Consider the following 72,089-nt stretch of genomic DNA (forward strand, 5'->3'; position numbering starts at 1 on the left):
TTGTACTGGCTGACTTCACTGCACGGTTTTGATTTACTTTTCTTCAGCGTGTCGTTTTATACTGTTTTATCCCCACAAGAACAGGCCGTTTGCCTACTTTTCGCATTGTTGCACGAGTTCTATATGATTGTGCAGGAGGGTACGTTGTCACTGTGCCACTATAGCAAACAATTTACTTAATCTACTAGCTGTACAGTTAATTACCTTGCAGAGCAAGTGTTCATACAGATGCAGTAAGGATACAAAGTCCGCAACATAGTCAATGTTTATTGGTTTCTGTGCAAGAAAAAAAAATTATCCAGAGAAGAGGTGCAACTTAACGTGCATGTAATGTTTTATTCAAGCCACGGATTTAATCCTAACGTAGCAAATTCATTACGATAGCCTACACTTTCGCTCTGTCAAATTTAATAAGAGGCAAGCTAAGCTTTCAAGATGCATCGGGAAATTCATGCTTGAAAACCGACAAGAAAATGCAACTGAACGGTACCGCGTTCGGCGCAACGTTGAAACTTCGGGTACTTTGCTGTCTTGTCATTTGCCCTTGCCAAGGTTGAAATAATTCAAGCTGCTCCGTAAGCGCGATTTCTGCATGCTACTCAGCAAAAGAAAATTCTGACGACCTCGTCGTCTGCTGGGGATCGAACACCTCCTAGCACTGACAACTCGCAAAGGCGTACGAAGCAAACGTGAAAATGCACTTCATTTGCTGTGTAGCGTGTCAACAAACGCGTAGAAATCGGAGAATGCAATCTGCGGTACAAGTTTTTTATTCTCCCTTCGCGTACGTACCGAATTCGACGATCCACGTCTCCGCGCATTGCACTTGTCGTGCGAGACGCCATTTTCCAAAACAAACCGGCGAAATAGCTCCGTTGACAGCTCTCCGCGCAATTTCGACGGAAAATCGCAGCGATCGGTGCGACGGTGCGACTGTGCGACCAACCGGTTGGTCGCAGCCGAAAATCGGGGGGTCGGCACTGCGACTGCGATTTTCATCGCAAACGACGGAAATCGCACTTCCGGTGCGACGAAAATCGCATCGTGTGAAACAGGCTTGAGTCGTCTTTTTCTACTTCTTTCTGGAAAGTTCGTCGGCCAGTCTGACCTACTTTTTCCGTCGAGTGCGCGCGAGGGTGCGCAGCCACTAGGCATGAATGGGCCCTGGAGACAGGCCTTTGTGTCCAGCTCTCCAACTTCCCCCTTCACTCTCCCACAAACCTATCCCGAACAGAGAACATTACATGCACCACGGCACGTGGACAAAAGCACGTGTGACGTCTTCTTTCCTTTCCTGCCTAGACTCTGCCATCAGACTCATCATCATCTGCTATCGAACTCATCCTCCCCCGCCCAAATTACCATCACGGTAAAGAAAAGTCGAATGGGAGGCACTGTTGGGTACTGCAGCACATCCTCTCTATGAGAAGGACAGCGGAGGAACTATTTGAGAGGTGGACGGTGGCGTGGGGGTGACGAGGGGCAAGGGAGATTTAGGTCCTCATCCCACATTACATGTTTTAGGTGTTTCCCCCTTGCCCCTCCTCTCCAGACAGCACTGGACAGACGGACTGACAGGAAACCACGAAAACTCTTCCAAGCAGACGCACCTCGCTTCGTGATAAAGAGGGCCCCGCCAGGGTGGCGGGGGATTCCTGTTTTTGCAGCTCGACAAGCTCTCCCCAAATGATCAGGCTAAACGCATGCTGTTACATTAGACGGGGGGAGAGGGGGGAGAGGGGGGGCGCTTGCTCGTTCTGGTTTGCTCGCTTCATACATGTAGCTCGAAGTTCCGTTGCCCATGGTTCCATATACTAAGCAGGTTAGAATAAATGGGCCCCCTTTTCCTACTGTCCGAGGTGAGGCCCTGGGCTGCAGCGCCCTTAGCCCCCCCCCCCCCTTAATCCAGCGCTGTCTCGCGCGCGAGAGCGAGGAAGACGGGCCACGCCGGCACGCGGCCGTAAGCGCCCCTTCTCCTGTCGCGCGCGAGGTGAGGCCACGGAGTGGGTGAGGTGAAGGAGGGTGGGGGGGGGGGGGGGGGGTCGTTCTTCTCCAGGGGCTGCTGCTTACGGCGCGGGGCTCCGTATCTTGAAAGCGGTCTGAGAAGTGGCCAAAGTGCGCGCCCGCGCGTGCCTCATCTTCTAAACGATCTGTGATGTTTGCAGAGTGATCGTAGTGCCGGTATCTTCGTATGCGCTGTGCTTTCGACTGTTCGTTCGCGTTGAAACGAGAGACGCACTAAGGTCAATTCGCTCGCTGCTCCTACCGCGATTCTTCATTCCAACATTTTGACAGCGAGTTTCCGCGCTCATCAAGCGAGATGTGTTCGTATCTACCAGTGCGCGCGTGACACCGTGCTTGTTTAGTTAAAACACGTTGGCAGGATAGTTGGTTTGAATCCATGATAAATTTGTAAGCACGACTGAACGAGGACGTAGAAAGAAACACACACAGAGACGACGCTGTCTCTGAGTTTTTCTTTCTGCGTCCTCGTTTAGTCGCGCTTATATATTCTATCATTAAATTGTTAATTTAGTTCGTAAGCGAATGCTTACAAGTTTATTTGGGCGATAAAACTACTATCCTAACTTCGTATAGCTATCTACTAACTTGCTATCGCAATCGGTGCTTAGGCTTTCGGGCAAAACTGCGACTTTTTTACAAAGACTGCATTGGATCCACATGCATACTGATTTGTCATAGTAGCCCCCCCCCCCCCCCCGTTCCCTCCATTTTTGCTAAGTTTCACCATGGTTGCATACGTAGTTATGCCAGGGCAGTGGGCTAAATTTGGCGCCGCTCGTAAAACAGACGAATAATGCTCCGGAGCCCTCGAATACGTAATTTATTGCAAAAGCCGCGTTGTTTCCCCTATTTTACCATAAGACAAGGTACCTCGTGTACATGGGACGTGCATATATCACTTGAAATGTCCGAAAAACGATTTTGCGCTTATTTTGCGCTGTTCTTGCTCAAATTTCGCAGACAGATCGCATTTTGTAGTCTACATCGTTCAATGTAGCACTTGGCCAGTGGCGTAGCTAGGTCATCTCGCACCCGGGGCCCATAGGTCTTCTGTCACCCCTTCCCCCCCCCCCTACCGCTGGGTGTAGTCAGGTGGGCGAGGATATCGAAAATTTTCGGGGAGGGTGGAGATGTTTCAACACCAGCACAGCCGCCTTGGATACCGCGCATGTACCCCCCCCCCACTTCGCTTTTGTTCCCAGAGATAGCTAATGTTTGCACCAAATAACACGGGGTTCTGTACTGATAACTTGTGATTCGCGCATTTGCACATCTGCTGTCAGACTGTAAGGCTTCGCAGCCAATACAGACGCGGCATTGTGGAAAATATGGCTCACAAGTAACGGAAATATTTTAATAAAGCTTTAATTCACGAGTTTAGAGGCAATGCTGCATTTGCAATACTGATGCCCGTCAGTCATATGTTGGCCAGCAGCAACTCCGCACAATTCGTTGTAGGTACTACGGCGTGCAGTGTTTTGGCTGCGGGCATTCCTAAACCGAAAGTAAAATTAAATAGCGCGTCACTGACGCGGTTCTCACCACCCTATTAGAAAACGGCACCTACTTCCCTGTTGTGCGGGCGTCAGTGCTATGGCAATTTTGAGTTCTCTTCATTCTTATCCATAGAACCTTTCTTTATTTGCTGCTATTGTCAAACGTGATTATCCGAGCTGCGCTACCACCACCATGTTGGGAACGGAATAGAGCACGCTCCGTGTCGATTCCTGGTGTCACCATGCAAAAAACGAGAAGGTCACCATGAAGCCCGTGCCAGCGAAAGCTTGCGCTACTGTTTGTCTGCACTCGCAATAAGGCAGTGGATAGAAAGATCTACGTCACTGGCGCACTATTTCATGCCCACGAAACACGCAAGCAGCTGTTTGATGTCTAAAAGAGGTCTTGAACGGCTAATTCAAAAGTCTAGTAGCTGTCTTGATCAAGACATTTAGTAGCCATGGGAGCCTAGAAGTACTTCAGTAAGCCCTGCTAACGTTACGCTAAAGGTTGGCTAATGGACAGCTTGACAAGAACAACTGAAGACTCCTTTTAGACATACTCTCAATTTTTTGCGGCAGCTGTTACAGTAACACGAGGTTTGCCCACAGTTACAATTTATTTTAAATGAGGCACGTACATCAGAAAAAGTTTATATTGTCGAATAGAGTGATGCACAGGTAGTTTTTCCAGATGTGAACCATGGAAATAGTGTAGTACAGCCTCATTGGTCAATTGGTGCTTTTTACTTAGACCAATCAATTGAATGCCGCCTGTCAGAATTATTTTGCAAATAAAACACGATCTGTATTGTATGCTGATATCATCCCAATGTTCGCCCATTGACCTATACAAGAACATCTCTTTATGAAACACGTCATTATTGACAAAACTTCATCCTATTGCGTCTCCACCAAATTGAAAGAGTTTCTAGCAGGGAAACATTTTGTCAGTGCTGCTGCAGTTCAGGCAAAAATTACATCCTGGTTTCAGCTACAGGGGGCAAACAGCCTGACACCAGTATACGAAACAGAACGCTGTGCTGCAATGAATTGTTAAGAAGGAAGCTGTAATAGAGGAAGCCTATAGCACTCCAGAGAAGGAAGGTGCCTGTTTGGTTTGGGCAGCCCGGAAGTGGTCGTGAGAAGCGAACAAACGCTGTAGTGCAGAGGGTGTTTCGGTTGTTCTGGGTGAACGTCTGAAAGGAGAGGAAGCTCGAGGCACAGCGTACCGGTGGAACAGTCGATGAGGGCAGAACGCATCGTCAGAAAGTCGAGCCCGAAGATTAGGTCATGAGGGCAAGTGCTCAGCATGGTGAACAGGACTGGAACTTGGTGGCCAGCAATTCCTATGCGAGCAGTGCACATACCCCTGACGGCAACAGTGGCGCCATTGGCGACGCGTACGGCTCGAGTGATGGCAGGCGTAAGAACTTTTAACGCGACAGCGTTAAAGAGCTTGTGTCGCAGAAAAGCCGGTGTCGTCGGCGGCGTTGGCCGTGAGCAAAAAATCCCGGAAGGGAATTCACAAATAAAAACAATTTGCAAGATGGGCTGGGTGGGAATCAAGCCAGGGTCTCCGGAGTGTGAGACGGAGACGCTACCACTCAGCCATGAGTTCGATGGTTCAAAGCGCGACAAAAGCGCCTCTAGTGAATGCGGTGTTGCCTTAGAAACGTGCCGTAGAAAGTTATACTGCGGTGTATATCGGTATATATGAGCATGTAAATTACAGAAGTCGCAGTTAAACGAGTAGCGAAGTTTCCGCTACATTTCTTCTGCGCTTGGCGCACACGCAGAGCCACCTTGCGGCAAACACAGAAAACCCCCTCCTCGCAATGTACGGCGCTGCCCCGACAGGTGGCGCGCCACTCGCCCACTTCTGCCCTTCATCTCGTCAAGAGCATGCCGAGCGAATGAGTGGGCGGCGCGAACGGGGTGCAATAACGCTATCGTGTTCCACTCTTGAAGGCGAAGCTTGAGCGTCCTCCAATTTTGTTTGTTTGTGCGTTTACTTCATGCACCAATGGGAGCAAGAAAACTACTGGAAAAGGGTATTCTACGGCATTTCCTCACGGACTCTGGTAACCGCCACGGTCGTTTGACAAACGCTCTAGCTAACTGCAGGGTCACCCCAGGAACCAAGATGCGCCAGCTTGAGTCAAGTGTGGCAATCTCCATCTACAAAGATCCCCTCCTTTCTGTGTGTTCAGCGAAGAAAGGTGCAGGAGCGAGTGTGTGAACCATCACCCTCTACGCGGGTCCTCCGACGACTTTGGACGCGCCAATTGGACGATGGTCGGACGGCAGTTTCCTTGGCCTTGGAAACTAAGGAGGACAGAGGGGGTTTAAGCAGACATTTTCGGCTCCTCGGTGTCACTTCAGTCATGCTAGACTGATGAGATGTAACGTACCTCCACTCTTCGTGTAGATATTGTAAATGAACCTAGTATTCCTCGTTCTCGATGAGAACATGTTTCTCCCTTTAACAACGTCCTTAGCATGGATGAGTGGGACGACGGCATGGGCCAGCTACCCCTTTTGACATGCCCGATCCCAACTCTTACAGGGAGCATCCCCATGCCCCCCAAACTTAGAAGGGCAAAGTAGGTCACTGCTACGTCGAATACAACTTAAGTCTGCAGTGAAAACCCGTCCAAGCCCTCATAACCACCAGCCACTGTTCCTCTGCGAGACAGCAAACAGTTCGTACTTCAAACTTTCCCTGTTACCTAAATAACGTGGTAACCACAAAAATTAAATTATAAGCCCGTAATTTTACACACTCGTCTATTATAGTGGAATGGTGAAAGCCTAAGTCTTTATTGAACTGAAATAAAACGCTTGCTTCACTGCAACTATTTAATGTCAAGTTTCACTTCAGTTGGCATTGATGTTTCATGAGTAAAACGGACTCAGCAATGAAATGAACTGTAACGTGGACACTTGAAGAGCGAAGTGCTGACTCGATACACTTTGTCCAAGTATGTTGCACATCTCATCGCTTCCGCCGATGAAAAGACTCTTCAAGTACAGTAGACGCTCCAAAAGTATCAAGTACGATGCCATTTTGAAAACGTCACATGACGACGACTTACTCCGCCAAGCAATCACAGACGCAAATGAACACAACCCCGAGCGGTCCGTGTGACTTTGTTACCAACTGCTTTTTTTTTTTTAAGTTGTATCCTAAGGCCAATTGGCAAACCAGACGCAAAAATAACGGGTTGTCATGTAATGGACGAGAAGGGGAACATAGGGACCCGATTTCTTGTCACAACCATATAGAGCCAACAGGTAATGAAGAAAAGGAAAGAAGAAAATAGTTGTAGTTTTTGACTGAAATGGTAAAAATTAGAAGCTAAAAGGAAATGGAGGGAAAAAACTTCCTTACGGTGGGAGCCGAACCCACAAACTCCGCATTACGCACGCGTTGCACTAGCAGTTGTGTGAGAGCGACGGCAGTTCCCATGTCCACATTCTTGGGTATTTTTGAATGTGCACAAGATCTAAACCAAGGAGCGTTAACCAGTGCCACACTTTCACCGCAATATTGAAAACAGAGCTTGCATTACCGATTTTGTTCCTGCATTGCTTCAAAAACTTTGTTGCTCTTTTACTTCTAATAATTGGCAATACTTTGTTCAGCAGGTGGAGAACAGTAACCTGGCTTTAACAGTCGGTTGTTCCGAAATATTTAGTTTGGAAATACCGAATAGTTTGTTTTAGAATACGAATAGAATATCACACACCGACTATTTGTGTTCGAAACTTTGAATATACACCCACCTATAGTGAATACATCTGTAAAGTTAAAGTCCTCTATACCCTGCTGGTAAATTCATTGTTAATTCCTTTCCTGTACGGACATTAGACCAACATTAAATGTCTAGGTAAACGACTTACTTCATGTTAGCTTATATTGGAGTGCTCCAAACATCCATGTTCTTAAAATCCACTCGACAATTCTAACGAGAATTCTAGTGACTATTTTTTTCGTCTCACTTCAGCTACACACACTTCAGAAAATTTCGGCCACACTCGACGGTAATGGTTCATCATGTCTAATTGAAAACCAGATCTGTCTACGACAAAGATAAGTTTCACTGACACATTTTCAGCCTTTTTTATTGCAATGGTAATCAGGTAATGCGCAAGGCGATCTTTAAAGTACGAGCCCCCCAGGTCCCATCTGAGTATGTTCCGTCCAGTCATGAACATGCACTTCTGTATAACCGCCAATAAATATTTTACAGAAAGTCACCGTGTCATTGACACATGAAATAACAGAACAAGTCATTGTTTATTTGTCTACGACCGCTAAAGCGGCGTCTACCTAACCCCGCTCCCAGCCGCCCTGCGCGCCAGCTCGCTTCGCTCTCCTTGGCAGGAGCCCTCTGTGTCAGGCTGTGTGGTAAAGCATACAAAAAACAAACTTGTACTGCAGAAGTCAAGGAAGAAATTATGCACAGGTTTACAGCAGTGGGGCTTCTGTTGTTGGCGTGGCATCCGTGGCGACAGGGTACTGATGGCAGAGTGATGCCCGGCGGCATGTACTGCAAGTATCGGTTCCCAATCCACAAACCTTACATATATATGCCCCAGCTAATTTTAGACAGAGCTTAAAAATATCCGAATGCCGCGTAGCTGGACAGAACCAAGGTATTGCTGTTTGCCGTCACTTGGAGATACTCAATTTTTTTCATTTCACCTAATTAGATAATTACTCTTAATTAATTAACCAACTTTTCAAATAATAAGTAGATGAAAAGTATCAATGAGAAAATTGTAGAGCGACATGAAAATCTTCCGATACAGATTTCTCTTGCTCAGCACGTGCTACATAAAAATGCTTTCCCGAGCATGAAAGAAGCCTCCAAGTGCGCGCAAAATTGCCGCACGACTGGCCGCTCGAGGCACGATTGTTGTAACCCCACCCCTTATGTAATACCCCCCATGCGGGGTCTTTAAGGAAATAAAGAAAGAAAGAAATACCTATAACAACTGCCAGAGGTGGCCAGCCCAGCACATCTCCGCCTATCTTCCTCCTCCACAAATCTTTGCCTCGTTTCTCCTTCCCCACTTCACTCAACGTCACCTAGACTTTCCTCTAGATTGTGTTGCTTCACCGTGCGCCCAGCGCGCTTCTTACTTACCCTTCTTACGGCTAGTTCAGAGCCTGCTTGATTTAACTCCAGAATGAACTTTTTCCAGCAGCACGAAGGCACAGAAGGATTTTTAAGGTCATTAGGTGGGATGACATCACTTGTGGCTGCTCACCGATTTGCACAGAAGCGCCAAACCTCCATCACGGACTGGATGAAACCAAGTAAGAGTACCGCTTGAAGGCAGTATGCTATTAATTTCAGCTAAATAAATGTTTGTCATTTTCCCCCCTTGCAAGTCTACCTCATTTACCGTTTTGAAGTAAGATATGTGGATGCAGCTGTTCATGTTGCCAATATTCTTCTGATGAGGCGAACGTGCGTGCGTGCGTGCGTGCATGCGTGTGTAAGGTGATCAGTTTTCAGTTTTGCGGAATTTTTAAATGTGGCCTGTTGCAGACAACATAATCTAGCCCTTGACCTGGATTATTCAAAGAAGCAGACATGCATGACAAATTGAAGCAAATATACAACTAATTAACAAAACACGCACTAATTATACTTCGAATTAATTAGTTTACGGCACTTTGCAATTTGCAAATTGAAGCCAGTGAGTTTGTAAGGCGTATCCACTTGGAATGGATTTCCAGACACCAGTTTGGGGGCATGCACCATCAAACTTACCCTAAAGAAGTACTATTGTTCCACTTACATTTTAACAAAAAACTCGTTTATGCATTCAAGCACAAAACTAACTGGAACGCCCATGTATTTAGTTCCACACCTTGGGAAATATCTCAAAACTGGCATCGTCCTGAAAATTCAAGTATAAGCATCTGTTAAGCTCACCAGGTTCAATTTGTAAAGTCTAATATATGTCATAAAGTAATTAGGAATTAGTCATTCTTTTAATCAGTTGAATATGTATTTTGATTTCTTGTGCTAATAATGTCCTCCTCTTCGACTAATCCGGCTCAATTAAGGACAAAAATTATGCTATCTGCCACAGGCGATTTTTTAAAGATTCCACTTAAAAATGATCACCCTGTGTGTGTGCGTGCGTGCGTGTGTGTGTGTGTGTGTGTGTGTGTGTGTGTGTGTGTGTGTGTGTGTGTGTGTGTGTGTGTGTGCGTGCGTGCGTGTGTGTGTGTGTGTGTGTGTGTGTGTGTGTGTGTGTGTGTGTGTGTGTGTGTGTGTGTGTGTGTGTGTGTGTGTGTGTGTGTGTGTGTGCGCGCGTGCGTGCGTGCGTGTGTGTGTGTGTGTGTGTGTGTGTGTGTGTGTGTGTGTGTGTGTGTGTGTGTGTGTGTGTGTTGCAAATTATATAGCATCCTAGAAGGTGAAAAAAATCGGAGCTAAAGGAAACAACTTTCCTGCAATAAATTAGTTCATACAAAGACCAGCACTTGTCATTCATCATGTTTGAACAATATCGTGGTGTGTATGCATATTGCTTATTGCTGTCGTTCCTCCCAACATGTGCCTAAAGTTCAATAATCATACGAGGAACCCACCACAGTGGTGCAGTGGCTACGGCATTGTGCCGCTCACCATGAGGTCACAGGTTCGATTCCCAGTTGCATTTCTATGGAAGCAGACAAAATTAATCCAGAGCCCTCCACTACGGCGTCCCATTAATCACTCATCATATGCGAGAAATCTGGTATCTCCCTCTTTTTCCACATTCCGGCACTTCTTCTACACTGACAAAAGTAGATGGAGCGGTGAGCAATCAGGACGACCCACTGAAAGTGATCGATGTGGCCACTGATATTCACAGCTGGCCACTCTTGGTTCCCTCAGGCCCTTTGGGACCGCAAGCAAATCCATAATTAAGAGGAAGCTTTAGCTCGGGCCCAACTCCAACGCGGCCTATTCAAATACATGTAAAACGCAAAAACGTTTTTCTGAGATAACCCCTGGACAGATTTTAATTAAATTTGTTGCATTTGAGAGAGAAAGTTAAATTTTAGTGACTGTTGGAAGCAGCATGTCGATTTAGAGCCTGAATTTTGTTAAAAAGCTTTTGAAATATTCGGCCGTGTGAAAATTTTCACACGGCCGAATATTCATAGCTCTCCATCAAGACGAGATATCGGGGTTCTGTAAATGGCATCAATTAGGCGATTCAAAGCGGACAAATTCGATATGTCATTTTACATCTTACGTGAATTTGTTACGTTGGTTACAAGGGTTCGGCAAAAGTTGTATTTCCATATTACTAAATTTGTTTATATTCATGTAAAGATATCAATTTTGTCCGCTTTAGATGTACTATTAGATGCAATTCACAGGATTGTATTATCGTTTTTCGTTATTGAGTTAGAGTTGTAAACTTCATAGTTTCGTTTTTTGAAAATGTTCGATTTTCGCCCATTTTTAATAAAAGATTGACAACCTAACTCAAAACTTCGAAATCAATAGTCACTAGATCTTAAGTTTTTCTTTAAAATGCAGCAAACCCTGTCAAATTTCGTGCAGTGATTGCCAAGAAAAACGAATTCTCCTTTTACATGTATTTAGATAGGTCCATCCGAGTTAAAGCTTTCTCTTAAGAGCAACACCTGATGACATCATGCATATATATAGAAAGCTTGCTCGCTGACACTGCCACTTGAAGCAGCTCCACAATGGCCATAATTAGCTTTTCAAGGTTCTTACTCACCCTGACCTCCAACTAGTGAAGAAATTGAACCGCCTACATGGTGTCCGACCTTTAGTAGTGCTTTATTTCTCTTTGTCACAGATAATTGGCTAACTGTCGTCTCCCCCACAAAATAAGGGATTTGGAGACATATAAATGCGAGCGATGTTGTAGTGATCGGCATGTAGGGCTGCTGGGATAATGCACGGCTGGAAGCTGACACCCTGGAGTGTATTCTGTAAGTGTCCACCTAGGGGATGTGGCCATTTCGTCTGGTGCTGAAGTGCCAATTGACTGTGGGTGCCTGTCTCCTCACACGTACCCTAGCCTGGGCTGGGATACACATGAATCAGAACTTCAGCAGCAGACAAAATGGACATGTCCACTAGGTGGGCTCTTGCAGAATACCCCCCGTGGAATAACTGTGGACGACAGGTGAAAGAGGGGTTGGTGAAGACAAAGCGGCTAGACAGATAGAATGAGGATGTTAATGTCCATGGTGTATCAAGGCTTTGTGCTTAAATACCACACCCCCCGGCTATACAGGGCTTTTCATGCGGCTTCACTATATACCTGAGCTTAGCTTACATCCAAAACCTATTCTTGTATGCTGTGCTAGCTCTACCAATGTTGATGTCCGGCTGCGCATTCTTGCCAACGTATTACTCACACAGCCACTTCAGGGCTCTGACACAGGCTGCGTTTCGAACTGTTATCTGGCCGAGATTTGATAATGACCATGCCATCCCACAAATAGAATTTCCCTTAACAGCTTTAATTTGAAAGACTCAAGAGAAGCATGAAAACACCATTGTTTCAAAAGCAGAATGAGCAGAGTAGAATGGAAATAAAGTGATGCAATCACAAATTTTATGAATTTACAATGTGTAGTCAAAAACAAAAAGTGGAAAAGAAAAGGTGGAGAGCTGAGGCATCACGAAACTATGTTCATAGTACAGATCAAGATTGTAGCGCTATCGGAAAGTCATAATTAAGCAATGGTGATAATTAACAGTGGAAGTTTATGTGGATGTTGATGATCAGGAGCCATTATGCTACAGCATATTGGCTCCTGTCATGGTACTGTCACTCAGGTGTAGTAGGCGGACCTGTTGTTTAGCAAAAGCACGCCTCCACTTTATTGTCTTCCGAGTGGATGCTAAAGTTATCCGATTACGAAACTGCAGCTTGGGAATCGATGACTGACACTGATGAAGTGCAGCGACTGCTGCAGCCGAGAGACGCTGCACTCCACTTGACGAAGAACACAATGAGCACACTGTCAAAGTGAGTTTGGAAAGGCAAGTGCTAGCTCCCCAAGTGACGAAGGAAGAGAAATACTTATGCTAAAGCTAATTTTGGAATTGGCCATGGCCTGCAATGCACATTTTGCTGTGGCATCACATACCTGTTCCTTTGAAAACCTCAATGCTGCAGCAGCATTGTCCTACAAATAGGTAGGCACAATATCGAAGGTGTGATGTACTAATGTCTGTCATTAGTAGCACTCCATGCTCGGCTGTCTCTGGCTATTTAGCCAATCCACTTGTTACTAGAACAGTTGGCGACTCAATGTGAAAAAGTACAAGGAGGCGCGAAATACTATAAAAAATGTTGCTTGACACATCCGAGATGTCAAAGAGCATTCCAGGAAAATGAGGCCCATCTATACATGCATACAAGCAAGAAAACATGTATGGTATGTATAGCACTTTATTTACAAAGACCTCCCCTGTAGCAACAAAAGTGTGCCTGTTGCAGCAACAGCAGAACAAAAGCCACAGCATTTTCTGCTGCTTGACATCCATCAACCTCTCTGCCCTTAATAATGCTTTGAATAGTGTTACACAGTGTCAGTGTAGTACCATTCAAAGCATTATTAAAGGCAGGCAGCACAGAAATGTTTCCACAATGCATCTAATGCACTTGAAATGAGGAATGATTTTTTTTTGTCACGCCCAGTGTGACAAACATATTTTTTGACTAGAAAGAACTGCAAAAGAGCAGTTTCAATGAATAAACAAAATAGTCCATGTGCCCCAAATGCTGCCTATGTGTGCATTATTGAGATAAACCTGCAGGCAGCACCCTGTTCGTCAAAGCCAACTTTGCCCTTTGAGTTTTATTACTGAGCCATGCTAGCTTCCCCACTGAGCTATGTGGGCCTCAGCACCCAGCTGCATGTGGCTAGAGATAAAGTAGCACTGAGGCCAATAAAACACAGTTATCATGAAACCATTTAGTCATAGAATAATAAGCAAGGTTTAGTTTTGCTTTCAGTCAGAGTGGTGCCGGCCTTTTGACATTTCTGGTCAGGTTCAACAGTAAAATACATTTTAGCAACATAAAAAAGAACACTCTCCCAAGAAAACTTGTCATGGTTCTTAACATGACAACCAACAAACAACTTTCAATCTCCACCAGCCAAAGTTCATTTGTCATCATCTTTAAAGGTGAAACATCAGCAAAATATAAATTTAGTGCCCAGATTAATTTCAACACACACAGCTGTTGGATAGCGAGTGTCACCGGTGGGTTGCAGCCACTCGTAGGCGATTAGCAGTTGATGCTGTAAGTGGCTGCCGTTCCAACACGCTGAGGATTCTTCGGAGCAGATTCATTTGTTCGGCATGCCTGAGCTCCCTACGACGCTCGCGCTCGTCCCTTCGGCGTTCACGCTGCTCGTGCAGTTCATGCAGCTGGTCAAGCAGCAGCTGCTGGTCAATTGCCGAGGAGCTCTTGCGCTTTCGCGAGGCCCGTCGGTTTATCTGCTGCTCTTCGTCACCCATGGCGGCCAGTTCAGCCAGCAGTTCCGGCTCATCATCCTCGAGTTCCTGCTGCTGCAGCTCCTCCTGTTTTGGCTCAGCTTCCTCTTCCTCCACCTCTGGTTCTTCCTCCTCCTGGGTGCATTCAACCAGACATAAGTGCATGCCACAAAGACAAAAAAAGATAGGAGGCCCTGGCACAGATTCTTCCAGCATTAAACATCACTCGCAGCACATTCAACAGGTTCTTTAAGTGTGCTCTGGAAACACTAAAAGGTCATGTTAAACAGTAAATAAACATAGGGTGAGCATAACACCCATCACACCATAAGATTTAATATCATTTGCATCCAATAACATTTCCATTTCATCATCATCAGCCTGGTTAAGCCCACTGCAGGGCAAAGGCCTCTCCCATACTTCTCCAACAACCCCGGTCATGTACTAATTGTGGCCATGCCGTCCCTGCAAACTTCTTAATCTCCTCCGCCCACCTAACTTTCTGCCGCCCCCTGCTACGCTTCCCTTCCCTTGGGATCCAGTCCGTAACCCTTAATGACCATCGGTTATCTTCCCTCCTCATTACATGTCCTGCCCATGCCCATTTCTTTTTCTTGATTTCAACTAAGATGTCATTAACTCGCGTTTGTTCCCTCACCCAATCTGCTCTTTTCTTATCCCTTAACGTTACACCTATCATTCTTCTTTCCATAGCTTGTTGTGTCGTCCTCAATTTGAGTAGAACCCTTTTCGTAAGCCTCCAGGTTTCTGCCCCGTAGGTGAGTACTGGTAAGACACAGCTATTATATACTTTTCTCTTGAGGGATAACGGCAACCTGCTGTTCATGATTTGGGAATGCCTGCCAAACGCACTCCAGCCCATTCTTATTCTTCTGATTATTTCCGTCTCATGATCCGGATCCGCCGTCACTACCTGCCCTAAGTAGATGTATTCCCTTACGACTTCCAGTGCCTCGCTGCCTATTGTAAATTGCTGTTCTCTCCCGAGACTGTTAAGCATTACTTTAGTTTTCTGCATATTAATTTTTAGACCCACTCTTCTGCTTTGCCTCTCCAGGTCAGTGAGCATGCTTTGCAGTTGGTCCCCTGAGTTACTAAGCAAGGCAATATCATCAGCGAATCGCAAGTTACTAAGGTATTCTCCATTAACTTTTATCCCCAATTCTTCCCAATCCAGGTCTCTGAATACCTCCTGTAAACACGCTGTGAATAGCATTGGAGATATCGTATCTCCCTGCCTGACGCCTTTCTTTATTGGGATTTTGTTGCTTGCTTTATGGAGGACTACGGTGGCTGTGGAGCCGCTATAGATATCTTCCAGTATTTTTACATATGGCTCATCTACACCCTGATTCCGTAATGCCTCCATGACTGCTGAGGTTTCGACTGAATCAAACGCTTTCTCGTAATCAATGAAAGCTATATATAAGGGTTGGTTATATTCTGCACATTTCTCTATCACTTGATTGATAGTGTGAATATGGTCTATTGTTGAGTAGCCTTTACGGAATCCTGCCTGGTCCTTTGGTTGACAGAAGTCTAAGGTGTTCCTGATTCTATTTGCAATTACCTTAGTAAATACTTTGTAGGCAACGGACAGTAAGCTGATTGGTCTATAATTTTTTAAGTCTTTGGCGTCCCCTTTCTTATGGATGAGGATTATGTTAGCGTTTTTCCAAGATTCCGGTACGCTCGACGTCATGAGGCATTGCGTATACAGGGTGGCCAGTTTCTCTAGAACAATCTGTCCACCATCCTTCAACAAATCTGCTGTTATCTGATCCTCCCCAGCTGCCTTCCCCCTTTGCATACCTCCTAAGGCTTTCTTTACTTCTTCCGGCGTTACCTTCGGGATTTCGAATTCCTCTAGACTATTTTCTCTTCCATTATCGTCGTGGGTGCCACTGGTACTGTATAAATCTCTGTAGAACTCCTCAGCCACTTGAACTATCTCATCCATATTAGTAATGATATTGCCGGCTTTGTCTCTTAACGCATACATCTGATTCTTGCCAATTCCTAGTTTCTTCTTCACTGTTTTTAGGCTTCCTCCGCTCCTGAGAGCATGTTCAATTCTATCCATATTATACTTCCTTATGTCAGCTGTCTTACGCTTGTTTCCATTTAATGTCATTAAATGGCTGCTACACAGGGATAGTTAACGTCACTAGAGGAAAAGGAGTTCTGGAAACAAACGAGTTAACAGAACTAATTATTAGAATGCGTTTCTGTACTCAATGACTACACTCACCGCAGCCAAATAAAATAATAAAAAGCAAACAATTCACTACAATTAACATGTTTTCATTTCTAAGTGTTTCGTTTCTTTTCTTTTCTCTTTAAACCAGAAATTGAACTTAAGTGTTCCCTGAAATTTCAGCATTCTCATTCCCAGCAACATTCCCCAGTGCATTCTTGGCCATGTATAGTGCCGTATCGCAAGTCCAATTGGGACAAGCACGAAAAACATAAGATTTGTTCATGAATACAGTCATGCCGAAAATTAATTTTTCTTAAAAACACATATATACAACAACATTCTGTACAGGCACTGTGAATTTTGTGTGCTTTCTAGTCTTCAACTCATTGCGATTGCTATCGCCTGCAAATCACGTTATCTTCTGTTACGTAGCAGTGCATGGTATCCAAGTCATCTTATACAAAAGTCATTAAATGTTCTCATAAGCCAGAGGTATAAGTGGGCTCTCGTAGTGGCAATGATACCAGACTCACTACTATTCCATTTTATTCTAGTAATACAGCTTTAATGCTGCACTTAACAAATTTTGTAGCACAGCCCGAATGCTCTGAAGTTACCAGTCAAATGTACCATTACTGTGACAGCATTTTCTCCCCCAATTCATTCACAGCCACCCAACTAACACTGCCACCGATTCTAGATCTGCATTGGTGTTCCAGTTAATATTATCCCAAGCTGCTGCTTCAACGTGAAGCTATCCTCGGCCTGAGGTCCCATTAGATACATCAATGCGTCTACTTGACTCTTTTCTGGCTTCCCGTATAGTCCAGACGCAGTTCGGAAGAAAAGAAATTGCTGTTTCCAGGGAGTCCAGTCGTTGGGTGTAGTGAAGCTGAATGGCTCGGGTGGAGCAATTTGAAACAAAGCCATCTTACTTGGTCTTTCCTTGTAAGGTACCTAGTGGCTTGTATGACGTCTGGCACTGTTTAATGGGCCCGCAGCATTCTCGTTTCAGGGCTAGTCTGACATCCGATAGCCTCAGATCGGCGGGCGCCACTTGTGACACCATGTTTGTGTCATGACAAGATAAAAAGAAATGTGCGTCCTTCCGCTTCGACAAGTAACAACCAAAAAGCCCTTTATAATCAGGAAGCAGCGGCTTTTATAGACAGCATCCCTAGTGCCACAGCGGCGCTATAACTGCTGACACTGCCTAAGCTGGCGAGCTATCTTATCACACAATCGGCAGCAAGGACCCTTTTGGCTTCGACAAAACACCTCGATTCAACACCATAAATGAACAACGTGAGCCAGCGCTTGGATGTCATAGCCATCTTTGTTTATTCGAACAGTGTTACCAGCACAAGTAAAAAACTCTGGAGTTGTCATTAGTGCTCCAGATGGGAAGTAAGAAAACAAAGACCGAATTACAGTGAAGTCTGGAGCACAACTGTCAAATCTTTGCAAATAGTATATTCCACATATGTTTGCCCATTTGTTCATGAACCCACGTATCTTCACAGAAAGCATGAGTAGGTTCAGAAACCAGTAAAGTAAATGGAATGGTCCGTGCACATGAACCAACATTGGAGGCACCACTTCCCGATAAATGCTATGCATAGCCAGATGCTGTGGTGCAGTGCACGAGACGTACCTGACTCAAACCAGTGGGGTTTCAATTCAAGTACAATCTGTTCCCTTGTGGAAAGCAGCCATAGTGTGGCTGTGGGAGTGCTTTGCTTCCAAACATACAAGCATTAATTTGATCCCAAATTGCATATCTTTTTCTGTGCCACGCTGTGTGCCATGTATGAGCCATAGTGCCACAAACTAACAACTGTGCGAAAGAATGTAAATGATCAGCTGTGTTTCCATGTCGTAACTACTTGGAGTAAAATTCACTGCACTTGTACCATAGTTTGTTGTGCTGTCAGAATATTGCAGGCACAAATTAAGCAAACATGCTAAGAGCATCACGAATCCACCGGAAAACACCAACAAATTATTGTGCGAGTGCAACAAGTTTTACTGCAAAGAGCAGTTACAACATGGGAAACTTCCCATGTCATAAATGCTCTTTGCAGTAAAAGTTGCTGCATTCACACCATAATTTGTTAGTGTTTTTTGGAGGAGGCAGTTGTGATCGACTGAGCAATTTTGCTGAATTTGTCCTTGCAATATTGGGACAGCACTTCTACATAACATGAAAAAACATAATGCATAAATTCTTACATATCCTTAAAACAGTGATAAAAGAGAATTCAAACGAAAGGAGCTTGACCTTCCCATTCAATCACGTTGTGTCTTCAATGTCTTATTCTCTGTAAGTGGGTGCCGGTGGATGTCACAAAATGAGTCATCCTCAGTGACAACCACTCAGAAGGCGTAGGCGAGGGTGTGCTGGTGTCAACGGCAATGAAACACACATAGAAGCCATCACAGGAGCCCTGTTCCATCACTTATTCTCAGCTTAGTGCGCGAGACACATCTTCACAGACAAACAGCTTCTCCACCACTTTCTATACATTTTCACCCTTCCCCTCTGTGCACCCAATTTGATAACATCACAAACATTCACTTATGACACCTGTCACTTGGCCTCCAACATCTGCGGTGTCGGTGGCTCGTTGGCAGTGGCTTAGTAACAGGAGAAGGGGAGGGGCCAGGTGCCAGTTGGGGGGTGTCATGTACGTCTGAAGACCCCCCTCTTTCTGCCAGCTTGACTGGGTGTAAATGGCAAAGAATGCTCCAGTAACCAGCAGCCCGAGCTCATGTACCCAATGTGTTGTACCGCAGAATTTTTGGCTGCAGCTTTATCAACATCCCACGAAATAATTGTACGAATATTCGGGCTAAAATAATTAATTCGCTAAGTGGTTGCTAAACTGCTCTCCTTAGCAGAACGTTTCATGTGTGGTGCACTCGTGCGGTGTGATCACGCTCTGAGCGGGCGTCACTAAACATGCAGTCTGGCGTTGTGGCTCTTGGGTCCCTCTCTTCCATTCAGTAAACGCTGCAAAGACGAACAAAGACAGCAGCAAGAGAAGATCCCCCTGTGGGTGTTGAACGAGTGTGCCCAGCGCTCACGTTTATGGCAAAGCGTTCGTAGAGAGCGATGTTGCAATGTTCACAAGTGTGGCCGTTGAAAGACGCGAATGGGATCCTCGGGATCGCCTTCAGACTCGGTGCTGCCGAAGAGTCTGGTGGCGTATAACGACTCAACAGGCTGTAGTCATGGGTGCCACGATCTTTGGCTCGCTTTTACTTCCCCTCTCCCACCCGCTCCGAGGAGGCACGGGGAAACCTGCCCTCAAAAGTTTTAGAAAAGTTTTTTCGTTTGGCGGCTGCTACGCCGCAGAAAGTGCACAATGCAATTCACGGCGGTAATTGTGCAAGCACAGTGTAATTCTGTGACACACGCCCTCCCGCTGCTTTCGTACTAGCTTGAGAGATTTATTCTGTTGGTCATGCTGCCGATCTTGCGACTCTTCCGTCTCCATTAAGAAGAGTGTAATTTCCATCGCACTGTGCTTCTAAGAGCGCGTGTTAAGGTTTTTGGCTCGTGGTCAAGTCAAGACCCCAAGGGCTTGTGTGCTGCACTGCGCCAATGAACGGCATCGGTCAGCGAAGAACATTTCCGGATTCACATCGAGAGAAGACTATAAAACCTTGGTACCTACGGATTTCCTCTGGTGCCCAGTGAATATACGCTTGACCTACATGAACTGGCTAGTTGGTTACAGATACTTTTATATTCAAAAGCTTTGCTAGCAGAGTGCAGTTTTGTATATACTTGATCATTATATTTAGTTTTGCTGTAACCTAATTTAATCGCTCATTCTGCTGTATTCATTTAGTAAAGTAGCCGGACATACAAATCCAGATATATTTGTGCTGTGCCTTCATATTTATGGCACGCTGTCTTCTGTTGTTGCCTAGCTGTGATACTGCTGTTATCTACAGAAGTGAAGTCGCCTTGTTAGTATCGCAAACTGCCAGCTCTTGTGGGCGTAGTATTGCGCCTTGAGCATATCCGGTCTGCCTCCTTATTTAAGTGGGTTTTTAGGAACTTCGCCACATGGCTGTCACAGATAACGTATAAATTAATGTTCCCCTGTTCCGTAAGATAAAAATGGAAAGGCGGTGACCCAGCAGTGCTCAAAAAAGGAAAACCAAAAGGGAGCAAGCCAGGACTCTTCAATCCATGGCTGGGTCAATTCACAAATATGTGCGGACTTCATTGCGCCTGCCCACGGATGTCGCCGAAGAGGTTAGTGCGAGAATATGCACATACAAAGAAGGGGAGCAGCACAAGGAAGACTGCTTGCAACCTGGTACATCTATGCACACTGACGCACACAAGGAGTTTGTTAAGAGACCGGTTGATTCGTTGGAACCAGCCGCATGGAGAGGTGCAAGAACACAGCAGCTAGAGGTCACATCTCAGAACTTGGAAGCCATTATAATTATGCGCACTGGGGTAGGCCCGGTACAACAGTCCGATAATTCTGAAACCCGCATTCTAAATGACAGCCTAGTGGAAATGGTCAGACAAGAGCCACAACATGTGCAGCCCAACTCACTACAAGAAGGCGAGGACCCTGTGACACTATCTGAAGGCACTAAAGCTCATGCGTTATCGAACTACAGGAAGACGATGGATGTACTTAAATATGACATGTACTCTGACATAGGTATATGGCCCATACCCATCCCAGATGACGTCAAAGCAAGTCTAGTGAGTAGAGGAAGTGAAGGACAGCCCATTGCCCAGTGTTACGAGAGAATTAGAGCACAGTAAAATGTTCAGCAAGCATTTAACGAAGTCTTGGTTCTACAAAACAACCGCAGATGGCAGCCAAGTTCTGAGAACCTGGATGGGGTACTCAAAGTCAACAAATTCGGTTTACTGTTTCTACTGAAAACTCTTCGGAGCAGGAAAAGCTCCAGGTGCCTGCTTCGTCTCCAGGTTCAACTCCTGGTGGAAGTTGAACACCTAGACACTGTAGAGACACTGGAGAGACATGCTGCACCACCTGCTGGACGTAGTCTTATTTCCAGCAAAAATGAACCTTCCTCTCCCTGGGCATAGAGAAAACATGCAGTCCGACAACAGAGGCAATTTTCTTGAACTGGCAGAATTTCTTTCGAATTACGACGCGATTTTGAAGGAACATTTCACAAGAGTTAAGATTGCCATCCCTTCAGTCGGAAGGGTGACCTCATACGTGTCACCTTAGATGCAAAACGAGTTTATCCAACTTTTGAGCCGACACGTGAAGAGTGAAATTGTTAAAAAAATCAAGGAGGCTAAATATTTTAGCATTTCGTTCAACAGCACAACAGACGTTTCGCATGTGGATCAAATGTGTTAGGCAGTAAGGTATGTGTGCATTGATGACAGCGAAGTCACAGTAAAAGAATCCTTCTTATTCTTTTTTCAATAGAAGGAAAAACTGCTGCTGAGATTATAAAACGCATTCTCAAAAAACTCGAAGACAACAAATTGGACATAACCTTTTTCCACAGCCAAGGGTACGACAACGCAGCAGTAATGGCTGGGGTTCACGGTGGCATGCAGGCCAGGATCAAACAAGTCAATTCAAAGGCCGTTTGTGCCCTGCACGAATCATTCCCTGAACCTTTGCGGCGAGCATTCATTTGAAAGCGTCAACGCAAGTGGCATTTTCGAACTTTGGAAGCATGTGTACAAGTTTTTTTCGAGCTCGCCTCAACAACGGAAACTACTGAAGAATGCTGGCGTGGCATTGACAGTAAAAAATCTCAGCCAAATGAAGTGGAGCGCTCACTACGAGGCAGTGTGTGCAGCAGGAAGGAGCTACGAGCAGATAATCTCAACGCTGGAAATACTGCAGCACGCCAAGTTCAATGGGGAAACAAGGAGTGCACTGAGTTTGGTTGCTGCTGTTCTAAGTTTTCTGTATTTCTGGTCGGAGGTGCTAGAGGAAGTCAACAAAACACAAAAGTACTTGCACACTGCAGGAATCAGCCTCCAGCACTGCAGCCTGAAGCTCAAATCATTAAGGATGTTCCTGGAAGAGCAGCACGTTGAAGTTGTGAAAAAGGTCATTGCCCAAGCCACAGCAAAATGTGAGGAAATGGGGATTCAGGTACAACAACGGGTTAGATATCGCAAGATGTCAGGAGAAATAGCAGAGGACGCTGGCCTGATCTTAACAGAACAGACCAGAAGGGCAATGTTTGAATGCCTTGAGCATTTCCACAGAGAGCTGGACACCCACTCCAAGGCTATGGAGAAGGTGACATTGGTTTTCAGCATCATTGAGCCTGTTTCCATGATGTTTGAAACTGTGGAAACAATTCAGACGTTGACATTGAGTCTTACAGAAATATATGACGAATTTTCAGGCGATGAAATCATCACAGAGATCCTCTAGTTGCGAAAGCACCCCAAGGCTGCCGGAAAGCACCGTGATGTCATGAGGATATGGACCGCATAACACTTCTTGGAATTCATTGCCAAATAGAACTTCTTTAAGCCCCAACCCAAGCGTTACCGTTATCTTTTGCTTGTTCCTCACGGTCTGTGTGTCAGTTGCACCATGCAAAAGGAACTTTTCCAAGTTAAAGCTAATCAAAACGTCTCTGCACCCCACCATGAGTGATAAAAGGCTATAAAACTTGGTGATACTGGCCATAGATAGGCCTTGAAATAGACAAGTCCACTTGTCGAAACGTTGGCTTCAGCTATCACCTTGTTCTCATTTTGCTCATCGTCTTGAATTTCTTTCTCCCACCTTCCCCCTCTTTTCCCTGGCCATAGAAAAAGAACATGTAAAAAATATAAACTTTACTACTAGTAATTAACGAGTTTGCAGAAGGAAAGTGTCGGAGAAAGAACTTCTGAAGGAAATGTGTCTTTACCAGCCATTAGATTTTAGTGTAAAATATGCTCAATGTCTCGCCATGGTTTGTGTGTCGTCAGTATGTATGCAGTGTTCCATTTATTAGTTTCGAATCGTTTGCATTAGTTTTGTATCAGTTTCACATTTGAATAAAGATACTGTTTCGTAGTCCTAGCTAACCATCTCTATCATTTTATTGTTGTGTGACTTCATGTCACAAATTCAGTATGCTGTTTCAGCTGCACAGAATTTTATAAGAAAGGTGAATTTTGTAAGGATATTTCCCAGTATTCTATCAGGTTCTGCATCTTTGTGACCAGTAGGAACTTGGTATCATGCAAAATATGGCAGATAATTATTAAGCATATCTTAATTAACTGCTTAAAATTATCAATTATAGAGGAAGCATTTCAATCCGGGATGGAGGACTAAAGGTCATATTATTAACTCGGCAAAAACTTCTCGAAACGAAATCGTCTTGGGTGCTAGAGCCTGCAGTACTATTGCACTGCGGGCGGCCCAGTACGGCAGTACCAAAAGAAATATGAAGTAGTGCACCAGTGACGTCAATTTCTCTATCCTCTCCATGGGGAGTGCAGACCAACAGTAGCACCAGCTTTCTCTGGCATGGCTTTCATCACGGTTTTCTCCTTTTTTTGCATGGCGACGCTAGGCATTGACTTGAAGCGTGCTTTACTCTATTCCCAACCTTGTGGCAGTACCACAGCTCAGGTAATCATGTTTGCCAATAGCAGCATATAAAGAAAGGCTTTATGCATCAGAATGAAGAGAACTCATAATTGTCATAGCATTGGTGCCCGTGCTGCAGGTAAGCAGGTGGCGTTTTCTAATAGAGCGGGGAAATCGGCGTTACTAACATGCTACTTAATTTTCATTTGGGTTCAGGGCTGCCCACAGCCAAAATACCGCATGCCATAGTCCCTACGATGATATTTGCGAAGTTGTTGTTAGGCAACATATGACTGTCGCGCTTCAATTTTGCAAATGCAATATTGCCTCTCAAATTGCTAATTTAAAACTATTGTATTTTTTTTTACTTGTGAGCCACATTTTTCACGATGCCGCATCTGTATTGGCTGCTAAGCCTTACAGTCTGACAGCAGATGTGCAAATGCGCTTATCACAAGTTATCAGTGCAGCACCGTGTTATTTGGTGCAGAAAATAAAACAGCATGTATACCTGCTACATTCACTATCTCTAGGAATGAAAGCAAAGGAGAGGGGGCCCAGGGGACGTGCACGGTATTCAAAGCAGCTGTGCTGATGCTGAAATCAACCAACCTCTCCAGAAGTTGTCGATATCCTCGCCTTCCTGACTACACCCGAAGGTTGGGGGGGGGGGGGGGTTACAAACGACCTATGGGCCCTGGGTGCCAGACGACGTAGCTACAAGGCTGCCCGTAGGGCCTTTCTCTTGTTTGATCAGTTTTGGAGACAGATTCACTTTTGTGTGACAATATCCAGCATGGTACCTTACGTAAGCAACAGGCAACCTGCCAACGCGCTCAAGGATGTGCGACACGAAAATAGCTCCGACAGGTTTGCCATTCCTTTCACTGCATCTGCTTCCGCTGGCCTAGCCAATCAACACGCACTGGAAGTGCTATCTTTAAGAGTTACCAATTGTGAATACTGCCCCACAATTTTCTGTCTACTTATGTCACTGCCACCTCTTTCAGAGATCGCTGTATTTATTCACACAATGAACATGCTCGCATAATAAATGCACTGCCAACTTCACCCTTCTAAATAAGGATTCCCCCCCACCTCCCATTGCAAAAAAAATTGACAGCCACTTTAGCATACGCCGAAGAGAGTGAAGACAAAAGCCTGTGCACTCAAGAGACATTCAACAAATTATTTGACATTTTCATTCGAATGCATCATTACTTCTTATTACTTGTTTTCTCCCACCAAAGGTTGTGGGTTCGATTGCCTTAATTGACGCTATCTGAATTAACTGTCTTAATTTGCTATAATTAAGCACTAAAGGCTGCGGGTTCCAGTGCCTTAATTAACTGTATATTAACTAAACGTGCCTTAATTCGCCTTAGCACCAAAGGTTGTGGGTTCGACTCCCACATAAGCTCGAAGGTACGACTCCCCCTGAAAGTTGTGGATTTGAGTGCTTGAATTAACTGTACCTTAATTACCTTGCCTTCTTTTTTTTGCCATGATGAGCGGCATCAGAGCCAGCTGTGCAAAAAACCGACGAACGTGCAAGCAGTGGCATGAACTCACGCGACTTTCTGTACCGCAAGCTGAGGAGGAGTAGATTTTAATGGAGAGAAAGGAGGAGAGGTTGGCCTGGAGAGCGTGTCTCTAGCCTGCTACTCCTCACTGGGAAAAGGGGAAGTGGGAAATACAGGGAAAGATAGGTGGCGGGTGATTATGTAATGGTACAATGAGATACTATATACACGTTGTCTAATATGCGGATGCGCACTGTAAACGCAATACGCGTAAGAGTAATCTTGTCCATACAAAAAGTAATCTTGTCACAAAAAGTTATTGCGCAAGCACATTTCACACTGACTGCACGTCTCACAGCTTCTAGAGGCGATCGTCTAAACCAGCCTCACTTAAAAAGTTCAAAAGTGATTTTATGGCACGATGGGCACAGTAAACACTCCTCCACACGTCCAAAAGCTTTTCTTCTGAAAAGGGGCGGGAGTCCAAGCTGTCAATTGTAGATTTAAGTGTTCTTCGTTCGGCCGCATATTGAGGGCACACGCAAAGTACGTGAGATATTGTCTCGACAGTGTGACAGACGCTACATTCAGGGTCCCGTGTTTGTCCAATCTTGTGAAGGTATCCGTTGGTGTATGCCACACCCAGCCGTAATCGATGAATGAGTGTTTCCTGGCTTCTCCGCAACTGAAGTGGAAGCCGGAATTGTAATCTAGCGTCAAGTCTATGGAGGCGCTCTTGTCGATGTCCGGGGTTGTCCCAATGTCGCGCCGTAGAAGTTTTAAGGGGGGTATGGAGCAAGGCGTTAATGTCATACCGGGAAAAATGAATTTTTATAATAGTTCCGTCAGTGTGCGCCTGTTATGCTTCTGCGTCAGCCTGTTCGTTTCCAGCTATTCCACAATGGCCAGGAATCCACTGCAGCACGATGGTATGTCCGGAATGAGATGCCTCAGCAAGCAGAGACATGATGTCATAAACCAGAGGACTATATGCGGTTCTGTCACTCATATAATTGCTGATGAGTTGCAGTGCTGGTTTTGAGTCGCAGAACACTGTCCACTTCTTGAGAGTTTGTTGCAGTATGCAGCGAACTGCTTCTCGAACTCCGGTCAACTCAGCTGCTGTAGACGACGTCCTGTGTCCTATCTTGAACCGTTGTGCGATCCCCATTCCTGGCACCATGTAGGCCGCCGCGGAAGAGGTCTGTGACACAGAATCATCTGTAAAAACATGTTCATAATATCCATACATGTTAGCAATGTATGATCTGAGCCCGAAATGCTTGAGACCAGCAAGCGGCATCTTCGACTTCGTTATTCCAGGGATTGAGAGCCTCACCGTTGGCTTTGCCATCGTCCAGAGTGGAACTTTGGGTATGTCATACGGTTCGAAGTCCGACGGCAATAAGTCTTGCTGCGACTACACGGCTTCTGAGTAGGCGGACACAGGCCGTACGCTTGTGACGTTCGTGAGTGGATGGTTCCTGTGCCTAGTCAGTAGCCTTAGATGCACTCGCAATGGCTCATGCTGCAGATAAACTCGAGCTGGGCACGCACGTGCCTCTGCAATAGTGCCCCAAGTAGACGCACATTGTGGTAGTCCTAGGCAAATTCTCAGTGCGTGAGCCTGAGCACTTTCAAGTGTGCGTACAGCAGTGTACGAGAAAGTACAGGCGCACTGTAGCGGAAGTAGCCAACAAGAAGTGCCTGGTAGAGCTGCAGAAGAGATGACTTGGATGGCCCCCATGATTTTCCAGACATATGTCGAATGATCTGAGTAAAGCTGTCTAGCTTTTTTCTTAATTCAGAGAGGTGCTTCGACCAAAATAAGTCACGGTCGATGATGACTCCGAGAAACTTGTAGTGGGTTACTGAAGGTATAATCTTCCCATCAATCATAATGGGGTAGCAGGCCATTGACCTTTGTGTAAATGCCATGGTTGCACTTTTTTCCGGTGAGAGCTGCAGTCCGCGACTGTTTAGGTATGTCGACGTTATTGACACCGCGCACTGCAGCTTCGTTTGCACTTGTAAGCGCGTTAAGCTCATGGTTTATATACAGATGTCGTCTGCATACACAGAGACCGAGACTGCGCCTGCGTGTTCTTTGACCAGTCCGATGAGAATGATATTAAATAAGGTTGGGCTCAATACACCTCCTTGAGGCACTCCATGATAGACGGGGTGGTTCTTTGTTTCACCGTCCATAGTTGTCATGAATATCGTTCTCTCTTGAAGATAGCTGGCTATCCATTGATGCATACGTCCCCCGACGCCACATTCTTCTAGGGCATTTAAAATTGCATCATGTAGAACGTTGTCAAAAGCACCCTTGACATCTAGAAAGACAGCAGCTGTTAATCGATGGCGACGTTTCTGATGTTCAACAGTTGTTACTAGGTCAATGACACTGTCGATTGACGACCTACCCTTTCGGAAACCTGTCATTGCGTCTGAATATATATTACACTTCTCCAAAAACCACTCCAGGCGCGTCAAAACCATGCGTTCCATGGTTTTACCTATGCAACTGGCACGCGCCACAGGTCTGTAGGAAAGCATAGCATGGGGTGTCTTGCCTGGTTTCAATAATGCCACAATTTTGCTTGTCTTCCAATGTGCAGGCACAGTTCCCGAGGACCACGAGAGATTGTATAAAGCCAGGAGCTCTTCAGTCGCTCGAGGGCCTAGATGGCGCAAGGTAGAATAGGTAATGCCATCAGGACCAGGCGCACACCGCAAGCTGAATCTTCAAGGCCACCACATGATGAGGCATTTAGGGCTTTCGCCTTAGTAATTACGCCCCTAACTTTGTCCTGTGCAGTCTCGCAAACAAATAGACGTGCTGTAGTTTCTCGGCTCGCTCGCTCTGGCTGATGATCACAGTGCATGTCCCCAAGAGTCATCTAATGGCCGAAAAATTAATCCCCTGCATCACTGTGCAGCAGCCAATCAAGATGACCGGTACAGAGTTGCGTAGCTAGAAGCGAGGGACATGGCGAGCTGTAGGTTGGCCCTATTTTTCAAAGTGAAGCCTTCTTTGCTTACCTGCAATTTGGCGTGTTGTTGTTGGCTGTCTCACCCTGTAGAATCTGCTGTTAGCAGGAAAACAATCGTTTTCTGAGGCGTTGCGTGACTTGGCACCAGGCCCATCAGCCTGTACGGCTCACAACATTACTGACATTTTGCCAAGCTTGCTATCCTCGCATAATAAAACGTTTGCTTTGCAAAGTACGCAACCCTGGCTAGTGACTGTCACATGAAGCATTTGTTGCAAAAAGCCGCTGTGGAGCGTGTGGTGGAGCATGGGAGTCGTGCTGCTGAAACGCATTTCAGTGCTGCAAAAGCCTGCGTGTGCTACCAGTGGAAGCAGCACAACAAACTGATCGCTATGAATTGGACAGGTTGTGCATTCCGGGGCCTGAAGATGGGAAAGCGGCCACTGCTTGCAAAAAGTGTATGCATATATCTACTGCAGAGCTAATAAATGAGAAGAAATGGGGTTAACCAAGGGGCCCGATGTTTATTAGTCATATCATAAGAAGCCAACAAACAGTGACAGCAAGGACAACATAGGGGAAATTACTTGCACTTAATAAATGAAATAAAGGAATGATAAATTATTGGATGTGGATTGGAAGTGGATGAAAAAACATCCACTTTCATTTCCAATAATTTATCGTTTCTTTATTTCATTTATTAAGCACAAGTAATTTCCCCTATGTTGTCCTTGGTGTCAGTGTTTGTTGGCTTCTTATGATACTGCAGAGCTAAGTTATCTAACACAATGTTTTAGTCATTATTCTTTTTTTTCTATTTTTGCTCTTTTATAAAGGTTCCCATAAAATTGACCCCACATAAGAAACAGCCCCACACTCGGTCTTTCAGAAAGAAAGGTGTGTTCATTATGCGAGTAAATATAGTATTTACATCACCGAATGTTGTTAAACATAACTGAAACACACACCCATCAGCCCACTACAGTGGTTGAAGGCCATTCACTATGTTGGCATAAACTGCCAAAGTAGACCATCCAACTGTGCGCCCCTCTTCTCAACACAAGGAGACTTGCTTCGTTATCTCATTGAGTGCTAAATGATGCTGGTTTTTATGTGGTAGCATTAAGGGCCCTGTGTCACAGAAAATCCAGTGCCGGCATCCAACGTCTTCATGAGTGCAAATTCCCATATATATTTAGGTATGTGATGTGACATGCCTTGCTATATGACATGTGGTATATGCAGGTTATATTGCCACACCATTCTATCACTAAGGTTGATTATATTTTGTCTTGCATTCTTGACAAAGTGATTCCTCTGAATTTTGAGAATGACAGGCCATAGGCAAATGTCGTGAAGAAAAACAATGACAGCGCATGCCTTTTGAGTTAAATATTCTACGACTGAAATATTAAAAGTGCTAAACAATAAAAGAAACCTGATAATGGTGTCATTTTTTTTTGGTGCAGCTGTGCAAAACCTTTGGGATCAGCCCACGCAAGAGGTCATGTTTCTACCACAAAGCTCGCCTTCATTCATAGCTTTAGCCACTAGCGTTTCCCGGTAAGCATTACAGACACATAAGCTGCAGTTGCCACGAAGCGTGAGAAGCAATCACGGATCTTTGAATGCTATGGCATTCTCTTGAAGGCGAAGCTTAAGCATCCTCCAACTTTTTTCACAGCATGGTCATAGTGCACTTATATGCTTCAGTGACGTCTGTTACTACGAGACCATCACATCAGGTTTCACTGATGCCAATAGTCTTGTCTTTTGCTTCCAAAGGCACCCTTCACTTGACTTCAGATTTAAAGGGTTTAAAGAGATAGGAAGAGAGAAAGATGAGGATTAAAGTGAAAATCGGCACACAAAATTGAAGGGAGACACATCACTTCCACAGCCCATCTCACAGGAAGCAAACTGGCACTCTGGCTGTCATTAGCACAATGTCTGTCGTGACCACTGACCAAGTATCTTTTGCTCTCATAGTGACAGAGGCAAGAGGATACTAACGATGAATTGCTCATCCTCGCCGTCTTCTGCTCCAGCTGCTGTGTGCAGAAGGATGCGAGCCCTGGCGAGTCCTGTGCTCCTTCCTTCTCCATGGCGCCTCTTCCGGCGCATGATGGTTTTGTACCGGTTCTCGCACTGCTCGCCCGTGCGCCGCTGCCCCGTTGCCTCGAAGATGTGGTCGGCAATGCGCTTGAACATCTCCTTTTTGCTGCGAAACTTTTTGTCTGGCCCAACCTGTGGCACATAGCGCACGTAGTTCTCCAGCAGGACCTTACTCTCGTGGCTGTTCCACTCGATACCTGTGCAGTGGAGCGCATAGAGTGATGTACCAACTGCAAGACTGAGGCCATCTACACTATCACCATCAGCTGAATTAAACTGTGCTGCAGGACAGAGGCTTCTTTCTATGACCTCTAATTTGCCCTGTCCTGTGCTGACTGCATCCAGCTTACACCTGAAAGCTTTCTCACTTCAACGACAAAATCTTTCTCTATAATCGTGGCCAAGAGACCCTTTCCCCCTCCTGCCATCCCACGACAGATGCAAGCCAGACATCTGAAGAAGGAGACAAAAAACATGACACTGATTTTCAATGATTTTTTAAAGGGCCCCTCACCAGGTTTGGCCATGTTGAGCTGACAAGCTCTATGCATACAGTGCGCGCTAACGATCGTGTTTGCTAAGTATTACATCCCTACACGCCACAGAAAGAACTTAAATTTCAAACCAAACGCTGTCTGCCCTTCTCCTCACGGGCACCGTACTCCCAGCTAGAGAGTCAACGTATATCGCGCAAATGTGCCTATGTAGTTCAAGCTGTAACATTTATCATAGTGGCATACGATTTCGAGAATTATTCAAAGCAACATCTGCTATTTGTGTTATCTATTGCTTCAATAGATGAATTTAAAGTTTAGAGAAGTAATAAAACACACATGTTTTAATAAACCGCATGTTTTTGTTTTACTTCGCACCACACCAAGAGAGATGTACTTCCGTTTCCTCTGCTTGTTCCTATGTCTTGCAGTCGCGTGCGCTGAGAGCGAAACTATGTCATTTTCTACTGTGTTCCAGAGCACGATCATGCTCCATGACCCACTTGTGTCTGCCTGAGTATTTGTGTGGCACTGACTTATACCACTAGACAGGTGTTCTGGTGCACAGCTCACAAAATCGTGTACTGAGCGAAACAAGACAAATGCAACAGTTCACACACAACGTCGTCAGCGGAAGTGCGGTGTGCAGTAAAAAAGTGAGGGGAAAAAAAATGAAGGCTATGACATATGAGTCACACAACCCTCGACCTCTGGTTTGGGAGAACGCAGGGAAGGAATTTTGCTTGCGGACACTAGACGTGGCAAGTGGAGAGAGCGTCTAGCTTGGCAGTGGCAATCGCCTCCTGAAATGATGGGTTCGTGGCACTAAAATATTTCTATCTTGGCTATTAATGAACCAATTTGAAAAATACTTGTGACAGAATGCTCTCTAGATGGCACTTAACAAATTCTAGCATATAGCTGAAATTTATGTGGCCTGGTGAGGAGCCCTTTAAAAAGTCAGTGCTCATACCATTCCTCCCTCTTCTCGGACATGCTTAGTGTGCACTGTTAAAAGATTAGCCATAAATTACTTCCAAGAACATTTTAATCTTAAAAGCAAACAAATGGGACAAGCACAAGATCAGTAGTAACTGGTTGTTAGCTGAAATACATAAATAAATAAGTAATCAAAGAAAAATGAAGAAAAGGAAATTGTTGTATCCTTCTTTATTGTTTCAGTTTCGTTTATTTCAGTGTACATATCGTCATCGTCATTCAATATGATTTCCTATATAAGTGCCTTTACTGTGACGAATAAAAGATGTACATACTGCGCTTGCGTGGTCCAGTGTCATGCGTCTGGTCTGAGCCAGACACCACATATTGGCGACGAGGCTCAGTATCGGAGCCATGCCGCTCGGGTGTTTCCCAGCACCGCCCCCTTTCTTGCCTGCACCCGGTGACCCGGCTGTGCCTTGGCAGCAGTGGAAACGCATATTCCTGAATTTCCTGGAGGCCATTGGCGGCGATGAACTGCAGCCCAAGCATTGCACGGCAATTCTGCTAAACTCGCTCGGGGTTGAAGGTCAGCGAATATTCTACAGCACCCTTGCACAAGGAGCAGACGTGACCCCGGACCCCAAGGCCGAGGACAAGGTGGACCAGTTCAAGGACACGCTTGCTGCACTGGACACACATTTTGCGAGCGCTACGAATGATTTCGTGGAGCGGCGCCGGTTTCGCCAAAGACAATTGCCTGGTGGGACCTTTCAAGCATTTACAAACAGTCTTCGGGACCTTGCGTCTACTTGCAATTATGGCAGTGCTACCGATAGCATGATTCGAGACCAATTACTGGAAGGCACTTCATCACGAACAACACGTGAGTGCATGCTTTATGAAGGGTCTTCGCTTACGCTGCAGCGTGCTGTTGACATCGGGAAGCAAATTGAGCAAACGCAACAAGAGCTCGGGGAATTCGCGCATAGCTCTGTGAACAAGATTCAAGATGTGCGAAAAAGGTCAGACTCTGAGCAAGGAAGCTGCTACAAGTGCGGCTCATCATCGCATATGGCTAACTCGACTGCATGTCCAGCAAGGAACAAGCGTTGCCACTCTTGTGGAAAAATTGGTCATTTTTAAAATATGTGCAAATCGAAGAAAAAGAAATATGCTGTTTGAAAGCCTGAGAAGGCCAACGCCGTCACGGTACTTCAAATCAGTGACTGTAATGCTTCGGCGAAAGATATTCGAGCCAACATTTCTATCGGGAAGATAAGATTGTCGTTGATTGTCGACACGGGTGCTACGGTGTCTTTGCTCAGTGAAGAGCACTACCACAAATATCTAGCCAACACCTACTCATTGCGACTGCCAACTACCAATTTGTGTAACTATTCCGGAGAACAAATCAAGTTAAGCGGTTGCTTTCTTGCTGACGTATCTTACAAGGGAAACAGAGTCAGTGTGCTATTTCATGTCACAACCAAGGGCACTTCGCTGCTGGGGCTTGATGCCGTTCAGAGCCTGGGAATCACTATCAACGGCTCAACCTTGAATTGCTGCCAGGTGACATGCCCTGACTCACTGCCTTCAGAATTCATGCACCAGTTTGCGCACTTGTTCACGGAACAGTTAGGGCACGTGAAAGGCTTTGTTCACCGTCTTCAATGCCGTTTATCTGTGAAACCAGTCGTTGCGAAGCTCCGACGCCTGCCGCTCACGCTACGGCAACAGGTATTGATGGAGATACGTCTACTGGCCGAGGATATAATTGAACCCATCGACGCATCGGAATGGATTTCACCGATCGTCGTCATGAGGAAGAAGGACAGTTCAGTTAGGTTGTGTGCCGACCTACGTGAAGTGAACAAGGCAGTAATTGTTGATGCTTTTTCTCTCCCGCATACAGAGGAACTACTTCATGAAATAGCCAGAGGAACGTGCTTCTCTAAGCTCGACTTAGCGTCGGCATACCACCAGCTAGAACTGACTCCGGAAAGTCGGGGACTAACCACCTTTATCACACATGAAGGGTTGTTTCGTTTTATGAGAGTGTGTTTTGGCCTCGCATCTCCCCCTTCAGCCTTTCAGAGAATGATGCAGCATATTTTGAAGAATTGTAAAAGTTAATCTTTATTACAATGATGATGTGATTGTGTGGGGCAAGACACGTGAGGAGCACCACAAGAATCTACACCAGGTGCTAAAATGCATCAGTGATTCAGGTTTGAAGCTCAACCAGAAATGCACATTTGCTGTTTCAGAACTATCCTTTTTAGGGCATATGGTGAGCTCAAAAGGGCTCACACCATTGCAGTCTAAGGTTGACGCTATTGTCAAAGGGCCTGCTCCTCACAATGTTGCCACTTTACGGTCATTTTTGGGTCTCGCCGGTTACTATGCTCGGTTTGTGCCGCGATTTGCTTATCTCGTCGAGCAGCTTAGAAGGCTCCTGAGGTCTGGTCAACACTTCACGTGGAATGATGAGGCCGAGCGTAGCTTCCAACTTGTTAAGACAGCTTTGTCTTCAAGCCCAGTCATACAAATGTTTAACCCAGACCTTGATGTAATTGTAACGACAGATGCTTGTGATAAGGGACTGGGAGCCATTCTTCAGCAACGCGATGGTGACAGCGTACACATCGCGTGCCCTGACTCCTGCTGAGCGGAAGTACTCCGCTGGGAAACGCGAGGCCCTTGCTTGTCTCTTTGCGTGCGAGCGCTGGCACGTCTACTTGTGGGGTAGAAAATTTTTGTTGCGCACGGACCATCAGGCACTGGTGACGTTACTTTCAGCTGCCGGTACAGGTCGCCGACCTTTGCGTATATCCAGATGGTCAGCTCAACTTTTGTATTATAACTTCGACATAGAGTACCAAAAGGGATCGCAAAATGTCGTGGCCAATGCGCTTTCATGCCTACCTCTTGACTGTGATTCGCAGCAGACAATGCAGGAAGAAATTGTGTCCGTTGTATCAGAGTGCCTAACAAAGGAACGGCTGCAGGTGGCCACTGCTGCAGACAGCAAACTGCAACAGGTTGTTGAACACGTGGTACATGGTTGGGCGCCTAAAAAAGCTTTGCCAGCAGAAATAATGCTGTACTTTAACGTGCGGGAAGAGCTTTCTTTCGTTGATGGCCTTTTGATGCACGGCGAGCAGGTAGTTGTTCCGAGTGAATTAACCTCGCTCCTTGTTGGTTTTGCGCACAAAGGTCACCCAGGAATTGTGAGGACGAAGCAGAGATTACGTGATCTTTACTGGTGGCTGCGTTTGAATAAACAGGTAGAAGAAGCAATCCATTTTTGTCATATCTGCCAGGCCGCGGACAAGTCCGCTAAACCGTCGTTTGCATCGCTGCAGCCGGTGACGTTTACAGCGCTACCATGGCAGAAGTTAGCAATGGATATAGTGGGACCGATTGACTGGGCCCCTTCAAACTGTAGGTACATGATATCGCTGATCGATTATCATTCCAAGTGGCCTGAGGTTGCTTTTTCGTCTACAGTGACGTCACAGAGTGTGGTCGATCTTTTGCAGACTGTGTTCAGCCGAGAAGGCTATCCGAAGGAAGTTGTGACAGATAATGGGCCTCAGTTTAGATTGCAAATGTTTGAAACATTCTTGAGAGAGAGGGGTATTGTGCATCGTTGCTCTTCTCTGTACTATCCACAAGGAAATGGTGCGATTGACCGCTTTAATCGCATGCTGAAAGATTTCATGCAGGTTGCCTGATTGGAACAACGGCCCCTCCAGGCTGCTGTGGTTGACTATCTCGGCATATATAGGTCGACGCCGCATGCGACAACGGGTGTGTCGCCAGCCAAGTTGCTTCACGGGCGCAAGCCAAAGACGAGACTCAATACAGTGGGTTTGCCGACAAGAGAGGGTGTCCATGCCGGTTCGGATAAAAATGTTCCTGCTAGGGCTAAGGCGAAGCAGACATATGCAAAATAGTATACGGACAGGAGGTGGTGGGAAAGCGTCGGTAAACTATATGGGACCTTTCAAGATTGTCGGCATAAACGGCAAAAGTAGCTTTTTGATGAGCGATGGTCGTTGCTGGAACGCGTCTAAACTAGTTCAGGTTCCGTGCAATCAATTGCAGACAACAGAACAATGGGCATGGAAATTGCCTCGTCCTGACTACTCGGGTACCGCTGGGGCTGGAAGCCACACAGAGTGCGCAGACGCTGAACACCGTGAAATGTTGCGATCGCCAGAAGTAAGGGCTCAAGTTAATGAAGAATTGGTCGCTCCTTTAGAGGATTCGGTGGAGCAACCTTTACGTCGCAGCACTAGGGTACGCCGACCTGTCGAAAGATTTGGGTTTTCTTTGCCTGAAAAATAAGTGTTTAGTTCGAGTTATTTTGGTTGTTGCAAATTACTGTGTTGCATTTTCAAGCACGAGGCGATGTTGTATCCTTCTTTACTGTTTCAGTTTCGTTTCTTTTAGTGTACATATCGACATCGTCATTCAACATGATTTCCTATATAAGTGCCTTTACTGTGACAAATAAAACATGTACATACTGCGCTTGCGTGGTCCAGTGTCATGCGTCTGGTCTGAGCCAGACACCACAGAAATTACTGCTGACACCTGAATGGCTGTCAGCAATGGGAGGGTGTGGGTAGGGGAATAAAAGGACAGAGAGAGAGGGTAGAGTGAAGAAAGGACCCATTTACATATATACAACAGCGCAAATAGGTACATGTTATCTACAGTTCGCTTGTGGAGCGACTTCCTCAAGAGAGTTTGTCACCTGGCCCCGTACACTGGCACTGTTAGGTTCACATAGAGCAGCTGGCTGGTGAGGTCTGACTGCTCACAGAAGTTGCACAGTGTTTTGTGAGCTGCATCCTGCGTGCGAGAGGAGCCAAGTAGCCATACAAGTACTCAGCACTGTCAGCCAACAGCCTGTGTGTGAGATAGTTCAAGGGTTCCTCCTGCAGTGCCTTCGAGGCACCGCAGGAGGAACCCTTGAGCTAACCCTTGAGGAAAGCGCAAGAGGGTTCTGCCAGCGTCAACATATTCTTTTTTTTTTCCTTGTACTGTAACAGCGGTAGGATATGGCCAGTTGTTAACTCGCACAAAGCTCAACGTACCACTTTAGCTATGATGAGCCTAATAACTTCCACATTTTTATTTGAGGGGCCCCTCACCAGCACTGATAGCAAATTTTGGCTATACGCTGCAAGTTGTTACGTGCCCTCTAGGGAGCATTTTCACCACAGGAACTTTTCAAATTGGTTCATTAATAGCCAATAGAAATGTCTGAAACATTGCAAACCCATGATTTCAGGAGGCAAGCTTCATTGACAACAGACACCCTCTCAACTTGCCTTGTCTAGCCCACGCAAGCGAAATTTCTTCCCTGCATTCTCCCATATCAGAGCTGGGGGATCGCGACACGTGCACATCATGGGCCCTGCCTTCTTTCTTTTTTTTTTCTCTCTCACTCTTGCATTCCGGCTGCACAGTGCACCTCCGGCAACAGTCTCTCGCGTGAGCTGATTAGTTTGTCTTGTTACGTTTCACTATGTGCATGATTCTATACGCTGTGCAAGAGCACACCTTGTACGAGCTGGAGTCGGGCATGTCAAAAGGGGTAGCTGGCTCATGCCGTCGTCCTACTCATCCATGCTAGGGATGTGGTTAAAGGGAGGAACTTGTTTTTATTGAGAACTAGGAGTACATAAGGGATTTATTTACTATGTTACATGAAAGGTGGAGAACGTTACATTTCATAAGTCTAGCATGACTGAAAACGAAGCATACTGAAAAGCCGAAAACGGCTGCTTACACACACTCTATCCTCCCTAGATCCCCAGGCAAGGGAAAACTGCTGTCCAACCTCCGTCCAATCGGAGCTTCCAAGGTCGTCGATGTGCCTGCCTTCGAGGGCCGAGGGTTCACACACTCACCCCCGCACTTTTGTTTCACTGAACACACCGAGCGGAGAAGGTCCTTGTAGACAAGGGTTGTCACGCTTGACTCAAGTTGGCGCGTCCAGATTCCAGAGCTGACTTCGCGGTTAGCCGCCATGTCTGTCAAACGACAGTGACAATTACTGGGGGCCGTGAGAAAGTCCCGTAAAGCACCCTCTTCCAGGAGTTCTCTTGCTCCAATTAGACTGTGAAGGCAACAGTGAACTAACTAACAATACTCTGTCTGCCAAACGTAGCTAGCCTTGCTGGTGCTGTGGGGCTGTCCGAAGGAGGCGCATTGTTGGCTTCATGAAGCGATTCATCGCAGCGGGCCAAGAAAGGTTCGAAGGACACTATCCCACAGGCCCCCATCGTAACAACCTTCACTGTTGTCTGGCTGCTTCTGCACCACATTGAAATGGATTGCTTAGAGCGTGCCCATTCGGAAATAGTTCCCAAAATGCGGTCGCCACGGCCGTGATTTGATCCCACAACCTCGTGCTTAGCAGCACAACACCATAGCCGCTAAGCCACCACGGTGGGTAGCAACACCTGAAGCATAAGTTCCCCTGCTGGATAACACAACTCCAAGGGTAAACACAGCTCTAGGAGGGAACGGTGCTCTGTCTCGTTTCTTTATTACAAGATATATGCACACTCTGATTTTTTGATATATCTATATTTTATATTTATATATTTTGATATATATGATATATTTTGATATATGTACAATCTGATTTCGTGACTCCATCTAGTCTTCTGCCGCCCTCTACTGCACTTCCCTCCTCTTGGTACCCATTCTGTTACCCTAATGATCCAACGGTTATCTAGTCTGCACATTACATGACCTGCCCAGCTCCATTTTTTCCTCTTGATGTCTATTAGAATATCATCCATACCTGTTTGCTCTCTGATTCAAACCACTCTCTGTCTCTCAAGGTTATGCCTAGCAATCTTCATTCCATCGCTCTTTGCGCGGTCCTTAACTTGTTCTCAAGCTTCTTTATCAGTCTCCAAGTCTCTGCCCCATATGTCACCACTGGTAAAATGCAGCAATTGCACACCTTCCTTTTCAATGATAATGGTAAGCTTCCAGTCAGGAGCTGGCAATGTCTGCCGTATGCGATCCAACCCATTTTTATTTTTCTGTGAATTTCCTTCTCATGATTACAGTTCCCTGTGATTAATTGACCTAGGTAAACATACTCCTTCACAGACTCTTGAGGGCGACTAGCAATCCTGAATTCTTGTTCCTTTGCCCGGCTATTTATCATTATCTTCGTCTTCTGCATATTAATCTTCAACCCCATTCTTGCACTCTCTCTCTCTCTGTTAAGATTCTCAATCATTTGTTGTAACTCATCTGCATTGTTGCTGAATAGAACAATGTCATCAGCAAACCGAAGGTTGCTGATGACATTGTTGAAGCTTGACATTTATGACATGCTGAAGCTTATTCCTTTCTGACTAATTCATAGAACTTCAAATGCGCAAGTTGGATGTGGCTACTATTCGTCGGTCAAGCTGGTGCAGGACAAAGCCAGTCCACCACGTAGCACAGCCAGACAGGAGTGTATGAGCGCGAGTGGACACTTGAGCCCTGCCGTGCACAAAGCAAATGCTACAGTGGCATATAGCTGCGGTCTGCTACGTATCATAGATACCGTGGCCGCCATGGGTTGTCGTGACGAGTCCACTAACTGAGCGCACTGCGGATCACCAAGGACAACCGTATTTGGAGTGTTGTTATGTGCTAAAATTGGAAACAGTGACATCTACGTGAACATATAAAATCAAACTTTAACTGCGCGCCACAGTAACGTTCACTAGGCGGAGCATTGTGGGCACACCTCACTCTGCCATAGCCTTCGCAGTGCAAGTCACTGAAGAAGAAGCAGAAGCACCGAGAATGGTATGTTTGATTGCCAATAACTAAGCTCCGTTGAACACGCTGAAAAACTTTTTGTGGCAAAGTAGTTCTGAAAGAGTCTAATTTGACTTCAAATGCATTTCTCAACTTTGATCAAAAGTGGTTCAGGGCCCCTTTAAGTCATGTGTTCAATGGGTAGGCAATAAGGTGCAAATAATGTGGTGGTAAATCTTCAGAAGGCTCGAGGTTAACGGTCTGGCATTTTAGTTTAGCTCAGAACACTCAAAGTGCATGATACCATATTATAATTTGTCCACTACTGTATGTACAAAGCTGTCCACGATAATGGATGCGATCCCTACGGAGGTCGAGTGATTGTAGTAGCAGGCCGGCCTCTAGAAACACAAGCAGAAAAAACACCACGCAGGGGATTGCATACGCCTTCACCACGGCAGAGTGAGCTGTTACTCACCGCCATTACGGGGAGGAGCCGGCATCACGTCAGGGATCACCTGCACGGGCACCAGTGTGCTGCCCTCCAAGCTTCCTGCCCTCTCCACATGGATCACCATCTCCTGCTCGCCTGGGATGATGGGAACAGTGAATACAACCCTTAGATTTGCTGGTTCACTGACGTAAAACAATGATGTCAAACCAACGAAAACTCCGTAGCACAAAAGGTGCACACTTACAAAGATACCAACTGATTAGCTGTATGCAGGAACAACTGGGCACCCTGCAGACAGACAGCCCAGCAACACAACAAGAAATGCATATGGTGCAAAAGAAGGGAAGACCAGCTTCCTTTTACATATGTCAAAAAGTGCATGTTTAATTTCCCTCTGGTCCAGAAGTGCTCCCTCTGGTCCAGAAGTGCGTGTGGCCCTCATGTCAGGTGAACCCAGTGAAAGACAATTTGTGTGCTTGAGCTGACAAAGACAAACAAAAGTGATTACAATGGTCTAGTGCCATTCCCAATCATTTACTGGCTTTCAACTGTACTAACCATTCTTTTCATGATTCAAAGAGACAGTCATTCTCCCTTAAATGCACGGGATAAACGTGGGACAAAGATCTCTCTCCCAGCAGTAATGTTGCACTAAATCATGTGGCAATGTCCACACAAGCACGTGGAGGGTGCCCACTCTAGTGAAAGACTTGGTAACAGGAGGACAACACACCAATGCTTGTGCCATCCACTCGACTGCCAAGCCAACACGTTCTGTTACTGGTCATAAAAAATAGACTAGCCCACTTGCACACCTTGTTTTAAAGGGACACTAACAGCCAAGAGTTTAGCTTGGTGAAATGTTTCTTTCAAATTCATTTATTTGGAGGCAAAATGCTGGCTGTTTGTAAAGAAGAAAGAGGCAAAGCTTCTCTTTTTGAATCTTGTGGCCAAACAACAGTGCCAATATATTAGTGTGACATTGCAGATTCCAAAGTAGTTTTGCATGCTTGGGCTGTTTTTGTTGACAAGTTCTCAAAACTCCACAGGTTGAATCAGTCCTTTGGTTCCTTCAGAATGCAATGCAATCATTGCTTCTCTAGAAACTATATTACCCAAGCTTGAGCAATTTCTGTCCATACCTTATGACATCGCAAGCAGCTATACTCTGTTCTATACTTAGCAGGCAATGCTGTGAGAGCAAAGTGGTGCGGTCATTGAAGTCTCACTCTGCACATTGTGCAGTGTAGTTGCTTTTGATCATTAGAAGCCATCTCCACATTGACTGTATTGACCTTGCAAGAGAACTTGGGATGTCTGTTTTTGGAGTTCTAATTGGGAAGTAACAACGCAGGAATTAAAAATAATACAGCACACTCTTGCATATAGGAGACAACTGATAACAACAGAAAATTCAAAATTTCTCGGAAAATTAAAACAAATTGGAGATTGTGTTTCTTTATAATTCCTTCATTATGTATGGCGATTTTGCTAAATTTTCCCCCCATTGTTAAAACAGAAAAATCCTGAAAGAAACTTGCAGCCACAAGGCACATTAAACATTGCCAAAAAGAAGACCCACTTTATAGCCTCCTGTTCAAAAGCCAAGTTGGACATTTTCTTTTTTTCTGTTTTAGGCTCTAGTATTTACATTTTTTTCATCAACGAAGTTCTGTATATAATGTATAAGAAGTGTGCAAGCATAAAAAACATTAAATAATTTTTTTTGGACTCTCAAAGTAAGTAAATCAGGCAAGTGCATAAGTTGCAGTTTCTACCTTGTCTTGGCAAAGATTTTTTCTTGATGAAACAAAGGTGTATGCTAGAAAAAATAAGACTGGTTATGCTGTATGGAGGGATCTTGTTATGTCATATAAAAATTTCTTTACAATAAAAAAAATAGTCAGGATGGCCCTCCGACTTTCCTTATCTGAACACACACTGCTAATATACGACACACGTTCCTGTACACCGCGTCTGTGCTACCGACGCCAGCGTCTGGCTGTGCATTCTTATTGATGCCCTAATCATCCACTTCAGGTCTCCGACACATTGGTGGCCATGCTCTCGCTGACATTCGGTACCAACCACAGCGCCACATGCCGCCCCTACATGAAAACTTTTGTGGAAATCCCCTTAATAGCTCTGCTGTAAAAGGGTTACTGAAGGTGGCAGAAAACAAAACAGATGCTAATCAAGGTGAAAAATTATTTAAAAAGTATGTTTTCGCCCCCACGTGGGAGCCTTGTTCACAATGTAGAAGCCCCTTCATTGTGAACAAGGCTTCCATGTGTGGACTGAAACGTCATCTTTAAACCATTTTTTTTTACCTTGGTTGGCATCTGCTTTTGTTTTCACCACGATTTTTCCTGACCGGACGAAATTTCATCACACATCAGTGCTACCAAGACTATTACAATAGTTTTCGCTACCACTTCATCGCTTTGTCTCGCACTTCTCCCACAAGTTTGTCACAAACCATGCCCAGTGAGTGCAAACTACTCAAGATCAACATTAAGAACCAGCTAAGGCAAATGGCCTCAATCCATAGACTTTCTGTGGCACATTGCTCATGTGTATATAATGATCTGCACATCATTTCGCATTGCTCATTAAGCAAAGTCAGGAGGCTCACTGTGCAGCATTTGCACCATTTGATGAAGCAAATGTGTCTTATAAAAGCACCATGGTAAAAAAAGATTGAAAAATTACACTCTTGGGTTTTACATCCCAAAATCATGATCTGATTATGAGGCATGCCTGGGATTATTTCACATGCACTCGAAGCCGAGCACACAAGCATTTTTCCATCCCACCTCCATTGGATGCGGCAGCTGAAACCAGGACTGAAATTGCGACCTCGAGCTCGAGAGTGCAAATCTATAGCCACTGAGTTACTATTACAGGTGCATCAAGCTCAAGTGCACATCGTGAAAGAAAGCTGGTGTTTAGAAGCAACTGAGCAACTAAATTTAACGCCAAAAGTAACAAAAAGGCAAAGTAAAGAAGGCAAAATTTTCATTGACCCAAAAGTAACAAAAAGCTCCAAAGGAAACTAGCCACCCATCTGCTTAGCTGCTATGGTTGAGTGAGCATTCCAGAAAGATGGCGATTGTACCACAGTCAGTCCGCAGACCGGAGCAAATTCTAAAATGAGGCATTCCTTGCCTAACTCTCCATGACTTGGCATGCCATGGCAGCCATGCACACAGGACACGGCGACTGTCCTGTGTGCATTCTTTCTGTGTCCTGTCCTCAAAACGTGCCGTTATAACCATGTTCCATAAAGAGGAAGTTTATATATCCAATAGTTGGTTTTGAACCCAGTTTGCTCAACACAGCATCCTCATGTTGTGCTGTGGAAACAGACTTGAAAGGTGAAATTCTTCATTTCTTCATCAGAATGGACAACAGGGCTGGTTGGTTTGCTTGCATCTTGCATCAGTTGTGGAGAGCACCTTGTCCTGTCTTCTCTCTTCGTTTTCGTCTTTCATGCACTAAAACACTTTTCAGGATTTGAATGCCTTTAGCCTCCACACTGTGAGTGCCGTGTACAATGAGCATCAAGTTAGAAGAGGTTGCAGTACCCTCTTGCACAGAACAGCTGAAAGTGTATGTGCAATTGTGATACTATGTCACAAAATATGACGCAACAATATGAGGTGCCTTTTGTATGGCAGAATGGGCACAGCCTCCAATATAAGGAACATGTCTAAAGTGGTGCCTAACATCAGTCAATCATTTGAAAAATTTGTAGTGAAGAGCTCTCAAACCAGAATGGGGGCCTTGCGCTTATCCACATGGCTGGAAAGCCAAGCATTAGCAACAGTGTGTGCGCTAGGTGACACCGATCGGCAGCCGGTGTGTTTACAGTGTCATATGAGCATGTTCACTTGCTGCAGTTACATGACTTCTGCTGATGATGATTGGGGAAGACTATCCATACCCAGTCTTTTTACAAACTGGATGGGCTACAGACTTTTCACAATGCACATATTGATCAAAAAAAAAATTTCTGACAATCCAAGCCAGCCATCCATGCAATGCAGTTTTCCAACCAAAAAACCTCTTGACCACAGACTACATTTCTCCACATGCAAGCCTCTCCCACAAACCACAGGGAAAATGGCAGTTTGGGCTAGTTGGTGATCCATTAAGAAAACAAGACAAGGGCAGTGCTTGCACTTGCCTAGTCCCTCATTTAACCTTAACCCAATGACGAAGCACAAGAAAGGCTTTCCAAGAATTACTCCAAAAATGTCATATCAGTTTCCCAACGCCTGACCGTGGAGAAGGAACATATTGTTGCCATTCAATAGCCTTTACCACTGTCAAGCCTTTGCAGGCATAGAGTTTCATAGAATAACTACAAGAGGGAACTCTGGTGCCAGTGTCTCTGCGGGAGCCCCAAGTTCACCCAGCATGGGAGCGACGGTTTAGTACATGGAGCTGCCAAAACCTTGTCCTTCTGGCTTCAAACTCATTTTAAACAATGTACTGTGTTATAAATAATGAAATAAACACCACCAAACTGTCCAAGAACAGGATTTGTACAGAGGATGTCCAGTTCAGAAGCCCAATATTGAAGCCCTTATGCCATGGATGCACGCATCGACAAGCGGCAAAGAACACCTTATAAACTTCTCATGGGGAAGCAAACAGACCGAGATGCTTGGCACATTTTTAAACTGGCCACAACAGGCTGAACCACTGCAATTAGTAGTAATTATGCATGTTCATAAGCTTTGTGTGTGCGGAATGAAATGGTAAAAGTGGCTTACTTGCCCTAGGTTCGTAACACCAGCAGGTTTCGTTATCGGTGAGCACAAACTTGATGTCAAGGAATCTAATCCTCCCGTCACATGGCATTTCAAAGGTCACTTCTAGTGGATTTAGACAGTCACGAATAGCATTGGCAATAGCTTGTGAAGAGGGGAATCGCGAAGATGTGTTTCAGCGAAGCACTGAAAAAGTCATGCCAACACCTAATGCACGATAGCTTCGAACGGCAAGCCTCGCGTTTAAGCTGCGCTGGGTACCCGAGCCACATGCTTGTGTCAGTCGCAGAAGGACTGCTTAAGAAGGCGCAGCAAAGCAGTTCGGAGCAGGTGCACGTGTCGAGCACTGACATGAACAAAAGAAAGGTTGCCGTCATCCCCTACATACACGGGCTCTCTCATAGAATAAAGAAGATTGCTGGAAGGAGCGGCATCAAGATTGTGTTTTCGGCACCTAATAAATTGGTCAGCCTCTGTAAAAACACAAGGCCAGAAAAAATCCCACGTAGCGCACGCGAAAAAGAACATAAAAACAAATTCGTTGATTACATCGTCGGTGTGGTATACCGTATTCCTCTCGGGTGTGGCCAATCCTACCTCGGTCAAACAGGCAGATGCATAAATGACAGGCTACGAGAACACAGTAACAAAGTTAACAACGTGGCCGCTGACGGCTTTCTTGCCATCCACTGCCAGAGATGCAAGTGCAAACCAATATTTAAAGAAACAGTCATCATTAGTAGAAGCAGGTGTGATATGATGCGCTTGATAATAGAAGCCAGACACATATCAACATTCGGCGACGCATACGTCAGTAAACCTTCCATTTAATTATCTTCAAAAGAGCTGAATTATCTTTGTTCGCGTTGAACGTGTACATGTCCGTGAATATGTGTCAAGAAACTGCCTACGTGTGGTTCCCAGTTTATATATTTTTATTTTTCCAAAAATGTTACACATGCTGTATGACGAGTCGAGGGTGTATATATAGCGACGAGAACGAGAAATAAATCTGTTGTTGAAAGTAGCGCTGTGTGTGTCAGATGTGCCTTCTGTTGTCCGTGTCAAGCTTGCGCTATAACAAAATAAGATATGCCGTACCAACAAGCCCCTATTGCTATCCTCTTCAAAAAGTCGTTTGCAGCATATTTGGCAATGACCCTGCAGTTATTATGCATGTATTTGATCCCTCAACAAATTCTACAAGGAGGCCGAGCTGCAACGTGAGCACGCCCCCCCCCCCCCCCCCAAACGAAATTTCTGGCTAAGCCACTGGTCACAGTGTGCACTTTTGATTGCAATCGAAGTTCTGTATCGCGAATGGCTCCTGTTCGACTATATTTAACTTTGCAACCTACTGTGAATTCAAATTGCTTTTCTAAATACGATTTCATAGCCAACAGCTCCAGCACAAATATGTTTGCCAAAAATTTACTGAAACAGTGCTTTATTTAAAATTTTACTGCCATACGTTTGTTACACATTACACATAGCAGTGTGCCACTTATTTAAAGCGGTCACAGTTCTCGTACTACACAATGGACGTCTCACTAGCTGTCTCTAGTGAAGTACGTGTGTGGCCTCTTCTTGACGGGTTATAGTCTAATCTGTTTGTCTTTCGGAAAATGAAATCATTACGGGGGCGGTATTCTCGGACCGTCAGTTGCGCGTTCAGCGTTCTTGCACTATGCCAAGGCAGCGCTGTTCCTCGCAGACGCCGACGCGTCCGGCGCTAGTTCTGGGAAAGTGTAAGTACATCCGAGAGTGATCGCTTGATAATGCCGCCCCAGCATATTGTGTAAACAAAAACACAAAACACTTTCCCAGCAACACATCATTTTAACGTTTTCGAAGGAACATTTAAGTTGTGTCAGCAGTTCGATTATTCCTTTCCATCGAATACCGCAAATCGGGTGAGAACGTCATCAAAATTTCGTTCTGACAGCTAACAGGACAAATCGAAAGACTCGTTTGCCCGCGCTTTGCAGAACGAGGCATTGTACAGGTCAAGTGTACATGGCGTATTTTCATCGGTACCAAAATATCTGCAGATGTGGACGAATGACACGCGCAGTGCACAACGCTTGCACACGGGAACTGTACCACGGTCACACCGGTCGCACGACCACCAACACGCGACACGACCAACATGGCGTCCTGAGTGCCACCCGAACCGACCCGATACACTCGCGCGGTCCTCACCTTCCATGCAGACGCTCAGGAGTTGCGGCTGTTGATCACTCTCTTCCATGATCGAGACGTAGGCGGGATAGCCGAACTCCAAGTCTCGAATGCAAGGCAGTACAGATGCAACACTTTCACGCGCACGCTTCCGGACACGATAAAGGGCCTTAACGAGCACCTGCTCCGGGCGGGTGCAAACGAGCGCGTGCAGTGGGCGAGAGCAGCAGAACGCGACAGGCGCGCGTTTAGCGACCACTGGTGGTACCTGACGGCTGCTCGGGGCCGGACTCCGGAGTCGTTTCGGGGCTATTTCCGAATGTAGGCAGCGGTGTGACACGGCGCCGTTGGGGTGGATTGTGCCCGCACCCGGCGTAGTCGCTCCTGCTCATAGCTTTCTATCAAGCAGCAAGAGAGCTCTCTTATTTCCTTTCTCTGCATCAGCGAGAATCTTTCGGACCTAAGCGTGGTGTATGTCGTCCAACTGTTGATCGCCTTTCCTTGCTCCGCTAGTTGTTGCTAAAGCGCACATTATACAAAATTACACCCTTTGGGTCGTATCCTGTCACACAAGGATAGTAATCTGTCTGGCGCACATTCAGTGGCGTAGCGACATGGGGGGCCGGGGGGCCGTGGGCCCCGGGTGCACGGGGCCAGTAGGGGGGGGGGGGGGTTGTCATATACGTCTGAAGACACCCGAAAATTGTCGATATCCGCGCCTTCCTCGACTACACCCGGGGGGAGGGGGGTGACAGCAGAGCTAAGGGCCCCGGGTGCCAGACGACCTAGCTACGCCACTGCGCACATTTCCTTTGCTAGCCTGGTACTTCCAAGTCACGAACGGCATGCGCGTTATCAGCATGACAGAGCATTCTCGACAGGAAAGTTCTCGACAGCATTCTCGCCAGGAAGCACAGCGTTTTCCAGAAAGGAAAAAAAAAAAGACAGATGACAATTATGGTTGTGTGGCAAGATACGACCCAAAGGGTGTCAATTTGTTTAACAGCGCTTTTCCAGCGCTCGTACGCGACCTGCGTTCGGGGCTTTTCCACGAGCGACGAAAGCCGTCTTTTTGATCGGTCATCGCTTGCGCTGTGGATAATTAAGCGTTTCTCGTCGGGTTCGTCATCAGACTCACTACGGGTGCTGTAGGGCTTCGTCTGCGCGTTCTACCTTCGCTTATTTTCGCTTCTTCGGCTTTCGATCTCCGCGAGGCTGTTTTATGACGCTCGGCGGTGGATGATCTTCAAGGATAGTCGGCACAACGCCAGGCAGGAGTCTTTTCAAGCGGCAGTTGGAGCTATAATCCCTTGTAATCTTGGGGAAGAAAGTGCTTGCCACAAACGACGGTCGACGCCGATTTGTCATTGATGATGAGGCTCTCCACACCAATGTTCTTTTTCTTCTTCTTTTTTTTTAATCTCGTGGAAAGAAACCTTTCTTGCCCTCCCGCTGTCCGAGTTGCAAAAAGGGACGCAGCAATATACCATTGGTGGTGTGCGCAAGTTCACTATCGAGCTTCGCGAACGGAATACTAATCGCACAACGCTACCGCCGGCTACCGATCCAAAACTGGAGCGTACCAAAATTACGCGACTTCTCTAAATCATGCTGGATGGACGTCCCCTTCGAGACAGAGTGGTGGATTGCATCACCAGGTTCCTGCATGCTAGAGTTACTGTATGTACATGCTACTTTAGTGGTGCAGGTGGGGTACACCCAACCCCTCTCACATTCTGTATGTACATGCTATACCAAAGGTAGCTTTGGTAGCATACATAGCCTCCACTGCCTGCTAGAGTCACTGGAAAAAATTTCGAATTTTTTTCCAGTGACTCTACTGTCTGCCGACTCTCAGCGCCGTCAGCTGTCAGAACCAGTCCATACTTTAGTCCATACCAGTCCAGCGCTGACCACTCGGAACCGAGTTTAAACCGAGTGCTTCGTTGGCGCCCCCTAGAGCGTGACGGCAGCAACACGGGCACGATTTCGCGCCAAATTTGATTCTACGGCGCTTAGCACGCACGCATGATCTGCATACCGTTCGTTCTTTTTCTACCTGGTAGCCAACTTGTGTAGCACAGACAAGACGTACTTTACGTACCTCAGGGGAAACTGAAGCTTTAAATTATAATACTCGTGATTTACGTCGGAAGCTCCTATCTAAATAAACGGGAACGGAGAAATCATTTGCTTGAAATTTATTCTGCGTGAAATTCAGTGAGGTTCGTTTACATGTAGGGACTAAAATCTACCTATTGTAACAAGCAGATTTTTTCATTCGAATCGCCATATATATATATATATATATATATATATATATATATATATATATATATATATATATATATATATAGTAACGACGTGGGATCGACGAGTATGCGTAGCAGCACCGCCAAGAAACGCACTTTATCAGTCGTCCAAGGGAACAACAACAACGACGTCTTCTTCGTTTTCCCTGCTTCACCTAAAAACCCGCGCTACTTCAGCGTCGTCCCCACTGGCGCATACCCGCTGAATTATGGTTCTGCCAAATATAGTTTTGTCAAAATATATATATATATATATATATTTGCAAGATTGCTAGGCGTAACTTGGAAACTTAAAGGGACAGTAAAGCGAAACAATAAATCAGTTTAGACTAATGAAGCATTGTTTCAGAACCCTGCAGGCAGTCATTTAAAAAAAATAGTTATATTATTAGATGAGAAAATGAAGGTCCAAGTATCAGTATTTGAATTTCGCGCCGAAACCCCAGCGCCGGTACGTAAGCGTGACGTCAGGGATTCCAAAGTATGTTTTCAAATTTGGGCCGCGTTGGCTGAGTAAAGGTTCCCGAAACTTGCCGTGTTTAATATTTGGTTCCTTTAGAACACAATGTAGTCAATCTGTACCGCTACATATAATAAGTAGGCCCTAGAAGATGCCATCAAAATCCATGACGTCACAGCCACCAGGTGCGGGAACTTACGTCGGCGTCGCCACCCGTATTTCGTTCTTGCGCTTTTTCTGGCTTACGAAACGTCTTATCGTTGTAAGAGTGGTGTTTTTGGTGTGTAGAAAGATAATTTACTGATGTAGAAGAAATTATTTTTCACTTTAGTGTCCCTTTAAAGAAGAAACTAAAGCATCGATCTCTAGCTAATTCAGTAGTGCGAATAAAGTATCACAAATCCGTAAAATTCACCTGTTTGGACACCTAAAGCAGACAAAAACTGATGCAGTGCTGCCCTTGAAATTTATTTAATAGCTACAACTATCACAAAACTCCTGTATATCAATGCAATTTTTCATTTTGCCCACTCCAGATGCTCTTACAAATTCAGCTTAATGGTGATATCTCTTTCTGGTGCTGAGTTCATACGGAGCTACAAACTGCTCAATTTTTACAATTGGTAGAACCTATCTTTTTTTTTTTTCAAATGCAGCAAATTTACCTGCTCGACCCTTCCTTGGTTGTCTAATATGATAGCATTCATTTCGAACATACAGTTGACCAATCCTTTAACAGCTATACTGCCCGAGCGTCGAATGGCAGGCCAGTAGACACCTTCCAAAGGTGTGAAGCGGTGCATTCAGCAAGAGCAAGAGAGACCAGCAAGAGATCAACAAGTTCTTGCTGATCCGGTCTCTTTAACAGAGGCAACTACGTTATTGCATAGAAGAAATAAGTTGTATAGCACAGAGACATTGCATAGCATGAATAATAAAAGAAAAAGAAAGTTAGTTAGCCACTGACCCATATTACTGATAACAACTGACTAGTATATGAAATTGACTTAGTAAACTATCATACTGGCTAGCACAATCAAACACAGCAATATGATCAAAAAGCACAATGAACATAACATTGAACATTGTGCAGGCATTTCAGTGCTGCCATCAGAAACGCTCAGGAAGCTCACCACGGAACTGAGAATCAACGGAAGTGAAATGCGAGCCAACATCGAATTTCATTTCCGTTGATTCTCAGTTCCGTTTATCTGGAGGTTGCAAAAAAGATGGTACCTTTAACAAATGTTTTTCAGCATTGCATGAACATAAAACCAACCAACCATGAGGATGTCGCTTCCCCTTAAGCAGCACTTCCGTTTAAGCAATTTCCATTTATCAAGATTCCACAATAGTTCTTGAATAGGTAAATCATAATTAGTCTCTCAAGCTTAAGTTTTTTTCCACACTCATCTCAAGGCAAATGCCTGCAAGGCAAATGGAAGCTTACCACTGGTCACTGTAGTGAATCTGGCCTAGCTCGAATGGTGAATTCAGGACATAACTGTTCTGCATTAAAACTAAAGAAATGATGGACACTTTTTTTTTCATTGTTTACTTATTATTAGGGCACGGCAGCTTTTCTGAGAGCATGCCTAACCATGCGTGGCTTGTGTTGCAGGTGCTTTTTCTTCGCATGGTCTCAAGTGCATCTAACCATCCCGAAGCATGTCCCGCCGCATCTTGCACCGCACAACGCATCGCAAACTGCCAAGTTTCTGCAAGATTATCAAGTTATCGATTGCATCGGCGAAGTCAACGCTGGATGGTCCAGTGGAACCATGACGTCACAGCCTTCAGCTATAAAGGCAGCTGCTTCACCCGAGACCTTCAGAGGGCACGGCAGCTTTTCTGAGAGCATGCCTAACCATGCGTGGCTTGTGTTGCAGGTCAGTTTTTATAATCCCTATTCTAATGTACGTACAAGCTGTTATGGTCTTTTTGTGCTGCCGTGCCCCCAACGGTGTTTTCATATGATTGCTGATTGTTGGCTTACTGTACTTATCGCTTTGTGTGGAGATGTGGAGGAATATCCTGGCCCTGAAGGTCAAGAAATGCTGAATGCCATCTTTACTGCTCTGAAGGAACTTAAAGAATCTGAGAAAAAGCGTGATGACACACTGTCACAAATGAATTCTCAGCTGTCAAGGCTGGACGAAGTGCTACGAATATCAAAAGCGAATGAACAAAAAATATCTGTCCTGGAGAAATCGGTGAAGCATTTCGAAAAGGTTTTGGCTGCTCAGGATAAAAAGCTTAACAATTACGAACACAGAGCACGTCAAAATAACTTGGTAGTGTTTGGAATTCCTGAAAAGCCTGACGAAACTAGCGACATGCTCGAGGATGTGGTGGTCCGGCAGGTTTGTCATGACAGACTGGGGATCGTAGTCAAATCATTGGAGCGCATACATAGGATCGGCAGGTTGCGGAATAACAAACCCAGGCCCATGATTTTTCGTTTGTACAACTTCAGAGAAAAAGATTCTATCCTGAAAGTTTGCTTTAAACTAAAAGATACAGGGGTATCGATATCACATGATTACTCACAAAGAACCCTTGCTATCAGAAAAAAGCTTTGGCAGTCTATCGGCACCGATAGAAAGGCTGGGGACAGGGTCAGACTGGTGCATGATAAGCTGTTCGTAAACAATGAAGCTTACACGTGGAATGAAGGCAAAAATTGTAGAGTGCTCTTGCGCAGGGCCAATAGTCCAGCGCAGAAAGTCCGAAATGCCAATTCTGGAAACAGGAATGAAGACTGACGTAACATCAACACCGCAAACGCCGAAAAGAAACTTTTTCGGCTTCTTTGCCTGAACGCACAAAGCTTATGCAACAAATATGACCAACTAGAACGAGTGCTCCTGTTGTATGATCCTCATGTTGCGGTAATTACCGAGACCTGGCTGCGACCAGAAATAACAAACGATTGTATTTTTCCGCCAACATATAACTGCTATCGCAATGACCGTCTGACACGCGGCAGAGGTGTGGTTGTTTTAGTAAAAAAAAACTTTGATGTCTTTGCTTTTGCCTGCTGTTAGCAGGGAGCATGAAAGTGTTTTCTGTAAGGTGACGTTGTCGGGTAACCAAGTTGTCGTCGGGGGCGTTTACAGACCACCTGGGACTCATCCGGGTTTCTTATTAGAGTTGTATGATTACCTAGACAGTTATGAAAATCGAAATGTTATTATTGCTGGGGACTTCAACTTACCTTATATTGACTGGTATTCAATGTCATGTGGCTCAACGGGCACTAAAAGTTCTGAAACCTTGCTAGATATATTACTAGCGCACAACCTTACCCAAGCTGTTTACCTGCGTACAAGGATTACAGATTCAGCGACTCCAATTCTCGATCTTGTATTATGCTCTGCTAGCATCTCTGACTATAAAGCTGAAGTGAACGAAGGGATCTCTGACCACAAAATAGTGTACTTCACATGCGCGCTTCCTACTCGATTACAGTTACGTACTCCCAAGTATATCACTGTTAAAAATTATGATTCTGCTGACGAGCTTCAAATTGTGCATTGTTTGGAAGAAGCACTTGTACAGCTTGGTACTGATGATGATGTGAATTCTTTGTGGAACAAGTTTAAATCCTCGTGCCACTTTTGTATCGGAAAATTCATTCCAGATAAAACAAAAAAGATTGGCAGACAGAACCCTTGGATAAACAGAGACATCATTCATCTCAAACGTAAAATAAAACGATACTGAAAATCTAAAGATTACGGCAGGACAATTGTTGGCACGATGGCAAATGACTTGGCTCTAAAACTGAGAGAGGCAAGGGAACATTATTTTACGGAAACACTTGGTCAATTTGCCTCTCAGAACTCCCCAAAATTTTGGCAATTCCTATCTAACAAAGATTCCCAACTTTCGTGGGAAATATGCGATGGTGAAGTAGCAATTACAGGTACAAAGAAAATAGCTGAAGCATTTAATGCGTTTTTCCAAAGTGTTTATTCCACTTCGAGCACTAGTGTTGCCGAGAGGCAGATAATTGATAGCCCAGACGTGATCAGTGTAACTATTGAGGGTGTGACTGAGCTCCTTCTACGGTTAGACGCAAAGAAAGCTACAGGGCCAGATAACATTCCTCCTGCTTTTCTTAAAAGATATTCCGAAGTATTAGCTCGATTTTTGGTCATTATTTTTACTAAGTCTTTAGCCTGTGTACTGTTCCCGACGATTGGCGTTTGGCACGAGTAATACCAGTTTTTAAGAAAGGTCTCCGATCTTCTGTAAGTAATTACAGACCAATATCACTCCCCTGTTGCTGCTGCAAAACTTTAGAACACATCATAGTCACTTACCTGAATAATTTTTTTGGAGAGAAATAATGTACTCACGGCTAATCAGCATGGTTTTAGACAAGGTCACTCTACAACCACACAGTTAGTAGTCACTGTCCATGAGCTCGCTTCCGTGCTTGATGGGGGCGGTCAAGTTGACGCTATTTTCTTAGATTATTCTAAGGCTTTCGACAGAGTCCCTCATTCGAAACTAACATATAAAATGAAACTTCTCGGAATACCCCTACAGATCATAAACTGGGTAAATTCATACCTGACTGGTCGTAAGCAGTATGTTGAAATAAATGAATCATGCTCCCGGTTTTTGGGGGTAACTTCAGGCGTACCTCAGGGATCGGTGCTGGGTCCAGTACTGTTTAATATTTATATTAATGACCTAGTTAAAATTGTGGAATCACCTGTTTGCGTCAAATTGTTTGCAGATGATTGTATTACATTTAGCAACATTCGAACTGTCTCTGATCAGCTTTTTCTGGAAGAACCTTGGATAGGTTGGCAGAATGGTGCAATGAATGGGATATGGTTATTAATTATAACAAAACAGTGCATATGTGTATTACAAATAAGTTAAGAAAGCTAGAATACTTGTACAAAATGAAGGATAATAAGATTAGGAAAGTAGAAAGCTGCAAATACTTGGGGATAACTTTATCTTCACGTCTATCCTGGGTGCCTCACATAGACAATATAACCTGTGCAGCCCGAAAAAGATTAGGATTTCTAAAGTTTAAATTAGGTGACTCCACATCCTCATTAAGATTATAAGCCTATAAAACGTACGTTAAGCCTCTCTTAGAATATTCGAGTATCGTTTGGGATCCTCACACAGTGGTAGGTATTGAAAAGCTAGAAAGAATTCAAAGGTTAGCCGCGCGCTTCATTTATAAGCGCTTCAAACGACGTGATTCTCCAACGAGTATGCTGGAAGCCGCAAACTTGGAACCACTAACTGATCGAAGAAAAACTGCCAGATTAAATTTCTTTCGCCAGCTTTATTACGGGAAACTAGGAATACAACCGCGTGACTATATTATTAAGGACACATCTAGAATTTCCCGCCACAAACACAGCCAGTATTTAAAACCGATCTTTGCACGAACAAACCTTTTCAAAAACTCATTTTTTCCAAAAACAATCAATGATTGGAATGCCCTACCTGGAAATTCCCACTGGTTACAGCCACCCACCTGATGAATCTTGTTGCCTGTAACCCTTGTACTGTATATATTTGTATGTTTGCTTATTTTTGTATCTGCTCACGTAGCCCCCTCCTGCTTGGACAGATGTCCGCAGTATTGTGAAAATAAAAATAAAATAAATAAATTATACAAGCAAAAATTCCAAAGGGGTGGTGTGCAGTCTGCATTGAAACAAGTAAATTGTATGTGGTGCTTCAGCAGGCTCCTAAAAAAATGTGCGTACTCTTAATTTTGATTTTACTGCAGGACCGATAGTCTTCTCTAACAGATATCTTCCAATTACATACCTTGAATCAACAAAACCCATTATATGCCTCAAAATTTCTAAATCTCACCACCGAATTCTGGGCTTCTACATGCCAAAACCACAATTTCATTATGAGGTATGCCATATAGTGGGGGACTCCGGATTATATTTTAACCACCAGCGAACCTTTAACATGCCCACAATGTACAGAACACAGGTGTTCTTGCATTTTGATCCTCATAGAAATGCGGCCGGGATTTCATCCCATGACCTCATGCTTATCAGTGCAACATCATAGCCGATAAGCCACTGCGGCGGGTCAAATCTCACCACTCTACCCAAATCCTATACAGGGTTTCTCCTTTTTTTTAGCTGAACCAAATTTTTAAATATTGCCTGTGGCAGATGGCACATTTCTAACCCTTTATCTAAACTACTCGATGAGGTGGCCTATTACTTATACGAGAAATTAAAATGCTTAATTTAACAATTACCAATATTCTGTTAATTAACTCATTAATTAATTGCTTTATGGTACATATTTCCATCTGCATCATAGCTAGTGAGTATTCAAGGCATATAGACTTACAATGAAATCTGAGGATGGCATCAGTTTCGAGATATGCACCATCAAACTTGCATTAAAGATGCACTGTTGTTCCGTAAACATTTTTAAGAAAACGCTGTTTTATGTATGGAAGCACAAAAGTAACTTGAAAGCAAAAGAATTTCACCAGACACTTTGAAAATTAATATCTCGAACCTGGCATTGCCCTGAGAATTTATTCTAAGTTGATATGCCTTGCTACACATTAGCTACAATTTGTAGATTCAAATATGTGCCACAAAGTAATTTATTAAGGAGTTCTTAGTACAATTATGTTAATTATTCAATTAATCATTTTGATTTGTCAGTAATGGCCACCTCATCAAATAATTTAGATCCAAGGGATAGAATTGCGCTATCTGCCACAGGTAATTTTAAAAAATTTGGTACAGCTAAAAAAAGAAGAGCCACCGTGTGTTGCCGTGGCTCCTAAACTGTTTTCCTTTCTTTGGCACTCACTTTATGTTATTATATTGTTATTCTCTGTAGATTACATGGCTTTCCCAAATGCACTTTTTTATCTCAACTATAATATGGTTAACCAGCCCTCAATTTCTAATCCAATGTATCAGCAGCGCATCGCCTAATAGCTTTAAAACATGGTTATGGTTGGTGTTGTTGCATCTGCCCGTGGGGACATGATGACAATGAAGTAGCCCACAAAAATCATTAATCACGTTGTAAGAAGACATTCTGTAAGGAAAATGCACTGCTGAACCACGTTTTGCCAGAATGCAAAAAAAGAAAGAAAGAAACATCTGCGGTGCCTTGACAATTATCGATATGCTCTATTCACATTTAGCAAGCTCAAAGACAAAATGGCTCTTTTAACCACAGTAGACTGTATAAACTGTATGACAAAGTTACAACAGCCCTAAAAAAATTGCCATTCTGGCTTCATGCATATAAACGTCTCCCTATATATAACGCCGCTAAAAGTAGCAATGTTATCTTTGCCCCTAAAAACACTCATGTTACGTCCAATAATTCACTTGTAATAAATAACACACCATCAGAGAGAGTCAGTAATACAAAATTTCTCAGTGTACACTTGGACGCACAGCTAGCTTTCACAGCACACACATGTTCATGGAACATTTACGATTTACAGGAAAATACCTCTTCTTTGCAGGTTACGTTACATTTTCCCATTAAAGACACTGTTCACACTATATTATTCTTTTGCACATTCACACATTATATATGCCATAGTTATTTACGGATTAACCTACCAGACAATGCTGGAACCTTAAAGTATCACAGAAGACAGCACTATATGTGTTCTTATTTTTATACAAAACAGACTGTTTCATATGCTGATGGATTACTAAACATACAACCCTAACAGTCTGTATTAGTTATCGTGTTTTAGGACTTGCTTACAAACTTTCACATAACGCTATTCTATGCCGATCGGTAATGTTTACATATCAAAGACCCACATGTTCACTACATTCTACCTCAACTGTACAATTATGCATACCCTACATAAGGACTAACTATATTCATTCATTCATTGTATTCACTTTCTTATATTGCCACGAAACTGTGGAACACTTTACCATGTAGCATCCCATCATCCACATCATTTTATATAAGCAAACTGTTCATGTTCATCTGCTTAACTTACAATCGTAATCATGTTAAGGGAGAAAAAGCGTTTTGCATGAATTTGTAACAAAGTTATCGTAATATTTGAATTTTTTTCTTGCTTTGTAAATCACTTGCAATCACTTTCAATCACTTGCAATCACTTGCATTATAAAAAGGGACCCCTGCTATAACCCTTGAAAGGGCTCTATGGTTCTGCCTGTATAAAAATAACACGTCATCGTATATATCAGAAACAATAAAAATTTATTGATTGGCAAGATCTTGATATGGGCTAGTTGGTTCATATTTAGAACTGAGGTTGAACAGCACAAATAAAACAAGGATACGAGGAAAGAAATACCACAGACAAGGCATTAACAGCACTTGTCCGTGGTATTTGTTTCCTCATGTCCTTATTTGCGCTGTTAAACCTCAGTTCTAAGTTGATTGATTGATTCCAATGAAATTCCTTGTAGTACTTTGCCAGTGGTTGGGGCTGTGCTCCACCTGCATTATAAACGAAATCAGCCAGGCATGAACAGTGGAATACGTAGCAGCATAAAATCAAGCGGAAGAAATAGCTAGGTTATCGCTAAGTATGGACAGCTGGGCTAGTTGGGCTAGTTGGTTGGCGCAGGCTGAAAAAAGACGCATGCCCGCTACAGCGCCCTGTCATAGTGCCCTATTGGCACCAGATTTCTCACCGCCTCAAGAAGGTTGGCGACAGGTGCGGGGTGTGTGTTGCGTTTTCAGCACCAGAAAAGCTGGGACGAATGTGTCGCCTGGTAAACAAATCCCAGAAGAAGCCAGCCTACAAAATAAAGCACCCCAAAGCCCTCGTTGAATGTGACGTTGGTGTTGTGTATAGTATTCCCCTCGCCTGTGGGAAATGCTATATCGGCCAAACCGGGCGCTGTCTGAATGAACGCCTGCTAGAGCATCGCAGGAATGCTACTTCACTAAGTGGCGCTGGTCATTTAGCCGACCATATTCGCCGTTGCTCGCACAAGCCAGCATGCAAGGCGTTTTTCGAATGAACACATGTGTTGCATAAATTTAGCAATCAGAAAAACTGGGAAACTTTTGAAGCCTTTTGTATCCCCAATGAAAACGATTACTGTGTCAGTGCTCCTTCTGTTGTACTCGGGAAAAAAGAACTTAATTTTCTCAGTGCAAACGTGTGTCCAATCAGCTAGGTAGGGCGGGAGATGAGCAAGATTGTACTGAGTGATGTAAAAAAAGAGGGAAAGAAAAGAGAGAAGGAAACTTTTTTTCACCTTTTTTCACTTATTGCTTTTATTCCTTTCTTATTTTGGTTTCGACGCTTCTGAGGACTGTTGCCTGGACCAAGGAAATATTTTTGGGTGGTCCTGCGCACTAGCAGCCCCCCCCCCCCCCCCCCCCCGTGTACATAAAGCCCTGTTTTCCATAAATAAAACTCAGTTGAAGTCCGGCGTTTGTGTTCTCTTTCTCTTCTCGTCCGTGTTCAATTGTGCACTGGAACAATGTTTCATAATGCTAGCTAGATTACACCAGCCCATGTCTGCAATGTTTTGGCATATGCAGTGTGGTACACTGTTCTTCCACTCCAACAACGTTTGAATTACGCTGCACGAGCTAAATGTGAGATTCAAGACTTCATGAAGCAAACATGCAAAAAACGAAAAGAAAATATGCTATGCCTGTGTGCACTTGGCTGCAGCATGCAAGCTCCTTCAGCTTGCAGGGAAGCTTCTTAACATTGCTCCAGAATTAGCAGAAAGTTTTCAATAAGTGCTATAGGAAAATGTCCTTCTTGAGATCACATAGTCTGTAAACATGTAGAGGATTCAAAGGTTCCCAACTGCTCTTTGCAGTCATTGCATCAAAGGAATAAAAGGGTCACTGGTGTTTGAAAATTTTACAGCGAAGCTGTTAGTCTCTCGGTGGCCAGCATTTTTCGTGTCGTCATCCGTAGGCAAAAATGTGGGCTGATCCCGGAGGTAGTGAAATACCGGGCTGACCCACGGTGGAGGCGAAACAGGCTTCAAGCAATCCGCAAAGTGAAGCGGAAAGTGGATACATTCTTTGGAACCAGGCATGCAACATACAGAACAGCATTTGTTTTAATAAAGAACATGAGAACACTTATGACAATGCGAAGCACGTAACGCTCCCCGCATACATTTCACGGTAAGAATTACTGTTGAGCAAGCTGCCGCAGCGACAGGAACTTGCGACGTGGGGAGTGACGAGCTACCTAGCCTTTCGTATATGAAAGAACCAGCTTAGCAACTGGTTCCATTGTTGTAGCACCCTTATGGGTAGGCAACGCGTACTTAGGACTCCCGAGGAGCAGCATAAATATAAGGAGCAGCAAAGGAAAAAGAAACGGAAATACGACCAGTGGCAGCAGGCTGTCAAAATTACCATTGCTCCCATTGCTCTAAAGCACTGCGTGCACCCTTTAGCATTTGTAGCAGTGGTTTTTAACAGCTTCGCTAGGCATCCACTATCGCAGGGCCAGGATGGCAAGTCAATTTTTTGAACAGTATCGCAGCCTGAATGTATAGCGATTGATACGATTTGAACCTCCTTATAACGAAGTTGCATCAAACATGCGAACACTTTTGTTACATACAGTATTCGTTACATGCTGATGTTGGCGAGAAACATTTTAGATTTAGTTAATTATATGCAATAATTTGTCATGTTCTTGTCCATTATATTCAGGTTCAATATTATACACTACAAGGATAGGCCTAAACTGAAGTTGTGGCTTTTCATGGGAATGTTGGTGGTGCTTTTAAAAAATAAGATTTTTGCAACACCAATGTCAATACACTGAAACAATGAGCCATCCACCAGCTCACACACTTCCATCAAAATGTAGTATGCAAGCAACCTCATTATTTATTGTTGCCAAAAGGTGTCTGGTGGCAGCATAAGCAGTGGTCATCATGCATACTGTGAGCACATCTCTCCACACCAAATATATAACAGGGCCAGCCGACATCCTTATCATAAATAAGACTATGCAATGTTGTCCTGTCACACTGCTGGTACTTCAGTCACTAACTTCAATGTGGATCTGTCGTAACTACAATTTGCATGCTTTTCTTTCGACTGTGCGAAAAAGCAAGTTCATGCTTCTTTACGCCATTATATACACACTTCTGTTCCTGCAAATTTGCATAAAAAACCACAGTTCTGCAGAAGAAAAAAATTCAACCCAATTACAAAAGCTTGTTTTCTTGTTTATCTTTAGTTTACTGGATAGAGTTATGTGTCTGCCAAAATGATTTAACATGCAGTAATTGTCACTTAAGGTTGTCAATTAGCACTTACCAGTTAGCTAAAGGAATGCAAACATGGTGGAGTGGCCATGTAAAAAAACAATGCTACTTTGAGACAACAGATTTGTAGGCAGCCATAAGGTGAGAAATGTTTGCTGAATGACTGGAAATTATTGAGCACAAATGAGCTACTCCATGCATTTATTTCATAAGGAAGTGGCACCCTCTTCACATGTATAAACCATGGCTTTATAGCAGAGGAAGTATTTTGAACAGCCACCATGTTTATTTTCTTATTCATAGATCCCCAATAAATTAGAGCAGAAACAAATATTAGCAAAATTGTAATAGCCAATTCTCTAATCGAATAGCAAGGACTACACAATTTATAGTTAAATATTGGCAGCATTTACTCTCCTGGCAGCCGGGAGAATTTCTGAAACGAATTTCTCCCAGCACTCACCTCCTATACTGGCACTCGGAAGTCACGTAACAAACTGCCGGTAAGAACTGCCTGCAGGTGTGCCCAAGAGCCTGCAGGTGTGCTTAACCTGACCTTACCTAACCTTCCGAGAGCCAGCAGTGGAGGTGAGTGCCAGGAGAAACTTGTTTAAGTAGTTCTTCCGGCTGCCACGAGAATTGACACTGCCTTAAATATTGTAGCACACAGCTGATAATGAAGTCTGAAGAACACAACATGGCATACTATAATTCATGCTTTACACAGAAACTGCACTGACTAGTGAGCATTGTTAAGCTATAAAACAAATAGGTCTTTATTGTACATTAACTCATTACTAAAAAAATCATGTAATACTAAAGTTGCTTGGTCTTACACTGAAACACCGGTGTTATGCTATCCACTGAACACAAAGCGGGAACACTGGGCTGAAGATCACTTTTTCTCAGGAATAGGCAACGAGGTCACTGCAAAGTGTAGTCCTTCAGAACGAGCCTTCGGGGGGAGTCGAAGATTGCCACACTCGTTCAGTCCCCCTCCCTGAGAGCAGCTGTCACAGATGCTCTCTGATCGGTTGGCAAGAGTTCGAGCACCCTGTCGACCATGTGCTTGCTGACGTTCTGCACTTCCTTCTTGATTGCTCGCAGCTCCTGCTTCATCCGCTCCCGGCGCACAGTCGCCCGAATCACTTTGCGGCGCAGAAGCCGGGCAAGCGCCGCGTCGTCGCTCACGCCGGCACTGCGACAGCGGTAGGGCGTCTGCACGCGTTTCAAGAACAGTTTTCGCAGCTTGTGGCACGGGGGGCAGACGGGTCGCGGGCCCAGCACCGCACACGCCTTGTGGTGCCACGACCCGCCGTACCTCGAGGCCGTCAGGGACCACTTGACGTGCGGGTACAGCTCGGCGGCGCAGCCGGCGCACGCCCTGAGACCGGCCACGAAGTCGAGGAAGGATTTGAGCCCGTCCATACCCGTGAACAGCATGCCGTCGGCGTTAGTGTAGGCGCTCGACGGAACCGAGCGGCCGGCGGCGCTCAGCGTGAGTCTCGTGTCGCTGGCCACGACGACGGCCCGGTCAATTTGGGCCAGTCGGTCGCGCATTCGGAGCTTGTAGAAGACGACCGAGTCGTCCCCCGCCGTGTCGACGGACCAGCCGTGGAATCGGCCCCCCTTCTCCGCTATGGCCAATATCTCTTCGAAGAGCCGGCGACGCGCCGCCTCCTTGGCCTCGTCGATCGCGCGCTGGTGCGCGGCTTCTGGCGTGGCACCGTCGTCGTCGCCGTCCGGTCGTTCGTTCCGAGGCGACTCGGGGTCTTCGAAGAGCGACGGCTGCGGGCGCTTGCGAGCCGCGGAGCGGCTTTGACGCTGCTGCAAAAACACTTTCTTCGAAAGGAACTTCGGGTAGGAGGGAAATATGAGCGGAATGGCTCCTTCCTTGAGCGCCCATTTCTCGCGCGGGATAACGACCAGTTCGCCGTTCACGTTGTGCACGAACTCCCTCATGATGTCCTCGGCGTGAAAGTGGATGTGGCACACGCGCGACTTGGCGTTCATCCTCTTGTCGTCGGGCCTGGCGATCGCTTCGTGCCACGCTTCAAACAGGGAGTCGTCCCTCGGAGGCCGAAAGTAGTGGCGCACCTCGCCGCCCGTGCTCGCCTCCGTGCAACCCGGCACGAAGCATCGCTGGGGCATTCTCGCCGCGACTCGGGCGCTAGCGCCTCGGACACGCTGCACGATGGTTGCGGTGTCGCGGTGGCTGACAGTTCGTGCACGAAGCAAGCAGCGACATGCGCACCGTTGTGCGGCTGGTGCTCGATTGCATAGAATAAAGAACGAACTTCTCGATTGTTGCTTGCGTAGAATAAACAACCGTTGCTTGTGTTCGGTGGTCACGTGGGATCGCTCGTGTCGTTCCTGCCAAGGCGCGGTTGGTAACACTGAACTTAGTGTCACACATTACTTCCCCACTCTCCTTTGGCTTCTGGATTGGATTGGCGCGGCTCGCTACGTGCTTACGCGCGCTTTTCTGAGCGCAGATTGATGTGCGCCTGGTTTCTGCACTAGGCTTTTATACAGTCGCTTTTTCGAGCGCAGATTGGTGTGCGTCTGGTTTGTGCACTGCGCTTTTATACGATCGCTTGTCGCTGCTTTCCTTTTCTCTGGCTTGATTCGGTGCGGCTAGGTGCAGGCGCGCATATTTGGTGTGCGCCTGCTTTCTTGCGCTGGTCTTTGAACACATCGCTCGCTGCTCGCGCTTATATATAAGAAAACGCTGCGCCGCTGGCGTACCGTGTACGTAAGCGCGCAGCAATGCCGGGAAACATTCATACAAAAGCAAAGGGTCAGAACACTGCGCTTTGTTTTTCATTACTTTCTCATGTACCTTCACACTGGGTAGCGCCGAGCGATCGCTTCTAACAAACGCAGAAATGAGTCTTTGCAGCGCGTGTGGCCATTAATTGACTACCCAACACAGCCATGTGAGGTGCGACTCCAGGCGGAGAGGAGGTGGCGCTTCACTTTCTGCATGCCAATAATTTTCCATTTTTTGCGTGTGAACGCCCGTGATCGGGTCCACTTCATGCCCAATTTCATGCTGTCTGGTTTAGTTTCCCATTGCAGATTGAGGCTCACTCCGTTAGCATCCGCTAAGTTCGGGATGCCGTTGTATGCGGCCCATTCATCACTGTGGATGGTGGCCCCCGGTTCAACGTTGGCTGCAATAATGGGGCCTAGCGTCGCCGCGTCTCGTCTGTCGACCTTGAATAGTCGGAACTGCCCGGTGGTCACGCAGGTCATGCCGAATACCCATGGTCCAAGGTCTGCAATGCCGCCGTGATTCTGCCGGCTCGGCGGAACCTTGTCGCCCTTCATCAGGCGGCCTCGATTGTGTTTTCGCTTGCCGCGAAGGAGGCACATCAATTTGCACAATCCTTCGGGGCCACCGAGTGGGTGTCACGCCAGCAGCTCGTCCCGCACGACCTCAAGAGCTATCACGGGCGTTCACACGCAAAAACTAGCAAGTTAATAAACTGAAGCGCCACCTCCTCTCCGCCGGCTGCAGGGTAACGGCACCGCTGCTGGAGTCGCACCTCACATGGCTGTGGTGGGAGTCAATTAATGGCCACACGCGCTGCAAAGACTCATTTCTGCGTTTGTTAAGGCTAAACCCCATTAGCGCGATTTTGTGCGCGACAGCGACGAGCGACGGGTTCGCGCGACGGATCAGGCCGTCGCTTGAACAGATCGCTAGGTCTTGTCGCGCGATCGCTCGGTTTTGCAAATCTAGAATTCGTCGCTCGTCGCCCGGAAGTGCTATGAGCGACTAGCCAATAGCGCAAAGCCGGAACTGGATGTACATAACTCCAGTACTTCCGATTGTCGCACGGAACGAGCAAACGATTGAATTTTTATAGGTGCAAGGATAAGAACCTACTGCAAGACTTTCAGAAATATTTTATGTTGCTTTTTACAGTAAAATACATCAACTTAAGTTAATAAAGCACGCGTCACGCTAGTTTCGGCGCCTATATTGCTGCCCTCATACCGGCAACACTGGGGAGACGTCGCTCGAAGTCATCGCTCGCATGGGGTGCAACTTGTAGGCGACGAGCGAACGCGACAGCCATCTCCATCGCGTCGCCTGTCGCTGTCGCGTGCAAGATCGCTTGCATGGGGTTTATACTTTAGAAGCGACCGCTCGGTGCTACCCAGTGGTAAGGTACATGACAAAGTAATTGAAAACAAGGCGCAGTTTTCTGGCGCGCTTACATACACGGTACGCCCGCGGCGCAGCACTTCCTTATATATAAGCGTTAGCAGCGAGCGATGTGTTCGAAGACCAGCGCAAAAAAAAAAGCAGGCGCACACCAAGTATGCGCGCCTGCACCAAGCCGCACCGAATCAAGCCAGAGAAAAGGAAAACAGCGACAAGCGATCGTATAAAAGCGCAGTGCACAAACCAGACGCACACCAATCTGCGCTCGAAAAAGCGACTGTATAAAAGCCTAGTGCAAAAATCAGGCGCACATCAATCTGCGCTCAGAAAAGCGCGCGTAAGCACGTAGTGAGCCGCGCCAATCCAATCCAGAAGCCAAAGGAGAGGGGGGAAGTAATGTGTGACACTAAGTTCAGTGTTACCGGCGCGGTTTTCAAGTAGCAAAAATCGCGCGGTCGCGCCTTATTTTAGTGAGAAGAATTCTTTGCGAGCGTCAGGCGTTTTGAGTGTATCTAAATAACCTAAAAGTACGTCGTGATGCCGTCGTGGTCGTTTCTTCAACTAGATATATGTCAGAATAGGCGTGGGGCAGCGTGACATGCATGTATACATAAAATATGAACGACATATGTCATATTTGTCATTACATAAATGGTATGAATGGCATTATGGCATCGTTGTAGCTCCTTAAACTCAATATATATCAGGATATCAGTGAAATGCATATATGACCTGACAGCATGACATATATGACACGACATAAAATATGTCATGATCATATTCACGTACCCAACGGGGGGCCCGGGACCCCCCCGAAATTAGGACGCATACCCCCCTCCCCGCCCACGCCACCACTTCTCACACACATTCCTAAAGCGCCGCCAAATCAATGTTGAGACTTGACAGCTATTCGGCGGTCAACATTTTGCTGCCTTTTTCACTCCTTTTGGATGGCGGTAGTTATAGGCGTCTCCTGGGATGTGAAGGCCAGTTTCCTCACCAATTCGGTGCCCGTGCGGATAACTCCAGATGCATTCAGTTGTCACCGTTTATTGAACGGTCACGCGCATCGTTGTTGCTTCGTTTGTTCAACCTTCTTCATTTAGACTGATCCAGCTGCTAGGGACCATGGAAAGGGATTCGGTTCATGGTCAGCTGGTCTGCATGCACATGGAACGAGTTGGGGCCAGCGAAAGTGCCAATTGCGTTTAACTTTTCTTTTTGTTTCATTCTCTCCTCGAGTGACGGCTCGCCGCGACGCTGACAGATCCTCGAAACCTTATACCCGCGATATGGGTTAGATAAGGTGGAAAATAAGATTATGCGAGACAGCGTCCATCGTCAAACCGTGCAATAATTAACCCTTACACTCATAGCCAATATGACTGTCACCCCTTAACTCGATCGAGTCAACCTCAACTAGCTGCCCTGACATACTCTCAACCCGTGCACGACGCCTCAGTGTTGTGTTTAATCGCTTTAAAGTGTTTATTTTGGTTTGGATGAGGGACACCTGCATCTCGGCAACAGCCAACAGTTTGTTTGTTTTTAGCTCAAGCTCCTTCAAAACGGCGGAAGCACGCTTTCTTTCCGTTCATTGCTCAATGCGTATAGGTCCTTCTGTTCTTGTCCTCCTTCCGCCACTCGTTCGCCCCACGGACAATTTGAAACGTCTTCTTGGTCAGTTGCACAGTCCACATCTGATTTTTCAAACTCCCTAGGGGCCGCGAAAACTTCTGAAAGATCGGCCAGTTAGAAAAAATAAATGCATGTCATTTACTGCCCTTAAGGGCCCAAACCACCACAGGCACATTCGAAAATGCTCTGAAGGCCTGTCGGTAAACGTATCAGGCATATCGGTGCTCATACTGTGACAGGAAATACTTGGTGCACGCGTGTATAATTAAGGAATATACATACTGCGTCCTGTGACAATAGGCCCCTCCCACGCTTGTTATGCTTCACTGCAATACTTTTGCGTATGCTTCACCAAGTAACATTTCTGTATCGAGGCGAAGCTGACTTTCGGGAACCGGCATTATGCAACGCACTGTGCTTTCCAAGCTTCTAAGCCAATCGCGAGGACCACAAAGAGTCCGTGCCATTGCTGACAGCAGCGAGTTCTTTCAATAAAGAACACGGCACCCAACGGCAAGAAGCTTCATAGCGAACGTCGAAAAAATTAGGCCTAACGTTGCCGCAGTATATAGGTGGCTACGGCTGCCAGCGGAGCTGTGTGCGAAAGCGCCGGTTCGAGGCGGCGAGGTAAACAAATGGAAGCGGTGGTGGCTTTGATTAATGCCGTTTCGGATCTGCGGTCACGGCAAAACGTCCGGAAAATAGGACGGCGAAGAGTTGTTGCGTCCGAAAATTTCACATGCTCTGATACATTGACTCTATGGCGTACGTGGTGGCGGTGCCGTCAAGTCATTCAAATTATCGGGAATCCGGGAAGTCGGTCGTTGACTCTTTGTACTCGAGCTAGCATTACCGCGACTTTCGACCCTTTCAATAAAATTACAGCTAATTTTCCCTGATAGAGGCACAAATTCCCTGAGTTTTTCCAGACTACTCAAAATCCCCGAGAATTCCCGGTTTTCCCAGTTGGTAGACGCCCTGCAAATAGTTGTAGCGAAGCAAGCATGTAGCAGTAACCTTTCGAAGGTGGGAGAGGGCCGACGAGGTCCAGGTGTACGGTGTTAAGACGATCATCCACTGTGGCGACGAGCGACCACGTACACCGGTAAAGTCTCGGACTTTCGCAGGAGAGGAAGAACCGACACTCGATCTCTTAGCGTACATTCACCTTTCCACTATAATAGGCGAGGGAAAATTACGCGCTAATAATTTTATTTTTGTAATTACCGCCTTATTTGGGTTACAGGAAAAGTTTGAAGTACGAATTATTTGCGTGGGCGGGGCTTCATTGCAGACTTAAGTTGTATCCGACTATAGTATAGCGTTGTTCTTTTTTTTAATTAGCTCTGGAATAATTATACAGAAATATATATTTACGGAACAATCACACTTTTTTTAGGTCCCTCGTTTACTCCTCTAACAAGTTAAGTGCCACAACCGACTCGTATTATTATTTAGGAAGTTACGTATAACGATGCGTGGCCACCAGTCGCGTACAACCGCGTATGGGGAACCAGCGCTGGATAGGCGGCGCGTCGAAAAGAGTGCGTTGCACGCCGCCCTGGCGACGAAACACGGCATATTCCAGCCTCCCGACCAGACGACACACACGTGCGCGGCCGTATTATAGTTCGTATGTTTCCGCCTTCGCGCCGCTTCAAGTGAACAGTTTTCGTAAAGAAGCTAGCGCCATCAAGTGAAGAAATGACGAAAGAAGCTTTTTTAAGCTTTATATATTTTTCAGTGTGTTGCGGCGAGTACGTGTGTTTCTTTAATGGTTGCGCTGTATGCCGTTGCAATGTTTGTGTGGCAGCCTGCCTCGGAAATCTAGCAGCTACGGCTCTGGTCGTGCTGCGCTATGGTTTCGGAAGTATTAGTTGGCCTGAAGACATTCCATATTTCTCTGGCTAGACATAAAACATTCTAATGTTACTTCGCCACAGCAGTCAATGGAGAAGAAAGCTTTATCGCATCAGCTGACTCGCGCAAGCAAAGGTTTGGGTGCTCCGCTGCTGGATCCGTAACAACGCTGGCTACATTTAGCACTAATTACATAAATTTACCGGATGCATCTCAGCGCTGAGTCTTCATCCGCATGCGCATTTTTAAAACACATACGCAGCTTAGTCACGCGTGCGCCGGCACTACACGCACACAACTCGTATTACAAGGCAGCTTCCCTCCCACATAATTCTTGGCAATGAATGGATAATATTTACCTTTCGTATAGTTCGCTTGGTGCGGTGGCGTTGGAAGGGGCTTGGCGGTGGTATTGCGAAGGAAAAATGGTTGGTACATATGCCGGATGGTGCATGCTATTGCTAATTTTGTTTCCTACGAAATGCCGACTGCAGATACTGCTGTTTGGTACCGTCTGCCACGGCTGACCGTCTTCACTGTTGAATAAACCAAGCACGCATGCGAAATTCGATTTAGAAACCAGCCCGACACCGCTTGACAGGGCGACAAGACGGGAACTTACTCCACTTGCCTGACTGCTTGGATCCAATGCCGCCCCTATTCTTGTTCGTAGGGTTTAGATGGAAAGACGCAGAAGGATACATCCTCCCTCATCCCGACATAGTTGTGGCACTTGTATACGCAACAGTATCGTCGGCGTCCTTTTGTTTTCCTTTGACTTTCAGGGCACGCGACGCCACTACCAGTATAAATTTTCGTCCGCGGAAGCGGCTGCATTGTGCACGTTCTGACCGCCAGGGCGGCGCTGCAGGTGTCGTGAAAACTCCAGCGCTGGTTCCCCATATGGCGCAGGAAGCTGCGATTCTACATGTACCGCGCAAAGTCTAGGTGGCGTTGACTGCGCCCACCGCGGAAGGTTAGAAAAACACCTACATAAGCACAGCAAAGAAGCAGCTATACGTTAGGCGGCTTGAATGATAACCGTAGCAGCGTCATTCAGAACACACGGAATTGTCCTCCACTTCTGGTGGAGTTTTCTCTACTCGCTTTTTAAATAAAAATATGTTGATCCATGAATATTTTCATAAAAAACGGTTAAATTTGTTAATTTTCGCTTTTCCTTCCTGTTTCGCTGTTGCCTTGGCACTCTCCCTTAGTAGATCGCTTAATTTCTCAAATCCTTGCGGCTTTTAGTTTCCAGTTGGCAATTTTGCACGAAAAGAGCTGTACAATTAGGGAAAAACCAGAATTATGAGCTGTTGAGAGAGAATCTCAATTGTGACAAAGTTCAGGCTTCATACCACTGAGCTTGCCATCAGTTGATAGAAATAGTTAATTCATATTCAAAAATATTTGCTTCTGTATGCATCTCCTTTTTATTCGTATTTGAGAATGTCGAACTCCATCTGCAGTTTTATTCAGACATTTCATCAGCCGTGCATTTTTTAAACCCTCCCTTCTATTCTCTTTTTGAATAACATAAACACTACTCCTTAGTATACAAACACGATCAAATCGTTCTTCTTTTTTCATTTTTTTTCATATGCTTATTAGAGAGTGACAGCATCGGGCGATATGGTTTCAGGCCGTCTTGACATAAAACATAGTTCTGCATCACTCAGGGAATTGTGCAAAGGCACCCAGGGAAGACCTGGAAAACTCGGGGAATTTGGAAATGTCAACTTGGTAGACACCCTGATTTGTTGTGAAGTTTCACTTCAGTTGGCAGTGAAGTTTCATGCGAAATGCGCAGACTCCATACATTTTGTCCCTGTCTGTTGCACACCTCACTGCTTCTGCCATTGAAAAGACCCTTCAAGAACAGCAGAGGCTCCGGAGCTATCAAGTATGACGCCATTTTCAAAAGGCTGCATGACAACGATTTTGTTTGCTTTTGTGATTGGCTGGCAGAGTAACACAACTCTGCGCGGTCCATGTGCCTTTTTTGCAAACTGCTGTTTTTTAAGTTCTATTCTACTAAAGCAATCTTTACTTTACACTTTCGGGAGGCTTCTTTACTTGTTCTTGGCAGTGTTCTTCCTGCGCTTCTTTCCTGCGCGAGTCCATTTGACGTGGTTCTTTGTTTGCCAGGTAAAGGAGAGGTGTATCACACAGGCGTACCTGTAAAATACACCTTGTTTCATTTCTCTTTTGTGGGTTCACGTGTTTTTTTGGTGAATGGTGGGCGTTATTCACATTTATACTAGAAAAGGTACCCTCCCCCTTTCATTTACATAGAAAAGTTACCTTGAGTTGGGCCCCCGCCGAAAAAAAATCCTGAGTACGTACGTGCCTGACAAGATATACAAGCGTATGTCATGACATCACGCTTGTCATATGGCATGTATGTCATGAGATAAATGGTATGATCAAATTACAAAATGCTGTCATGGCTGTTTCTTTAACTCGATATAAATGTGGATATGAATGACATGATATGTGTGCAATAACATGAATGCCATGAATTACGTACATGGCAAGACATGCATGATCGAGCATATCATTCTTATCAAGTCATGCACGCATGTCTCGACACGCATATCCTAATACATATCCAGTTAAAGAAATGACCACAACGCCATCACCTTATGCCATTTATGTCATTCATACGATGCATGTTGTGTCATTTCAATCATGTCATGGACATCCCGCTATATAACTAGTTGGAAAATGGAACTGACATTAAGGGCATGTCATGCCACATATGTCATGAAATGACTAGCGTGAATGCCATATGGTCTGTATGTTAAGCCACATGATTCCTATGAATGTCATGACTTGCTTGATAAGAAAGAAATTCATAGCATGCATGCACGGCATGACATTACCATGACAAAAACTCATGCCGACGTAGCGGACCAAGTTGTCTACTAATTTGTGCCAATGCCTATATGCTTGCGTTCGTGAAGTCGTGATGGTCGTTGCATCTTCATTCCAGCTTTGTAATCCGATTCTTGCGTGCCATCTGTGCTCAAGCCAAGTACACATAAGAAGATCCTGGCATCTTGGCAGCAGAACACTGCCTGGTGATCGCATCCCTTCAAACAGCGATTGAAAAACAAGTTTCCCACGAGCGTTGATTTCCAAGCGCTAGACAGCAATGCGTCGCCTCCTCATTCCTCCCGAAGGTCGTGTCATGGCTCTCCTTGGTTCTCTTTCCTGGTGCAAACAGTGCTTGAGTACAACAATTAGTGAATTCCTCTGCTTATCCCCTTCAGGTACC

At 45.3% G+C, this 72,089-nt stretch overlaps 1 protein-coding gene across 2 annotated transcripts; it reads right to left on the minus strand.

Moving 5' to 3' along the window:
• Window positions 1-12,964: 12,964 nt before the first annotated feature.
• Window positions 12,965-47,673, minus strand: LOC142580063 (uncharacterized). Of its 2 annotated transcripts, none has more exons than XM_075690830.1 (4): window positions 47,132-47,673; window positions 40,176-40,286; window positions 30,366-30,664; window positions 12,965-14,167 (listed from the first exon to the last, which is right to left on the minus strand). In XM_075690830.1, exons 1-4 carry the CDS (start codon window positions 47,178-47,180, stop codon window positions 13,793-13,795), a joined length of 834 nt encoding a protein of 277 aa, XP_075546945.1. In that variant the 5' UTR covers window positions 47,181-47,673; the 3' UTR covers window positions 12,965-13,792. The 2 variants fall into 2 exon arrangements, with proteins under 2 accessions (XP_075546945.1, XP_075546944.1); XM_075690829.1 differs by lacking the exon at window positions 47,132-47,673 and adding an exon at window positions 32,236-32,437 and having other exon boundaries at window positions 40,176-40,261.
• Between the last annotated feature and the right edge of the window lie 24,416 nt (window positions 47,674-72,089).

The sequence above is a fragment of the Dermacentor variabilis genome, chromosome 4, assembly GCF_050947875.1.
Source record: "Dermacentor variabilis isolate Ectoservices chromosome 4, ASM5094787v1, whole genome shotgun sequence".
Taxonomy (NCBI): Eukaryota; Metazoa; Arthropoda; class Arachnida; order Ixodida; family Ixodidae; genus Dermacentor; species Dermacentor variabilis.

Excerpts from the sequence above, each read along its gene's own strand:
- LOC142580063 (XM_075690829.1), bottom strand. Across the intron at positions 30,665-32,235 it reads CACTGGACCACGCAAGCGCA|GTATCGAGTGGAACAGCCAC; the intron begins GTATGTACATCT and ends TCCACTGCACAG. Across the intron at positions 14,168-30,365 it reads GCGAGGATGAGCAATTCATC|GAGGAGGAAGAACCAGAGGT; the intron begins GTTAGTATCCTC and ends GAATGCACCCAG.